General features: G+C 47.2%; 1 protein-coding gene, 2 long non-coding RNA genes and 1 pseudogene across 3 annotated transcripts; 2 read left to right on the top strand and 2 right to left on the bottom strand.

Moving 5' to 3' along the window:
* Nucleotides 1-25,058: 25,058 nt before the first annotated feature.
* On the bottom strand, nt 25,059-27,169 carry LOC113909310 (annotated as a pseudogene).
* Nucleotides 27,170-34,959: 7,790 nt separating this feature from the next.
* On the bottom strand, nt 34,960-39,919 carry LOC113908562. Its single transcript, XR_003515527.2, has 3 exons — nt 38,740-39,919; nt 37,647-38,062; nt 34,960-35,789 (listed from the first exon to the last, which is right to left on the bottom strand). It is a non-coding gene; the product is annotated as an uncharacterized LOC113908562 (long non-coding RNA).
* A 92-nt stretch (nt 39,920-40,011) lies between these two features.
* Nucleotides 40,012-41,357, top strand: LOC113908561 (translation initiation factor IF-2-like). The gene is made up of 2 exons (XM_027568788.1): nt 40,012-40,773; nt 41,300-41,357. Exon 1 carries the CDS (start codon nt 40,157-40,159, stop codon nt 40,607-40,609), a length of 453 nt encoding a protein of 150 aa, XP_027424589.1. The 5' UTR covers nt 40,012-40,156; the 3' UTR covers nt 40,610-40,773; nt 41,300-41,357.
* Nucleotides 41,358-68,484: 27,127 nt separating this feature from the next.
* LOC113908563 lies at nt 68,485-70,074 on the top strand. The gene is made up of 3 exons (XR_003515528.2): nt 68,485-68,872; nt 69,707-69,800; nt 69,954-70,074. It is a non-coding gene; the product is annotated as an uncharacterized LOC113908563 (long non-coding RNA).
* The last annotated feature ends 1,052 nt before the right edge of the window (nt 70,075-71,126 follow it).

Here is a 71,126-nt window from a genome sequence, read left to right as displayed (position 1 = left end):
AAATGTTAAAAAAAGAAAGAAAAGAAAACTCTGAAGTGGAAATTAAGAAAATAATTCCATTTACCATGGTATCAAAAAGAATAAAATACTTAGGAATAAATTTCTAACCCGGGAGGCTAAAGACTCATACACTGAAAATTATAAATCATTGCTGAAATAAATTAAAGAAGACATAAATAAATGAAAAGAGATCCTGTGCTCATGTATTGGAGGACCTAACATTAGGATGAATACTACCCAAATGGTTCTAAATAGTCAAGGCAATCTCTATCAAAATCCCACTTTTTTTAAAGAATAGAAAAACCCATTTTAAAATTCACATGGAATCTTGAAGGACTCTCAATAGTCAAAACAATCTTGTAAAAAAAGAACAAAGTTGGAGGTCTCATACTTCCTGATTCCAAAGCTTACTATGAAGCTACAATAGTCAAAGTAGCACAGTATTGGCATAAAGACAGACAATATAGACTGATGGAATAGAATAGAGAGCCTAGAAGCAAATCCTTGCATATAGGGTTAAATGATTTTTGATAAGGGTGCAAAGACCATTGAATGGGGGAAAGGACGATCTTTTTGACAAATGATGCTAGAGAAACTGGACATCCACATGCAAAGGAATGAAATTGGAACCCTTACCTTATACCATCTATAAAAATTAAAAATAGATCAAAGACTTAAGAGCTAAACTATAAAACTCAAAGAAGAAAACATAGAAAATAATCACAACATTGGATTTGATAATGATTTCTTACACATGACATTAGAAGTACAGGAAAGAAAAGAAAAAATAAAACAACTGGACATCCACAAAATTAAAAACTTTAGTGCATGGAAAGACTATCAAGAGAGGGAGAAGACAATCCACAGAGTGGGAGAAAATATTCACAAATCATATATCTGTTAAAGGATAAGTATCCAGAATACATTAAGAACTCCTATATCTCAACAACCAAAAACTAAAACAACCTAATTAAAAAGTGGACGAAGGACTTGAATAGACATTTCTCCAAAGAAGATATATGTGTAGCCAATAAGCACATGAAAAGATGCTCAACATCGTTGGTTGTTAGGGAAATGCAATTCAAAACCACAATGAGATATCGCTTCACACCCCTTAGGATGGTTATTCCAAAAACCCAAAACCAACCAAACAACCTCTCACCCTGTGCCATACAGAAAATGACAAGTGTTCATGAAGATGTGGAGAAATTGGAACTCTTGTGAACTGCTGGTGGGAATGTAAAATGGTACAGCTGTGGTGATAAACAGTATGGTGTATCCTCAAAGATTAAATATAGAATTACTATATGAATTTCACTCCAAAGAATTGAAAGCAGGTACTGAAACTGATATTTGTATACCAGTGTTCATAGCAGCCTATTCACAATAGCCAAAGGTAGAAAAAACCCATCTGTCCATCAACAGATGAATGGATAAACAAAATGTGGTATATAGATACAATGGAATATTATTTAGCCATAAGAGGAATAAAATCCCATACATGTTGTGACATATATGAATCTTGAAAACATCATGCTAAGTGAAGTCAGCCAAACACAAAAGGGCAAATATTGGTGAGTCTATTTTTATGAGGTACTTAGAAAGTAGCATAGAGGTTACCACGAGCTGGGGGAAGGGGTATGGGGAATTACTGTTTAATGGGTACAGAGCTTCTATTTGGAATGATGAAAGAGTTCCAGAAATGCATAGTAATGACGATGTTTCCACATTGTGAATGTACTTAATGCTACCAAATTGTACATTTCAAAATGGTTAAAATAATAAATTTCATATTATGTGTATTTTACCACAGTAAGAAAAAAATTTTTAATACACATACCAGGGCCTTACTATTAAAGAGGCTGAGAGGCTGATAGAGTAAATATGAGTTGGGAACCTGGAATCTGGATTTTTTTTTAAGATTTTATTTATTTATTTGAGAGAGAGAGAAAGAGAGAGGGGGAGGGAGAGGAAGAGAGAATCTGAAGCAGACTCCGCACTGAGTGCAGAGCCTGACGTGGGGTTCAATCCCATAGCAGGAATATCATGACCTGAGCCAAAACTAAGAGTTGGTTGCCCAACCAACTGAGCCACCCAGGTGTCCCTAGATTTTTTTTTTTAATGCCTTCCTGTCTTTCACAGGCATAGCCAGGCTTAGAAATTTATGATTTAGTATCTGCCTGTTCTTTCCAAAGGGGACTGGTGCCAGTCTGTGAGGAAATGTTCACCAGTCTTTGTGAAATATGTGTATTTTTTGTAAATCTAAGTGTATCAAATTTAAAGTGCTGTTTTGGAATCTGAGATTGCCATGACCACATTGTTTTGGTGTTAAAGTGTCTACTCATTTATGAAGGGATGGTGACAATAGCTCAGGTTGTTTTTTAAATGCCTATACTTGGCAAAATAAAAATGAATAATCCAGGGGTGCCTGGCTGGCTCAGTCAGTAGAGCATGAGACTCTTGAGCTCCGGGTCCTGAGTTCAAGTCCCAGGTTGGCCTGGTGCGTACTTAAAAAAAAAAAAAAAAAAGAAAGAAAGAAAAGAAAAGAAAGAGCAATCCTGTGTTAGTCCTCTCAAAATTTTTTTGAAAATTTAACGGCTCGTTAAATTCCAAAGTCTGGGAACCTTTGTAACCATTTGAGAATATTGTAACAGAGACTGTTCCTGCTATTAACTTATTTGTACAATAAGAAATTGAAAGGATCCATGCATTTTCCTATTGTTCATAGGATCCTTGAACAAAAAATGGCCTCGTTGAAACTGACAGTATTAAGATGCTATTTCTCCGGCTGCCTGTTGCACTGTTCTTCCTCAGATGAGGGAGGAGGTAGGTAGAGGTGGGCCCAGGAGAGTGGCGAATGATCTAACTCTTCTGGAGAACATACTGTCAGAAGAAGTTGTCGCCCTGTCCTGGGCACTGCCTCGAAGGCCCTCCTCACCCTGCTGAGTTTGGGGGCTGAGGTAGGACAGGGGCTGAGGAACACCCGTTTCTAGAGGATGTCTTTGCTTTCTGGAGAAGGGCAGCTGGCAGCAGGAAGTGCCCCATCTGTGGGAGCCACGCCTGCCCCGGCCATTTGGCGGATTAGTTAGTTATTGAAAAAGTGCTTTGGAAGCACAAAGGTCTGGAGAGACTCCACGTGCTGTTGCCCAGGCCTGTGTGGGAGCCGGCATTTCTGAGAAGCTGAGGCTCTTCTAGGACAAGAAACAGTTCTTTCCGGGTGGGGGGGATGGGTTAGCCTGGTGATGGGTATTAAAGAGGGCACATTCTGCGTGGGGCACTGGGTGTTATGCACAAACAATGAATCATGGAACACGACATCAAAAACTAATGATGTAATGTATGGTGATTAACATAACAATAAAAAATTATTAAAAAAAAAGAAACTTTCCTGTTGTGGTGCAGTCCTTTTAGGGTCTGTCTCAGGATGCAGAGACAGTTCCAGAAAATTCCTATGCAGTGCATTCTATCTCAAGAGAGAAGTTCTTTTTTTTTTTTTAAGAGAGAAGTTCATTTTTGTGGTAGGACTTGTCAGTTATTTAGATAAATGAACCACATCAGATTTTAGTTTTGTATTTATGTTTAAATCTTTTTGTTTATATTCAAGGCATTTATACACACACAAGATCATTTAACATGTTCTATTCTGTGACTTACCTTTTTTTACTTAACAATGTTCCCTGGAGATGTTTCTGTGTTAGTGCATTTAGGTTTCCCCATTTTCTTCAATGGCTTCATTCCTTCCCGACTGTATAGCTGTATGACAGTTTCTTAACCTACCACAGGACACAGCCGGAGAAATAGCATCTTAATACTGTCAGTTTCAACGAGGCCATTTTTTGTTCAAGGATCCTATGAACACTGCTCCATACCATTACAGACAGTATAACAACAAACATTCTTTACACAAATTTGTGTGCTTATGTATAAATATTTCTGAAGGATGTATTTCTAGAAGTGGAATTTCTGGACCAAAGGGCATGCACATTTCAGTTTTTGGTAAATAACACAAAGGTTCTCTCTGAAAATTCTGTTCTAATTTATATAGCTACCATGACACTCATCAGCACTGGACATAATCAATTTTTTAAATAATCGCTAGCATCACATGCAGAAAAAGGAACATCATTTAAAATTGCATTTCTCTGGTTTACCAGTTAGGTTATGCATCATTTCACATGCCTATTGACCATTTGGGTTTTTTTGAACTTTTTTCTTGAAGTATAAAATTACAGAAAAGGTACACAAGTCATAAGTATACTGCTGAATGAATTAACACAAGGTGAACTCTTCTTGTATCTGCCCCTCCGGGTCAAGAAATGGAATGTTATCAGACTCTTTCGCAATGCCCCAAAAGTAATCACTATCCTGATGTCTAACCCCTATCGATTAGTTGTGCCTGTTTTTGGATTCCATACAAATGGAATCATAAAACATGTACTCTTACACCTAGCTTCCTTCATTCAACATTATATTTCTGAGCCATTCATGTACTTGCTTATTGCCATAATATATTCATTTACATTGCTTATTATATTCCATTATGTGTATATACCACAATTTGCATATCAATAGACATTTGGGTTATTTCCAACTTATAGCCATTTGCAAATAACAATGCTGTGAACATTCTTATGCATGTCTTTTAGAATACATGTGCATACATTTCTGTTGGGTATATATCTAGGAATGAGATTTTGGGGTCACAAGCCATGTTCTATTAGCCTGGCCAATTATATCTGTGAATTTCCTATGAATATTCCTTGCATATTAATTATTGTGTGGTTTGTGTTTTATTATTGATTTGTATGTGTTCTATTTATCTTGGATGTTAATTCTGTGTTATTCTATTGTAAATATTTTCTCTTGGTTTTTATTTATATTGCTTTTTATTTCACAAAGTTTAAAATTCTTTTGCAGTCGAATCTGTAAATCTTTTTATGGTTTTTGAGTTTTATTTCTTGCTTAGAAAGTCCTTCCCTATCTCAAGATTATAAATATTTATGTTTCCTTCTAAAAATCATTTATTTTGATTTTTACTTAGGCTTTTTAATTGACCTGAAATTTAATTTATTTTTATTCATTTTATTTATTATTATTTCTTAAGTAGGCTCCATACCCAGTGTGGAACCCAATGTGAGGTTTGAACTCATGACCCTCAGATCAAGACCTGAGCTGAGATCAAGAGTCAGATGCTCAATCAACTGAGCCACCCAGATGCCCCGATCAGTCTGAAATTTTAATCAGTCTGAAATCACCCTTTGTGAGGGTGAGAGACAGAGTCTAATTCATTATCTAACACTCAGAGAGATGAATAAAGTGATACCATTTGCTGTGTAGGTTTTTAAATACTTATTTTTTAAAATAGGTGATAATACCAAAGAGCTAAGAAACTGTCAAAAATAAACTTATTTATTTATTTATTTTACTTTGGACTAGTCTCCTCTAAGTTAAGCCTGAGTTAGATTCTAACTGGAGCAAATGTTCTAAATTGATGTTTGCCACCCCAAATACCAGGCATATACATGGTCAATGACTATTTATTCACTTACTATGTATTTATGGAACTTTAAAGTGGGTTCTCATGGACTTATGGTCCAATGAGGAAGAAGAAAAACCCCATTCTGGCATCTTCAAGGTAGCCTGACTGCACACGGGATATAGATTCTTGGGTCAGGAAAACCATGGCTGCTTTTTTTTCCTCCTAAGTCCCCCCTACTCTCTGAATCTGAGTAGATGCCCCCAAATCGATTCTGTGCTCTGAGCCCATCCTCAGTATAGACAGAGGCCCAGCTCGAACTTTACTGACACTCTCCTGGGGCAGCTTCTGGTTAGAGACATGACTTCCCCAGCCAAGCTGCCCACTTGACGAAAACTACTTTCTTGGCTGCTGGGTGATTGGCATTGGGCCACTACATGGGAGAAGGGTGTTTGAACTCGGTCTGTCCTCCCCCCTTTGTCTGAAATGAGTAGCAGCCTGTCGTGCCTGTGGACCAGCAGGTTCACTGCTCAGCATGGGATGGTTTGGTTGTGGGCTCCCTCCCCAGTGACTCAGTGAGAGGCGGTTGTGTTCACTTTGTCCCTCCTCTTTCATTCTTCTTGACACATTTTTGGGAAGGCCAATTGCCTGTGACTTGGCAAACATGTTGTAGGCCTGGAGCTTGAGCTAGGGGAAAGAGAAGCGGCATCTCCCTTCGCTTGACAAGGAACTTGGTTTTAGGCTGGTGAGCTGACTGTGCAGCCGTCAACTGTCTGCTTGGAAATTGCTCTCCTGGCCAAGCTCCAGAAATGTAATCAAAAGTGGCCTCAAATCACAAGTTTTTTTGCTTGCATTCTGAGTTTCACAATTTAAGGAGTTGGCTGGTGCCTGTCTTAAAAGCATGGAATTTTCTACTGTTTGTAACACATGATGTGTGTGTGTGTGTGTGCGCAGTGCACACTGGCTTATCGGCACAGGCGTGTTTTATAGCTAAACCATTTATACCTACAGGCAGGGAATGATTAAAGAACACAGTGTATGGCAGATTTTCTTTGATTTCAAGTATCATGTATTTGGATTTGTAGGTTGGTGTCTTTGAAGAAATGCCATGGAGAATCTTGCATATAAGTGCAACTGAACCACTAGGTACAGGACCTTGCCTCAGAAATATCTACGGATAATTTACTTAGGAGAATTCAGTGTGCCATTTTTGGAGGCACAGGTGTATTTGGCCCCACATTGGGGGAAGTGAAGACCTGAACTTTGAGGAAGTCAAGTTTGAGGCCATTAGAGGTTGTTATTTATATCAGAGTGATGTGTATTGAAAGCCGAAGACTTTCATTCCACCACCGTCACGGAACTAGTTTAGAGAAGAGGAAGGGCGTGCATTTTGCCTTGTTGAATATCTATTGCACTGAGAGCTTCTGGTGTGGTTCAGAGTTCGGGTCATTTGTATCCAGGCTCTGTTGTGGACAAAAGGTGCTTATACACTCTCTTCCTTCAGCCTTCCTTGTGGATAAAATGGCTCATTTCTGATTCGTTGATAGATGTGTGACTTGATTCCTGCCCCCTTTCCCAAGATGTTAGCAGCCTGGATTCCTGCCCCCTTTCCCAAGATGTTAGCAGGACTGGATTCCTGCCCCCTTTCCCAAGATGTTAGCAGCCTGTTTGGGGGAGAAGAGGGACCTTGCACCTCTAAACTCAGAATGAAGACATTGGACTCTAACAGCCAAGAAAAACAATACATGAGGAACTCTTGTGTTTGTTATTATAATACATGAAGTCTCACATAACTAGCTTCTATTTTTATATCTTTTGAGTTCTAAAGATTCCCCCCGCCCCCCGCCCCACAACACACCACAAGGCTCTTTGGTTATGGGAAATAAGTGTGTCTGGGGACAAACATGTCAGAATTATTAGGGAGAAGCTTGGCAATGGAAGAAACAATGCAATATGCTTGACAAAAATTGAGAAACAATACATCTCAGAATTTCTGAGACAGTCTTTAATTTTTGGTTCAGAAATATGACAAAGAAACCACAGAAAGGGAAGCACCATTGCAGCCCTATTAAGGTCATTAACAGTTAATCTTTCCTAAGGAGCCAGCCAAGGATATTTCTTCACAGAAAGATCAGGTGTCTGTAGGGCGCCTGGGTGGCTCAGTTGGTTAAGCGTCTGCCTTCAGCTCAGGTCATAGTCCCAGGGTTCTGGGATCCAGTCCCGCTTTGGGCTCCCTGCTCAGTGGGGAGTCTGCTTCTCCCTCTGCCCAATGCCCCCCACCCCCATTCATGCTATCTCTCCCAAAAATAATTAAATAAAGTCTTAAAGAAGGAAAGAAAGAACAGGTATCTGTAGGAGGAGAGCTTAGTCCCAGGATTGGTGGAATTTGGAAAGAAAAAACTTGTAGGGTTTTGCTCTAAATAAGACCGGGAGATAGATGTCCAAAAAGCAGAGTGCCCAGAATGACCCCAGTAAGGAGGTAGTAGGTGGCGGGAAATAACAGTACGTTTGCATAAAGGTTGAGATTTTTCTGGGCTTGCCTAACCCCAGTCCTTTGGAGTTGGCCTTTTACGAGGGTAAACATGGTTTACATAGTGAGCAAATATTAGTTCACATAATTAAAACCTGTTGAGTGGAACAGGAAACCTTCAAGGGGAATCTGCAGGTGCCTGCAAGCAAGGGTGACACTAGAAAGATCTTGGTATGTCAGCTCCTTCTCCCCCAAGGGGAGTGTCTCTGGAATGAAGCCACGAACGGCAGGAGAGGAAACAGACGGCTTGTAAAAATAGGAGCAGCGTGGCAAGATTCTGAACTTATTAATAATCTGCTAGCCCTGGGGAGAGAGTAAAAGGCATCTGGAGTATTTGCATTTTTGCTTATTGAAGGGAGAAAGGCACTTCACAACTCTCTCTCTCTCTCTCTCTCTCTCTCCTATTCATTCAGGACAGGAAATTTCTGAGTTGACTGCCATCTTAGGGGTTGAATCTGTTCTCAGCTTCACTCTGGGTTTCACCACACGTATGAAAGAAAGACGATTCCAGTAGGACTTAAAAAAGAAAAGCCAGCCTGACTTCTATGATCCAATTTTGCATTGTGGATGCGTTTTCTTCCTGGAGGGAGTCATGTGATTTCTCCCCTTCTCACCATCCTGCATTCTTTTCATTCTGAGGCCTGGTCACATCAGGACAGAAGCCCTCATCCTCAGGCTCTGGGGGATGAGTGGGAGGTGTGCCCCACTCTGGCTCTGCCTTAAGTTTTTTCCAAACAAGAGCGGAGACAAACGGTGTGTAACTCAACATAATCCGGGGCAAGATATGATCCAGACCATGAGAGAAAAATAAACAGTGTGCTGATAGAAAATTAATCTTATTAGAGAAGATTTATTTGTGGTGACATTTGAAATGAGCCTGAAAAACTAGTCGGATTTTGACAGACGGTAAAGAGTGTCACTAGTATTATTATGGTATTCATGTCCAATAATAGCTAAATGAATCTGTATCTGTTGAGGACATTTGGAGGCTTTTGGCCTCCACACGATGTTCTACTGGCAGGAATACCCCAGCTATCCTTTGGAGGATCACTTTTCTCTCTCTCACTCTCAACCCAAGTGGTTTGAGTTGGGCTGATCCCGCCCCCTCCACCTGCTCCCTTAGGCATGTGACCCAGACTAGCCAATAAGAGAACCACACTCTCTTTACCACAGTGATCGGTTTGGGGGTGGGTGCGTGACCCAAGTTGGACCAGTTCTGGAGCTTTTTCTAGAACCATTGCCCAAGGGGCATCATCTTTCTGTTGGGATTGTCATACTGGTAGGTAGTAATTTAGGAGGTGCAAGGGGCCTGTTTTGTTACCACAGAGGAGAACCCGAGAGATGGAGAGATTCCTGAGCACCTGGATCCAGTCATGCCTGAAACTCAGCTGTTGGAGGTTTTAGTCAGTCAAGCCAATAAATTCACTTTGTAATAAGCCACTTTGTGTTTTTTTCCCTTGCAAACGGAAAAAGTCCTAACCACTACAGAATATTTTTCTTTTTTAAAGATATTTTATTTATTTGAGAGAGAGCGCGAGAGCGCAGAAGAAGTGGGGAGGGGCAGAGGGAGAAGCAGACTCCCCGCCAAGCAGGGAGCCCGATGTGGGGCTTGATCCCAGGACCCTGGGATCATGACCTGAGCCGGAGGCAGACACTTAATGGACTGAGCCACCCAGGCGCTCCACCAATACATAAGTTTTAAATAAGCTGCTTAAACAAACCAACACAACCTGTGGGGGTAGAGGATTGCAGATTCACAGAGCAAGTTTCCAGCAAAAAGAAACCTTTCTGTTGCTAACGTTTTCCAGGTCAGCTTCCTAGATTCCAGTAATGAAGACATTGGAAACTGTATTCTTACACCCCCCGGTCTGAGGCTTCTCACCAATCTAGCCGACTCCTGTGTGCTGGATATTTTTCCATGAATCAGAAGTGAAATATGCAGCACTCTTGCCACAAAGGAATGAAAACAGTTCATTTGCCTTTTGTATCTCACCAAGTTTTGTTTTTTCTGGGTCACACGTTGTAAGTGAAGGGTCATAATGATAATGCTGTTTGGATTTATGAACAGTTGAATAGACTATTGAGAAAAGACTCGTTAATCATCAGAAGCAAATTCACTGTGGAAGAATTGCAGAGAGCAGGACAACTGCCTTGAGCCAACTAATTTTCTGCTCCTTCAGGAAAAACGGCTGGATGCTTGAGTTAAGCGCCACATCTGCAAATCCAAGAAAGAGAATGATTTTTATTGAGTGCTTACTATGTCCCTGGTACTAAGAACAATATTGTGCCCACATTCCTCTCTTAATCTCATCCACTCTTTGAGGTAGGTCCTCACTCTGTTTTGCTGGAGAATGAGGCAGACATTATCAGTGCTTACCCAACATCCATTCTTTCCATGTTTTCTACAGAGACAAATCCAAGTGGCTACTGCTTCTCGTTTAAAGTTCAGGCTCTCTGGGCAATTACTGCAGATATTTATCATTTTGCAAACATTTTTTTCATTTCTGCCCCACAGCTTTTGATAGCCAGGTGATATGGTTCTGGCCAGTGAGTTTTGAATCGAAGTCTTCTGAGGATTTTTGTAAAAGTGTTGCTTTCCTGATTTGGGCGTAGCCCCTTCCTCCTTGTTCCTTCGTTCTCCTGCTTGGACCGTGGGTATGAGGCAGGTGGTGGAAGAGCCATTTGTGACTTCAAGGCAACCATGGGGAGGGCAGCCATATTCTGAGGGTGGTATAGCAAGAAGATAGAAGGAAACCAGGATTTTCTGACATTGCAAAACCAATGTTTCTGTCCTGGAAGGCCTACTTTCAGACTTGTTATATGAAAACAAACAAACAAACCATTATTTGGCTAACTCAGTGAGGTTGGGTTTCTGTTACAGACAACTGAATGCACTCCCTGACACACAGAAACTGAACTAAAGCAATTTAAGGGACTTACTTGCATTTCCATATAAAGTGATGCCTCAAAGCTGAATAAGATGTAGAATCCACCCTTAAATAGGTCAAGCCTAGTTTGGGAGGCAGATACGTAAAGAAACAATTACAATGTAATGTCATTAATGCAATGATAGTGATTTGCCTGGGGTATCATGGGTGTTAGGAAAAACAGAAAATAAGACAAAAGTGGAATAAAAGTTAGCCAGGCAGAGGAGAAAGGTGGGAAAAGGTGGGAAAAGAACCCAAATGGGGGGTGTATTTAGGTGGAATGGCAAAGGGTTCTCTCATGCTTAAAGGCATGGAAGTGAGACACAGCCTAGTAGGTGCAGAGAGCCACAGGCTGGTCTCAGTTCTTGGAGCATAGAGTATAAGGCAGGCAGTGGTGAGCCCTGCAGCAGGAGAGGTGTTTCATCTAGCTAGTGCTGCAGAAGAGGCCAGCCCCAAGTCTTAGTGGCTAAAAATTATAATATTTTATCCTTTCTCATAATTCTACAATCTGAGCTGAGTTCTGCTGGGTGGTTCCTCTGTTCATGGAATATTTTTGGGGGTTGGAACATTCAAGAAAACTTCCTAACTCCCATGTTTGGTGCCTCTGCTGGGATAAATTAAATAGCTGGAACTGGCTGGCCATCTCTCTCTCTCTCTCTCTTCTCCTTCTCTCCTTTTTTTTCTTTCCATGTGAGTATCTAGGACTTCCTCATAGCATGACAATCTCAGAGTGGTTGGACCTCTTACATGGTGGATGGCTTCCAATTAAGAAGAGGAAGCTGCCGTGCCTTTAAGGTCTAGGCTCAGAAGTACCAGAACATCACTTCTACTGCACTTGGTTGATCAAAGCAAGTCACAAGGCCCATCCTGAGTCAGGGAGAGGAAGTAGCTTCTACTTCTTAATGGGAGGAGCAACATGACCATACAGGGAGAGATGAATTAACAGTGACCATCTGTGGAGACTACCTACCACAAAAGTAAGAAGGGTGCAGATGCAGGACAAACTTTTCTGCTTGTCAGGTAGGTTGATGTGAACACGAGATCTGGGGGATATGCCCTGCTTCATATTTGGGATCTGAAAGGAAAATGCCTCTCGGACTGACCTGACCCATCACAGTAAAACAGACCAACAAATGCGATTAGGCCGAGAAAGCGTTGGCATTTGGCTTCTCTGAACCCTCTTCAGTTTCCCTGTGGCACAGACAGGACTCAGAGGTTCCCACATGTCATGGGAGATTGTTGAGTTGAGAGTCAGAGAGTTGACTTGAGTCTGCAATGGTGAAGGACCAGGTGAGCCCATAGCAAAGGCTGGGTGGGCAGCATAGGCCACAGGCTGGAGGGGAGACTAGCAGAGAGCCCTTGGGGTCAGAATGGTAGGGGAAGCTGAGCAGGATGACTGAGCCCTGGCTAACCTAAGAGACCAGAGGAGGAGTGACCAGCCACCCTGTAGCAGAAACCAGTGAGGATCTGGAAGACATGTTATGGTTTTAAACACTTTGTCTTCAACCCTCTCAATCTCCAGTCATAGGTCACAAAAAACAGGACCCCTCCCACCCAGTGAATTACCTAAACACCACTGTTGGAGAGCAACAAAGGGAAGGAGAGACAACAGAGAACCTGAGAATGTGCCTGAAGGGACTCCATATTTAAATGAGCCCTTCATAGCATTTCCTGGATTGTACCAAAACCCAAAATTTACCCAGCAAAAGAGGCTAACAAGGAAGAATAAGGTATAAGGAAATAAAGAAGCCATGTTAAGTAAAGTTGCAAAGAAATAATAGGAATAATGACAAATGCAGGATGGCAGTGACTTCTGTGGGAGAGGAGGGGGGTGTGGGAGTCCCCAGGAAGCTTTGGTTGTTCTGGTAAGGTCTTGTCTCTAAAGTGAGGGGATGCGTACATGTGTGCTGCTGTGGTCCTTCTTCCTTTTTGTGGGCTTGAAGTAGTTCATAATGGAACTTTGTAAAAAGCTATATACTTCTGAATAGAATTGTGAGCCCCTAATGCCAGGCTTAGGTCTTGAACATGGTATATGGGAATGGGGATCTAGAAAGAGGCTTGAAATAAGTCAGATTTGCTTGTTAGGAAAATCACCATGGCTGGATTTGAGGAGGACAAGAGGAGAGAAAGGGAGGAGGCTGCCATACTAATCCTGTGAGAGCTGACAGTAGCCTGAGCTCCCAGGTGGTTGTCGGTGTCGCTTAGGAGTTAAGTTGGAAGGACTTGGTAATTGGCTAGATGGGGTTGGGAGGGTGGACAACTAAAGACACCCCCCATTTGAGTGAGTTGGTGGATGTGGACCCTCCCTCCTGCATTGACTGAGATGAGAGAACCCAAATGGGGGGTGTATTTAGTTGGAACGGCAAAGGGTTCCATCAGGACAGGTTGGGTTTGAAGGGCCTGTGGGATGTCCTTGCGGGGATGACTGGCTGGAGGGTGGGTGCATGAGTCTGGACTGCAGAGAAGAGATCTGGGAAACCCCAGCATTGATGCAAATTGGAGCTGTAAAAGTGGGTGAGATGCCCCGAGGGAAAGTGACAGGGAAAGGAGAGCAGAAAAGAGGACCCAGGACAGACCGGATGCAGCATCCCTTTAGCCACAGAAAGGGAAGCTCTAGTTGTCCCCAGCTCTGTAGACACCCGCTTGCAATCTCTTCTGGTAAGCAGAAGAAACACCACCCACCACCCACTACCACCACCACCACCACCCCTGCTCTGAGTTCCCCCTTCTGGTCTCCCCCTGTGGTGGCCCGTCCCTCCCTGCCCCCACCTATTCTGGTCTCTATTCTCTGTCCACATTTGTCTGCCGGCCTGGGGGCTTGCTTCCTTTCTCTCCAGAATTATTAAAAGGTGCAGAGAGGAAGGCTTCCCTCCACAAACAGATGAGGCCCTTATCCAGGGAACAGAAGGTCCAGCACCCCACAGAGCCTGGTAAGACCCGAGTTGTGGGAGCCTCCTCTGAAGTACGGCCCTCAGTCTCCCAGATCAGATGGCAGCTTTCTCCTGGAGGGCCCATTCTGTGGAGAACGACAGAAAAGGAGAAGATGAGGGCTGCAGAGTACAGCTTGGAGACCCAGGGGTGCCTTGGCTTCTGTCAGCTTCCTTAGTCACCGGGGTGCCCACTCTCCTGTGTGTGCCAGACCTTTCCTAGCCGATGGCCTCTCCCTTCCCTAATCTCCAGACAGGCCTTTAGGAAGTCCTCTCCTATGGCCACCACAGTGCCTTTGATTTGAATTTCTAAACACTGGTGTCTGTGGAAACCTCACAGTCCTGAGAAGCCAACACTTGATGGGATGTTTCTCCTCTCAACCCCTTCCTCTTTCGAAGAAGGGATATAACATTTCCCTCCTGGTGGGTTCGTTGGCAATAACGGAACATGCAGAAGCTGGTCAGAGCAGTTCGGGTTGATAGCAAGCTTAGGGGACGTGGACATAACAGGGGGTTATAGCCTGGCCGGCCCCTTCCCGTCAGCGGGCCATTTCCCTTTAGTTTTTGTTATCATAAATGCAGGACAGTGAGTGCCAGCCTTTGTCTCTCCTTGTTGACAACCTGGGCATCCTCTCCTCCACCCAGACCTTGGAAATCTCTCAGTTTTTTTAAAATTTGGTTTCTGATGTGAAGTTTACATTCTGGGTTGGACAGGGAATGGCTCAAAGCTCTGGAGAAAAAGTGTTTCTGGGGGCGCCTGGGTGGCTCAGTCTGTTAAGCATCTGTCTTTGGCTCAGGTCGTGTTCCCAGGGTCCTGGGATGGAGCCCTGCATCGGGCTCCCTGCTCCAAGGGGAGTCTGTTTCTCCCTCTCCCACTCCCCCTGCTTGTGTTCCCTCTCTCGCTGTGTCTCTGTCTGTCAAATAAATAAGTAAAATCTTAAAAAAAAAAAAAGTGTTTCTGCCCCCAGATTGGATTAAGAGAATTCGGGAAAAGCCAAAACAGCAAAGTTGTCCTTCAGAAATATTAGTCTCTCAAAGCATTTCTCTAAAAAAGTAGATTTCAATGTATTCGTAGGAATGTTAGAGGGTTTTGGTTTCCTAAAACCAACCCTATAGTCAAAGTGATCCAGCTACAGAACAAGATAGTTGAGAAAGGAAAGTTTTCGTATAGAAAACATGTTAAGGAATCATTCCAAACCATTGTGGTGCATCTCCCCTGAGAGCTTAGGACTGCTTTTACCTGTACAGACTGTAACCTTCTGGTATAAAATATATGCCAAGAAGAGGAGGCATGTGCAAATAAGCAACATGCATTCTCAGGATCTTCGTTTTCACCCCATCATTCGTCTTTTATTGGACTGGGCAGGGGATAGCCAAAGGTCCTTCAGCTCGTTCCTCTGCCTCCAGACTGCCTAGAAGCCACCTCAGATAGCAGGGCAGCCGCTCCTTTTAAAGGACTCTTCTGGAAACCTGCCCACTGCTTTGGATTTTGGTTTCCTTATCTTGAGCATCTGATGATTTTTGATGTGTCTTCCAGCTCTCGGGACCTTCACTGTCACCACTCTTATTCTGGGCTTGTCCTTTTGGGATGGTAGGCCTGCCCCAGACCTTCCATCTATCCTTATTCTGGGCCAGGTGTTAACAGCCAGCTGATTGGATCAATAACCTGGGGAAGGGGTGTGCTAGTGGGTTCAATGTGGTACTTCTCCCAGGGAATATATTTGCATTTTGATAGGAGTTCCCTGGGTGGAGTTGGGGGGGGGGGTTGGTAGGGGGTGTTAATTTAAAGAGATTTCCAGGCTTTGGAACAAGTGTGTGTGTGTGTGTGTGTGTGTGTGTGTGTGTGTGTGTGTGTGTTATGGGAGGAAGAGAGGAGGAGGAAGAGGAGGAAGATAGTGGCTACCATTTATCAATGTAGCGAAAGAACATAGAGACCGCCCTTTGTCCCTCCCATCCAGAGAGGACTACTGCTACTATCTTGGTACGTATCCTCCCGAGCACCTAGTGTTGTAAATGTGAATGAACATACTTCTCTCTCTCTAGCAGTCAAATTGAGACACTTTTATGAAACTCAGAAGCTTACATACATGGTTTCTATGTATACCTCTTAATAACCCTCTCCTGGTTCCGGTAACCCACTTCTAGGAGTTTATCCTAAGGAAAAATCTAGAATAATAAGACTAGCATTAGCTATGGTGTATTGAGTTTTAATTGTGTACCAGGAGTTTTACACACATTGGTTCATTTAAGTCCTGCACCAAGCCTGCAAAGTAGGTAACACCATCCCTCACCTGAGGCTGGAGAGGTGAAGGACTTTGTCCAGGGCTCTCTGCTAGCCAGCTGGTTTGGAGCTGGGGCTCAGGGTCAGGGAGGGCACCCCAGGGAGTATCGTCCACCTGGATACTCTCAGAGATGAGTGTATCCTCTTGTCCCAGGGTCTCCCATCCTCCCCAAATGTTCCAAAGGCCCTGGGTGGTGGGGGGAATGGGATCCCATGTCTTGCGCTCACCTTCATGGCTGGGGGGTGGTGGTGGCCGCGGGTGACAGGGCCTGCTATGCCTCCCACCTGTCTAGTTGCAGCTCTTCTTTGAGAGCTCCTCTTCCGATGAAGACTTCCCTGGCTTCCTCTGACCAATTCTGCTTCTCCTTTCTCTGTTCTACCTCAGAATAGCCTAGAAGAGATTTCTACTGCCTTCCAACTCATCACAGTGGTTCTAAAAATGTGTTCCTACGATCCCAATCAGAATCCTCTGGGAAGCTGTAAGGCAGACCAATTAAATCAGATTCTCTGGTGGTGGTGGTGGGGGGTGCCCAGGACTCTGCATCTCACAAGCATTTAGTGGTGCAGGTAGCACGCTCAAGTGAGAGAAGAACGGCTCTAGCATTTACACCCCTGCAGAGCGGGGACTCTGTCGCATCGCCCTTGTGTTCCCTGTGGCTTTAGCGCGGGGACGTACGGCAGCTGGAAGTGGTGAATTCGATGCAGCGGTGAATTTCTTAGGAAGGAAAGGAGAATAAAGGAGGTGGAAAAGGTGGGATTAAGGGCGGGGAATAAAGGAAGGGGGTGCAATGTGAGAACTTCTGCAGGAGAGTCGAAGAGATAGGAAATCTCAGGGCTGATTTGGGAGGCCCACTCTTGGGGTCCTTTGAGGACTACCAACAGATATTCAGTCAACATCTTTCCCCCTCCTTTATTTATTTATTTATTTATTTATTTATTTATTTATTTATTTAATTGTTCCCGCAGATGCATACTTCAGTCCCAGGAATTTTTTTTGGAAACCTGAACTTTCAATGCCAGCATGAGTAATTGTGTATAAAGTGGGTCACAAGGAAGTGATAACGAATGCACAGACTATTTTAACTGCTGAATCAGAAATCTCTGTGCTATATTATGAAATATGCAGGAAGGAAAATAAGCAGATGATAGGAGTGGAAGGAATCCTAAAATAATATTTTCACAAACAAATTCTGGCCCAGCATCTGCCTGGAGGGTAGGGGGTAAGGGAGCTCTGCTGATACACACTCCTGGGGGTTAAAGAACTGGAATAAAATTGCAGAACTGGAAATCTTTCCAAATGACGTAGGACCTCCTGAGGCACATGACCGCTCAAGCCCACAACGTGAAAGGGTTTGGCAATGTGGTAGGGGCGTCTCAGTCTGCTTTGTAGCCCAGGCCGGCAGGGCTTAGAGAAGGCAAAGACAAACAAAACAAAACCCACAAAAATTTAAAGTCTGTTCTATTTGCTCTTCCTAAAACAAACAAACAAACCACACCTTTTTTGGTTTAATCTGTTTTGTCGATTTTTTTTTCATTTGGTAAAATATACACAACATAAAAATTACCATTATAACCATGTTTAAATGTACAATTCAGTAGCATTAATTACATTCACAATGTTGTGCAACCATCGCCACTATTTCCAGAACTTTTTCATCATCCCAAACAGAAACTGTGTACCCAATAAACAGTAACTTTCCATCCCCCATCCTCCCAGTTCATGGCAACCGTCATTCTACTTTCCATCTCTATGAATTTGCCTGCTCTAGGTAAGACCTTGTATAAATGCAGTAATATTTATTTCTTTAGACAAAAATAATGCAATATTTGTTGTATTTCACTTAGCACAATGTTTTCAAGGTTCATTCATGTTGTAGGGTGCATCTGAATTTCCTTCCTCTTTATTGCTGAATGGTATTCTATGGTATGTACAACATTTGGCTTATCCCTTTGTATACTGTTGGACAGTTGGGTTGTTTCCACCTTTGGCTACTGTGAATAATGCTGCTATGAACAATGGGGGTACAGGCATCTGGTTCAGCCCTTATTTTCAATTCTTTGAGTATCTGCCTGGGAGTGGAGTTGCTGAATCCTATGGTAATTCTATGTCTAACTTCTGAGGATCCACAAGCTGTTTTCCATCGTAAGTGCACCATTTTCCTGTCCCATCAGCAGCACACAATGGTGCCAGTTTCTCTCCATCCTCACCAACACTTGCTATTCTCCTTAAAAAAAAACACACACACAAAAAAAAACAAAACAAAAAAAATAGATGTTAATGGGTGTAAAATTGTATTTCATTGTGGTTTTGATAAATTTTTAAACAGAAATTTTACATATTATAGGTAATTTCACATAGTTTAGGTTTTAAAGGCAAACTGTGAATCATAAAATGTATCAAAAATAGTACTAAATAATTACTGTTTGTAATTCATCTTATTGGGCACAGTCTCTTTTTGGTTATCCTATTTTGGTAAATTTCTAAATCGCCCTCCTATATTTTCATCTTGTATATTAGTTAATTTTTATTCTTGTACAAGTTTCAAATTTTATCCAGTCTTTCAAAAATAATTTTTGTAGATGACATCAGGTATTTTAAGGTCTGACGACAATTATTATCATTTCTAGTATCTTATTAAACCAGCCTTTGAGCTTGAGTTGATTCTTTTAATTCCATTGTTATGCTTCATTTTGTAGTCATTAGGGACAAATATAAGATGTTGTTTCTTTGAAGTTGAGCTGTGGTATTTTCTCAAAACACTTATTATAGTCACATGATTGATCCAATGTGTTGAAATACTTGTTAAATCTTAATTTTCTTTGGGCCAACACATTTGACAAAGAAGGCATTCATGAACACTTGGTCAAGAAACACTTGAGGGCCTAATATGAGCCAGCTGTGGTACTGGGTGCTGGATACACATGGGTGACAAGACAGACCCTGTGGCATGTGTTAGAAGCTTGAAGAAAGAGTCCTATTGTTTTTATTGCCTTCTTGACTAATAACTTAAGGGATAACTTGTAAAAGTTTAGGGATAACTTTGTCCCAGGACCAAATTGTACTTATTAGATTGATTTTACACATGGCTTTCCTCAAAGGATTTGAGTTAGCTTATAAGAGATAACATATAATAATGTTAATATGCAAAGAGAATCAAGACCAAGAAGAAAGGAAGGTAGTAGCATGCTAGAGCCCTAAGGTGCACATGTTGGACACAATTGCCATTATGTAATTACTATGTTACTACGTTTGACACAAGCTCTAGGGATGTGCTTGCATGGGGAAAGAAAATTAACATTGACTTGAACAAGTGGAGCTCATGTATCTCATATTAACAAAAAGTCTGAAATTATGCAACCCAGGGCTAGCACAGTAACTCTCTATCAGGGACCCAGTTTCTTTGTCTTTCTGCTCTGCCTTATTTATTTATTTACTTATTTATTTTAGATTTTATTTATGTATTTAGAGAGAGCAAACACGAGTGGGGGTGGAGGGGCAGAGGGAGAGGGAGAAGCAGACTCCCCGCTGAGTGGGGAGGGCAATGCACGGCTTGATCCCAGGACCCTGAGATAATGACCTGAGCTGAAGGTAGACGCTTAACTGACTGAGCCACCCAGGTGCCCCATCTGCTCTGCCATCTTTAGATGTACACCTTTGTCTTCATGCTTCATGACCATATGATCCCAAAATGGTTGCTGCACCTCAAGGCAGGAAAAAAAGGAGAAGGGCAAAGGGCCAAGAGCTTTTTCTTATCTTCATCTGAAAATCCAGATAGACCCTCGGGAATGCTTGCACACACAGTGGGTTGCCTTACAGAAGAGGAACCCTGCGCTTAGGGACCCCAAATCTTATATAATAGCAGGAGGCAGGCCTGTCCTTTGCTCTGGAGTGAAACATTATTTCTGTCTTCCCAGGTTCCAAGCAAGCCTTCCCGTTACTCTGGAGAGACAGTATGTCTATTTTCCAAGGTTGTATGCCTTTCAAACATGCCTGAGAAGATAGTCTGAAACAAGAGAGAGTCAGGGCCCACTGCTTGAAAGATATACAGAAATGTGAGACCATGGAGAATCGTCTCCCAATATTACCCTCCTCGGGACATCTGCCTGTATATTACTGGCCGGAACTATATATATGGCCACCTCTACCCGTAAGGGAGGCTATGAAATGAGTATTTGGGGTTTGGCACATTGCTGTGCTCTAAATAAAATTTTGGTTTTGTTAGTAAGAAAAGGCAGGCAAGGGATGGAGCTTCACAAGAGCAAGGCAAAAACTGTGCCCAGGTGTTTTTATCTGCCTGGCCAATGTATTTTCCCCATTGCTTAACAGATCTTATCACACTGTATTTACTGATCCTGCCAGAAATAATTTATAAAACCGAGACATAAGAAAACTTCCAGTCAACCACCATTTTACAAATCTCAAATAAGCTAATGGTAGTTTAATGCAGAATTTTAATGTCACAATTGTGTAATATTAGATCCAAGTGTACAAGCCCATAATTCCTTAGAATTCTTCCCATTAAAAAAAAAATCTGTATTTTTTTATTTTGACAAGCCATTTTGTGGAGGGTGAGAGTAAAAGTTCGTTTAATTTAAGAAAATGTTTATGTCAGGAAATTTTCCCTAATCTTTGAGTATCTCTTGCTTAAAGAACACATTCTACTTTGTGAACAGATAGGTGTTTGGTAAGAGGTTTATAAATATACTTTTTCTGGTTTCATTTATTTTAAGAGGATATTTTCACCTCATGACAGTCATTTGGGGCTGACAATGTTACCATGGTAACCATGCTCCAAAATGCTGGTTGCCAGTGAATATTGATCCTTAGCACCTCAGCACCTTTCATGACAGTGCTCACTCCCTTAGCGAAGGAGGCTTTGCTCAGAGCACATTTAGGTCAAGGAGTCCACACTCCTGGTGGTGGTTAGGTACTATCACAGAAATCTATTGGATTTTTCTCCCAGGAACCAGTCTAAGGATTCCAGTGAGAAGCCAGGCCCGCCCCACATCACGGTGGCTTGTATTTTCACTCTAACAGATAGAGGCGAAACTTCTTTGTTTCGTCTTCAGCTGCATTGTTCAAGTTCAGAAGCTTGGTCAATGCAACACAGGAAGCATGGAGGGAACATTTCGAATGTGAATGGACATGCCTTCCCCAGAGGCAAAGAAGTTTGTAAACTACTTTTCAAAGCTCATACTATATGGTTTTGAAATAGAAATGCTTCTCCCCTGAAAGGGAGGGCAATGTTTTAATCTGGGCAGTGCACTGGGGACTTAAAAGATTGAGCCCAAATCAGAGTCCAGGGGTGTCGTGGAAGTGATGGATCTCAGGGCTGTGGTAGGGCAATTGCAGATGGAGTTTGCCCTTTTTCTTGATAAATGGGGGGAGGCCCCTCCCTTCAGCAAGGTTTCGTGCATGAGAAAGGGGAGGCTTGTTAGAAAGAGCAGCTTTGAAACTTAATTCTCTTTGCCAAGAACTAATGGACTGTCTTCAACGGGCATGAAAATATGTTCAGCACAGTGACCAGAGAAGCCAAAATGAGGCCTCCACAGACCTAATTTGGCATCAGTTTATCTCCACGTGAGAAGATCTGGATGCGCTTATTTTACTCTCTGCTGTAGCTAAGAAAAAAACAAACAGAAACCCTGCAAAGTTTCACTGAGACAGCAGTCAGTCACGAAAAAGGAATTTGAACCAAGATAACATTAGTTACATTTTACCCACATGTTCCTGAAGCCTGAGCACTACCAGTTGAACAAACCCGATTTCGCCTTTCGCCATGACATTAAAACTTCACCAAGTCAGCAGAGACTTTGTGTAACTCAAAGAAGCCTCGCACACAGACACATGCACACACAAACCTCTTTGGATACCTCAGGGATACTGTCAGAACTAAGGGATTCCAAGGCCAGGTGAGACATTTCACTTTCTGACCATCTTTGTTCTGTGTTTGGAGAGAGGCCAACGTGTGCCTTATTGAAGTGGAAATCCAGGGAGAAAACGTAACGGAAGAAGTTGCTCCCCTATTTCTCGTAGCAATAGCTAGCCTTCATGGAGCTCTGAGGAGGAGCCAGGGAATGTTCTTCGAGAGGATTTCGGTGACTGCCATTAACAGTCCTATCAGGTCAACGTGAGGATAATATCCATTTTACAGTTGTGGCAGCCGAGGCACAGAGAAGTTAAGTGACTTACCCAACATCACACATTATAAAATTATAGACCCCCCTCCCCCCGCCCTCCCCCCAGCTTCCGGGCTCAGGGTCCTCTAAGCAGGATGCTACAGTGGGAAGGAGAGAGGCGATCAGGTGGTGATATACTGGAGGGGAAAACGGAGGGAGGCTCTTCAAGTCAAGGCAAGCACGGTGTCTCCGAGGACAGTGGAATTTCTCCTCAGTGAAGTATCGGTCAAGCTGCCCAGCCTCAGAGGTCTGTCCAGGGTTCCTCGGCGGCCAGGGTCACATTGCTCCAATTGCCTGTAGGTAGGGGTGCTGCCGCCCTGGAAGGAAGCCCAAGCTGTAGGGCTGCCAGGCCCCACTGGTCTTCTACCCAAAGACAGAGGAGAATGTCTTTCCTGGGTAAATTCTCCTTCCAGTGACCTTCCTGAGGTAAGTCTTGTCTGTTTCCGTGTCCGCACTCCTTAGAGTATCTCCTCTGACTCCAAAAAGACATGTCCCCTGATAGCCCACCAGTTCCCCTGATGTGCTTATGTACCGGTGACTGTGTGCTCATGGCGGCGGGGGGAGGGGGTGGTAGAGTCATTCCCACTCTTCGTTTTTCTGCAGTGATCCTGTCTTTACTGACAGTCCAGGACGCCCAGGACTGGCTGGCTGATCAGCAAAATGCACCTCTTTTTAATTTATGCTGCCTGTTTTCCCTGAAGAGTGAAGCTCTGTCTAATCCAAATAATATAGGGGAAATGTTTGTAACTGTGATGTCACTGTCTGTGGTTGGAAATTAAAAAGCAGAGAGGACATATGCCAACATCTGCCTCTGGGATTTCTTTACCTGTCTCTCAATATAGTAGCAGAGCTTCTTAGACCTCAGACCATTCACCGTTATCATTGGTCGTCAAGAGGACAAACACCTCTAGCCCTAAAGCATGCATTATCACAATCATTGGGTTTAAAAATATATAGTTTCAATAAAAGGGATGACTAGATTTAAAAAATGTTAACTAAAGATTTATTTGAGAGAGAGAGCTCACGTGTGTGAGCAGGGGGACAGGCAGGCAAAGGGAGAGGGAGAGAAACAGACTCCCTGCTGAGCACGGAGCCTGACCTGGGGCTCAACCTTGGGGCTGGACCCCATGACCTTGAGATCATGCCCCTGAGATCATGACCTGAGCTGAAATCAAGAGTCAGGCACTCAACTGACTGAGGCACCCAGGTGCTCAGTTAACAAACTTCCTGAATCCAAAGTCAAGCCTTCTTGGTTAAACCTATTATAGACTTTTTTTTTTTTTCAACAGGAAGATTCCTTTATAATGGTGAATTTGATAACACACAGGGCCAGAGTGCAGCCTCAGTCACTGGTCCACAGCAGGCAGGAAGGGAGCAGTGAGAAGAACCAACACATCCCAGGACTCATGTCACACTGACCCCCACATGACTGCCACGTACCTCCCTAAAGCTCCGCCCACCTGCTAGTGCAGTCAAGAACTATGTCGCTTTTAATTTGTCATTTTCGCTCATTGAAGATAAAATCCACCATGGTGACAGGATTTCAGCACAACAGTCTGTTGAAATATTTGTATATACTTAAAAAAAAAAAAAAAAAGACAACTAACAGTCCATTCTGTGCTCTGTTTCCCTGGAGGATTTCTCATGATCTGGGAACCAAGAATTAACACACTTCAAAAGAAGCAATAAAAATTCTAGCGCCGTACTCAGAAGCAGATGGTGGGCTTGCCAGGGTTGGAGCGGGGAGAGGAGCAGGTGCTCTGCTTGGGGGCAGGGTGCAGCCTTTGGGACTGCTGAGTGGACACGCAGACAGAAGCATCCACAAGCAGGACACACTGCCAGGGAGGGCCTGTTTCCTTCCGTGCTCTCCCCAGGTATGGAGGGGGAGTCTCTGACTGACATGGGCTGAGGCCAGGAGTTGGGATCTAACTCTGGGGGACCCTGGTAGATTTGCTTCAGGCTATTCCAAGCAGGAAGGGCCTGGGATGCTTACCTCCTCAAGTAGCTGTGAGGCATGAAGGGAGAAGGCAAGGGGAGGAGAGGCTTAGAAGGCAGACGTGACTAGAACCACAGCAGCTGTGGACCCGGCTCAGCTTTGTGGGTCAGTCCTGCTGCCGCTGCCACCTTATCCTCGTGCTGGGGACAGACTATGAGAAGTCTTCACAGCCGGTAGCTTCCGTACGTGATATGTGTGTGTGTGTGTGTGTGTGTGTGTGTGTGTGTGTGTGTGTGTGTAATTTTTACCTGAAATAAATGCAACAGATTCAAGTTCATTCCCCTTTGCTATAACTGTTCATGCCTTCGAGCCTGCCACCAGGCGCACCCTGGCTTGTCATCTGCTCCCCCTCCCCCCAACCACAGGAAAGTGGCCCCAGGATGAGCAGAGAGGACTCACAGCACAAGAGGTGACTGGAAGGAGGGCCTACCTCAGCGAGATTTCTGAGAACCTAAGGAATTGTGAAGGACTCAGAGGGAGCTGAGATTCAAGGTCACTGGGTTTTTTGTGGTGGTGGTTGTTCTTGAAGATTTTATTTATTTATTTGAGAGAGACAGAGTGAGAGAGAGAGTGAGAGAGAGAGCACAAGCAGGGGGAGGGGCAAGCAGAGAGAGAAACAGGCTCCCCGACGAGCAGGGAGCCCGATGCGGGGCTCGATCCCAGGACCCTGGGACCATGACCTGAGCCGTAGGCAGACGCTTAACCGACTGAGCCACCCAGGCGCCCTAAGGTCACTGGGTTTTAACTGCAGTTGAATCAGACTCAGACAGGATGGTCTTAGTCTCCAGAAGGGACAGCCTGGAGGTCTTGAGAGCGCTCATCACAGAAGCCTGTCCACAGGAAAGCTTGTTGCTGAACTCCTTTCGGCAGGAATCTCCTAATCAGCACCCAGCCATGCCAGCCCGGCCACACCCTTCACCACACCTAGTGGTACATCAGTGGCTGTCACCGTGCCCCCACCCCCTGCATTCTGCACCTCCTCGCCCATCTCCCCAGGGTCCTGCCTTCACTGTCCACCTGTGCTTCAGTAACTTCTCACTGGCTTCGGAGCAGGTGGTCACACACCCGCTCAGGCATCGACTGGGTCTTGAATGAACGGCCGTCACAGAAGCCCTCCCCACGGGCCTGGCAGTGGTGCTGGGGGTCACTATCTCTGAAGGATGGAGCTCACTTGGTGCAGCTCCAGTACGCACAGGCGAGCTGGTCCATCGGCCAGAAAGTCACAGACCCGGTGGGCCCATGGTTAAGTTCAGACACCGACCGAGCCGTGAAGTTCATCCCGTGCAAGAGGCACTAGGCAGTACTGTTGTTGACCTTCAGAAATCCATCATTGCAGGCCATGCGGGCACAGTCTCTGTCTGCACCCAGCTATCCCCAGGATCTTGGTTCCCAAACCAGGATTGCTGGCTACGATAGGCTGCATCACAGTTAGGACATTCGATCACATACCCAGACCCCAGGCACATTTTTTTGAGAACCATCCAGTGGGAGTGGGTGGAAGCCAACGTCCTGGGCACGAGGCTGGCTTCCTTGCCTTTCTTCCAGCGGGCCTTGTGGGTATAAACTCGGTTGTCCTGCCGGTGGGAGTACCTGGAGTGGCCTTGACTTCATGAAGTACTCCTTTCTTACGATTCACATGGCCCTTACACGCAGCCCTACAGCTGAGGCCCCAGGAGGAGGCTCCAGGGTGCCAGGGAGAATGAGCTCGGCCGCAAAGCCTGCCGAAGCCCGGGGAATTCCGTGGGAGGGTTGTAAGTCCTCATTCCCTTGTAGTGAATGGAACTGAAGGCTTCAGAGAAGCCACCCAGCTTCTAGAACAGGTCCTGGACGAGCTTTTCTGGCACCTCGAGGGCTGCTCAGAGCCCAGCAGATGAGTGTGCTCAGTGTCCTGGAAAATGACAACAGCAGTGCCCGGTGTGGACCAGGGGACATCCAGGCCACAGTGGGCAGGGCAGCCGTGAGCTCCTTGGGAGAGCGCTTCACATACGCTTCAGAGGCATCCCCAAGGCAATTGAAGGGGTCATGATGCAGCCCATCTGCATGAGTTCCAAGGATGGCGAGGTCTGAGGTGGCCAGGCCCTTCAGCAGCAGCTGTGCTGTCTGGCTGGGACTCACCGGAGCCCCTGGGAGCCCCTCCACATCTGTTACTCCTGCTCTGTGGCCCAGGATGTGCACTGCCCATACTCTCACGGTGCAGGGCTCCCGGGCAGGGGAGGTTTTGAAGGCTTCCTGGCCATAAAAGATAGTGTGGTTGAGGTAGGAGACTTTCCTCAGCAGTATTTCTGAAAATGGAAACCACCTTCCAGGGCTGACTGGGTTTGCAGTCCAATTTCCTAATAGTCCCCTTCACTGGTGACTGGAATGTGTCTTCCTTTCTCTCTGCTTGGAGGAAACTCACAACTTTCCGACATCTTCTTCCTCCTGGTCTCATCCTGCTCTTCTTCCTTCAGTAACCCCTGGACTTTAGTGATGTGGTACACAGCAAGGGCGTGTCTCCCTTTGTTACCCCCCAGGTGAGTCCTCTCTGGCACCTCGGGCACAAGTTGATTTTACAGGTCTGGCTCCTCCTGGCGCCCTCTGCCTCACACCTGGGTGCCCTCTGCCTCACACCTGGCCCTGGTGAATGCCCCTTGGGGCCCTTGCTGGGGTGGCTAAGGGGTGCGGCTGGGTAGGAGTCCTGTTGTCTCAGGGCTTCTGCTGCCAATGAAGCTCCTTCTCACAGAGGAAACACCGCAGACTGCAGCACTCACCACACCAAAGACAGCTTGGTCAGCCCCGCCGCAGGCCTAACTTTCCTGGCACCTCAGCCCGGAATTCAGGCCCTTCTCTGCTGGGGGAATCTGGGCACTCATACTCAGATCGGTAAGGAAAAATCACCCACCATACAAGCATGCCTGGGCTTTCCGCAGGCGTGAAGACAAAGGCTTTGGGTCTGAAGGCTGCATGGAATTGCCACAGGGTTCTGAACACCTTAAAACAAAACAAAACAAACAAAACATTTTGTGGTCCTATTAGAATACTCACAGATGGTCAAATTTTAAATTTTCTGCCTCCAAGACTCCTGTATCAGCAGCAACGTTGATTTGGTTTCATGCTTTCATCCTTCATAAGGGGTAGGCAAATAGTGGGTCAAAATGAACTTGAAAGGGTCTTTTACGGCTTTGAGAGATCTGATGGTTTCACTGAGGTGGCCTTACCAGCTGGGTCTCAGCCACAAGGTTTTGCTAATGAAAGAGAGTGGTCAGGAGCTTTTCAATATAGTCCAACTTGGAGTCAATATTTCAAGGGGTACCACAGAGCAGCTTGGCGAGGGCAGAGGGGGGTTGGGCGACAGTGGGGCACCCGTGGGGACAGAGGCTGTTCCTCGGGGCACCAGTGGACCCATCCTCACCCCCGTCTCTGCCCCCCTCCTCCTTCACTGCCTCCCGGGCTCCTCCTCCCTTATTGTCAGCTGGGATCCGCTCCTAGGTTTAGTTTTAAACCAGTGATTCGAAGCACAATTTAGCTGTTCCTCTGAAGACTTTAACTCAAAAAAAAAAAAAAAAATCCAATGGGGGATAATTGTTCACATCTGCCTAATGATGTTTCTACGTGAATAAACATAATAGAATGTAAGATTTTGAGTTACAATAGCTTTCAGTTTATAATTAAAATCAAAAGGGTAAAATTCAAGTGAAAGAACTAGATACTTCTGAAAGGTATTCTTTATATGAGGACTCAAGGCAACACATTTTGTTAGCAATATCAGACATTGATTTTTTTTTCCTGATTTTTTTCTACTTTTGTGCAGGTGAGGTGGGAAGGAGCAGATGTTTTGGTCTAGCAAGACAATAATTCACTTCATTATGACTACCTGCCTTCACCTTGTTTGTGCTGTTCATTGTGAACAGAGGCCCACAAAGCCGTCAGTGGGGCCTGAAATGTACCATATGGAACCAGAGGGCTTTGGGAGAACTGAAAATCATTGCCCTGGCCTCGCTCAGTCACCTGTCCCCAGGCAAAATCATACCCTGTCCTCCATGAGGATTCAGAGAGACCCAGCTTGGACTGAGCTGCTGTTGCTGACCACAGCCCTCGTTGCCCTGGGCCCACAACACCCTTAGCCATAGGACTGAGCGCGCTAATGCCGGCAAGATGTCAGAGACCAATGACTGAAGAGCAGGCTTGCCTTGGAGAGAACATAGCTCTAGGGCAAGACTGGTGAATGAAGTAGGGTAGGGGCGAGTGGGGTCTGACTGGGGCACGATGGAGAAGTCCAAGTGTGCTGTGAGTTCAACTGAAGCCAAGATTCCGATGAAAGACTAATGCGGTAGACAGTAGGTGCTCAATGTATGCTTCTTAACTGGATAAATCAGAAGATGCTGGTCAGAGGGTCCTGGGGGGTGGGGGCGTGGGCTGGGGAACCAGCTGGGGTTGTTAAGGGCCTGTAGAAAGACTTATTGCAGCTTGAACCAGGGGGCTTCCTTGGAGGAGCCGGCACCAAGCTGCAGGATTGAACACAAAAGCCGGGCTTGTTTCAGTGAGGTGGGGCAGAAACTGCTCGTTGCCGACCCAGTTTCTACTCTCACCTTTTTCCTTAGTAAGGCAATGCAGATTTTAATCTCAGGGGCAATGTGCCCTGCTGAATGATACATTCATCTGCCATATTTGCTGCTGCGATGGCCATGGAGGAAAGCCTAAGCCGTTGCGTGGGTCTTCTGTGAAGATTAAGAGGTGCTACTCTACTGACGTACTCATTTTTTCCCCCTTCTCCCTTCCCCCCGTGCCTTCCTGGAATAGGAAGATCAGTGTGATGGCTGGTGCTCTAGCTGCTACACTGGACCATGAAGTGAATGTGAAGATGGAAGCCATATGCTAAGAATGGCAGAACAAAAAGAGAGAACCTGGAACCTGATGACACTATAGCTCCCATACCAGCCAGACTTCAGCCTTCTTTCACGTGAGAGAGAAATAAGCTTCTCTCTTGTGGAAACCACTGTTACTTCTTCATTCACCTGGGACATCGCAAGCCTAGCAATCTTGAGAAGCCTTTGAAGAGTGAAAAATTAGGGTTTTTATTTGTTTGGGTTTTTGGTATATTTAAGTTAGGTAGGCTGTAAGACAAAGGTGATTTAAAATGACAAAATACAGTCTGTCTCTCTGAGCTCAGTCATAAAAAGTAACTGAGGGGTTATGTATTATTGTGTTATGTATTTATTTGGCTTAAATAAAAATAGGTTTTATTGTCTCATGTAATTAAGAAGTCCAGAGGTCACATAGGCTTCAGATAAGGATGTCAGTGAAGACATCAGTCTCACCTAATGACCACAAGTTCCCTGAAGCTCTTGGCAAAATCTTCTTGTATCTGGACCGGGTCCCCAAACCAATCACTGTGGCTAAGATGGCTACGACAGAGGAACCCACCAGATGGTCCACTCAGAGACTTGTAACAAAGTTTTTCCTCCCAACAGCGTGGTTGGGGAGGTATGGGACCTTGCTGGGAGGGAGAAAAAAAAGGGAAAGTGTGTGGGGAGGCCACCATGTGCCCTATATGCGTCCTCCTGGCCATCCTCGTCAGCAAGTGTTATTAAAGGAGTGTCATTTAAAGGAGTTTTTAAAAAGGCAAAGGTTTCTTGGGGCGCCTGGGTGGCTCAGTCGGTTAAGCAACTGCCTTTGGCTCAGGTCATGATCCCAGGGTCCTGGGATCGAGCCGGGCATTGGGCTCCCTGCTCTGCGGGAAGCCTGCTTCTCCCTCTCCCACTCCCCCTGCTTGTGTTCCCTCTCTCACTCTCTCTCTCTATCAAATAAATAAAATAAAATATTTAAAAAAATTTTTAAATAAATAAATAAAAAGGCAAAGGTTTCTTGCTCTCCAATGCATTTCTACTAGCCTGGAAGCCAGTTAATAGGCTTATTGGTTTGAGGTAAGGCATAGGATTTCCCGATAAACTTTACTTTTCTTACTTTCATTCATTGATTCAATAGTAGGTATTTCTTGGGTGCTAGCCGGCAGGTGGTACCTGAGAGGATAGGCACACATTAAGCCATTAGGACCAGCAACACTAGCAGATGTGGGTACCCAGGCTCTTTAGGAAAGTCAGAAAGCAAGCATGAGGTCCTGGGAAATAGGACAGGTAAGTCTCTCTACTGATAGGGGAAAGGGACTAGCAATTGGGCATAGGGTGATGCCCAGAAAGAGCGCACCAGTGTAGGGCCCTCGGCAAGACCCCTGGGTAGGTTGGGGTTCGTGAACCTGAGAAAGGGAGAGTGGGGTGGGAGTGTCTCTGGGGACTTCACGCTACGCCTGTTTTGCAGACTGACAAGGACTGGCTTTGCGATGAGGGTTCTGGATCTCCCTGGCTAGAAAGTCTCTGGGGGAAGGGATGGGTAGACTTAGTGGTTCCGAATGTGGGCTTTGGGAGTGTTTGGGAGGTAAAATGCTAGGAAGGAAGCATAAATCCCTGAAACGCCCGGGAAGAATTTTTCCCTGTCCATCTAGCTTGCTGCTGTCCTGACCCTGGAACAGCTCGGGTGTTTTCAGTTTATAGTGACACAATTCTTTTTTTTTTTTTTTTTTTTTCCTGCAAGAGTCAGAGAATAAGGGCTTCATAACCCAAATAGTTCACAGTATGGTATTTGTCTCTATTTAAAATCATCTCCCATGGGGTTCAATTAACAATGTACATGTCAAATTATGTCACACCCATTACCTGCTCTAATTTGGTCAGGCTGGGTCAGGCAGTCCCCGATCTGACAGGAGCCGTGAGCTTCCCAGCAGACAGCCGGGGCAGCAGCGCCCGGGCTGTCCTTGGCCTGAGCTGCGGCAGGCTGTAACATCCCACTGGGAACTACCAGGCAGCAGGACGTGAAGAGTCAGCCTCATGACGACAGTGCTCTGTGATAAAGCCCCCTTTATCAGAGCTTCACCCCTGGAGACTGTCGGATGTGGGTTTGAATCCCGGCTCCCTCAATCAGCAACTAGGTGATCCTGGGCAAGCTCTTTAACCTTTCTGAACCTCATTTTGCACACCTGTGAAATGGGAATACTCATCATGTTCATTCCTAGGGATGTAGTTGAGGATTAAATGAGATAATGCGTGTGAAATGTTTGACAGAATGCCCAGCACTTAATAAGAATTCCGTGCTAGCTACTAGTCATAGTATTGAATTTTTTATCTTGTGCAGTCCTTCAAAATTGGGGCTCCTCCCAAGATTACCCACAGGAAGTATTTCACCAGCCCTCCAGAAACCAAGAGAAGACAGGCAGCCCTTCCTGGAGGGCATGGAGGGCATGGAGGGTAGCCAGAGAAGCCACAATGGGGTATTTTGACCTCAGAATTATTAAAAATGTGGCAAGAGCAGCCTTGACCTTAAGAATAGCTCTGTGTGGGTACAGAAAGCTTTTTTTTCTGCCTAGTGGGGATCACAAAATGCCTTTGTGTGGCCATTCAACTGTTCTGCAGAGCTCCAAAGAAGCAGACATAAGGGTGCCAGGTCAGTCATTCTTTCCATTTTAAATAGAGGTAAACTGAGGCACAGAGCTGTCCACGTACACATGTACAGTTATTTCCCCCACCTCTCAAAGGACAAGTGAAACTGTGGTAATTATAGAGCTAGAAGCAGAAGCTCCAGCCCAAATAACTTGAGACTGAGGCATCTGGGTTATCAACCACAACGGAAGCCAATATTGGGGAAATTATCTGGGGTTACATGCACAAAGGCTATGCTTCTTACCCTCTTCCACATCCAAAATCTCTGGGGTAGTGTGGTGGCCCCTTTGTGGGTACATCTAGGAGGTGATGTATCAGAAAAAGCCCTGGATTATACTCAAGAGACCTGTACTCTGACCTGAGTCCTCCCAAACCAGCTACATGACCTTGGAAAAGTTACTTTACCTCAGATCTGACATCAGAAACGGAAGTGAAGGGTTTGGATGACATCAGTGTTTCCCAAGCCTGACAGCTCATGACTGTGCACTGTCGTGTCAGGGAGGGGCGGTGGGGGCAGATCTGAAGCCTGGAAATCTGTTTTTTGCAAGTGTTCTTGGTGATTCTAAAGAGCAGTCACCCATTGGGAGCTCTGGACAGATGCCATCTGAAGTGTCCCCAGCTCCAATGTTGTCTGACTCCAAAGCCCCTTTGAGCACGTTCCACACAATTCCACACAGTTTAGGCCAGAGATGGCAGCCCTTATCCATGAAACCCCATGAGAAAGTCAGTGTGAAATCCCTGGGAACAGCCAACATGGCAGAGCGTCTAGCCGGGGAGGTGCGTGGGGGAGGGAGGCTGCGCGTGCTGGGGCTCAAGGTCTCTGCCTGTTTCTGGGCCAGCTGGGTGTTGGAGCCTGTAACTCAGGCTTGCCAGGGGCCAGCAGTGCTTTGACCCCGACTGTGACCATTCCTTGCCTTGTTCCTGAGGGCCTGGGGCCTTTGGGCTACAGTCTCGAACACCGAATACACCTGTCCTGAGACTGGAAGACACATCAAGCCTCCCAACAAGACTGCCTTGCCTCCTTGAGGCTGGCACCCTTCAGTCATGTGGCCCCAGCTGTCCTAAAGCTACAAAGGTCCCTGTTTTCATGAGGAGCTGTGGAATGCTAAGGCTAAAGCCGCCTTTAGCTCTTTCAAAAGTTTCAATTATGGGTTAATCCTGACATTCTTTGGCTTTAGTAAATGGGCAGGAGGTTTTTGTGTGTGTGGTGGGGGTGAGGGGAGGCCGAGGCAGGAATAAATCATGGCTCTCAGGCTTGAACTTGATCCAGGAAATGTGTGTCTAGACGCCCTCTGGGTGGCAGAGAGAATAGGGGAGCGGGGGTCCATGGCGGAAGCTTCGCTGGGGCCCCTCATGCCTCCAAGGTACCCAAACAGGATGGGGGGGCTGCCTGGGTGTGCTGGTGGGGTGGGAGAGGGGTGGGGAGGGTGTGCCTCGGCCAGGCGGGCTGCCCACCCCTTGCTTGTGCACACTGCCGCCATGCACCAACAGCAGTCTAGTGTTGCTGACACTTCTGATTCTTGAAGAAAGTCAGAGATCTCCATTTTACCTGAATTCTACTAACTGTAAAATGAAACGTTTCATTTAGAAAAGTCCTCAGACCAAGCAAATCACACCATCTAGCCACAGACTGAGACTCTGAGGAGAGAGCCTGGCCTCAGGGACTGATCTAGGTGTGCTCTACCATTCTGCTCCCAGATGAGCGGGAACCACCCCCCCCCCCCACCCCGCTCCAGCCCGCCAAGGAGCTTCTCAAGTCTTCAGAGCTACACCCACCTCCTCCTTGGCAATTTCCACTGTTGGAGGGAAAGAAGTCCCTGGCTTTCTGAAGTTCTAGAAATCCCCTTTCTCTGCTGCAGTGTAACACCCCACTGCAGGGCCATGGATCTATAGTCCCCACCTGCCCTCCCCCTGTCTGCCCTTGCTCCCAGTAAGCCCCAACAACAGAGAGCCTACTCCCTGGACAGTACACAGGCTGTACCTCTGTCTCTCTTCCCATGCTAGAAAACATGCAGACCCAAGGACCAGAGGAGTACTTTATGACACGGACAACCTTGAGCCATCAACTTATTTTTTTAGAGGTAAATCACTTGTGCACTTTGATACTCTATCAAAAACAATTTACTCGTGACAACATGTCACAGAGGCTGAGCAATGGCCCTAGAATTTCTATATAGGAACATCTTGGAGGTGGCATTTTGTTTGGAAGCAAAGAATAGCTAAAGGACTTTTCCTGAAGCTACATTGTATATTGCACTCTCTTTTTACTTAAATGGCACATTTATGTAAAAAAACAAACAAACAAAAAAACCCAGAAGCCCTGTGATTGGTCAGGACACATGCAAGGGCGACAAGATAGGTAGAGACATCCCCCCCCCACTTCTACACAGGGAGGGAAAGGGGCAGGACAAGGTCCCAGAACAATCCAGGGGCAACACAAGGCCCACGGCTCAAAAAAATACTTTAGTTTGGAGGTTGAACCCTTTACGCCTAGCTCCTGAAAGTGTCCTGGGTGAAGAGGATGTATTCTCACCACCAGGCTGAGCCGTTCTGGATAAAACCAAACCTGTTCATTGCCAAAGGTCAGTGGTAATGTCAGAATGTCCCAGACACCTGCTCCCATGGGCTTCTCCCACCAGGCAGCCAGACGGCTCATTATGACCAACATGCAGCCTCAGGGACTGGTGCCCTGGCTTGTTGGCACCAGATGGCCTGGGGAACAGGGACTTAACCCCATTGCTCAGAATGTATCCCAGGGGATCCTGTCGATGGCCCCCTTCTTGGGATCAGCAAACTCAAGGGACACCAGGGAAGGTTTTCTTAGAGTTGACTTCGGAGTAACTTCTAAACTCAGGAAGAATAACATAAAATGTAATGCTCCTGACTTGCCAGGAAGTGGTTGAATTCTCTGTCACCATAATGCCACTACTTGGTATTATTTCAAGTAAGTGATCCACGTATAACCCAGAGGTTTTCAATATATATATATGTATATATATATATTTTTTTTTTTTTAAAAGATTTTATTTATTTATTTGACAGAGAGAGTACAAGTAGGCAGAGCGGCAGGCAGAGGCAGAGGGAGAAGCAGGCTCCCCGCTGAGCAGGGAGCCCGATGCGGGACTCGATCCCGGGACCCCAGGATCATGACCCGAGCCGAAGGCAGCCGCTTAACCAACTGAGCCACCCAGGCGCCCAAATTTAATTGAAATTAAATATTTCAATATTTAAAAATAAACAAAAATAAACAAACAAGCCATTGACGCTTCACTAAATTGGTGGTTGTCATCACACTTAATAACTGCCTCATGAGCACATCATTCTCTTCTGGAAAACCGGCCATCAGCAACTGGCCAGAAATCACACTGTTCTCGTTGAAAATTTCTCTGTTAATAGAAGGATCGACTTTCCTTTTTTCCCTTTGACTTTTTAAACAGCAGTAATTCAACCCAGAAAGGAATGTGATGTTTGTAGCTTCTGTTTCTCCCCGGAAACAAAGAACTCTGGTAGGACATACACACAGGTGAGGGCCTGCCTTCAGAGTTAGGCACAATCGGTATTTTTTAGTTGTAGTGCATTTGGCGAATCAGGGGGATGAGAAAGCCACTTCTGCAGTGGGGGTGGGCCACACTGCGGCTTCCTCTGTCCTCAGCCAGCTCCCTGCAGTCCCCCGTGGGTGTGCGCACTGTGCTCACCGGCACCTTGTGGCCCGTCTGCCTCACTCAGCTCTCCACAGCACTTCCTCGGCCGCCCTGAGGCCGGGCCGGCCAGGAAACCCGGCCCCAGCAGAGGCTCCGGGCTGAGCATCTTCAAGGCCCCTCAAGGGAGGCTTGAGGCAGATGGTGACATCCAGGGCAGGACTGAGGCTTGGGACCCGCTTCACAGGACGCCCATCTTTTTTACTTTGCATTGTGGTTTGGAACTCTGTCAGGTTTCTTGGTCTCCAATGCCTTCCTCATCAGTCTGCAGGTCTCCTGGTTGGCTTGGGCTATGTGTTAGTCTGCTAAACAGAGATGATAATGTAACAGATGAGACATGAGTTTTGGTAGCATCAGTTCCTGGTGATTCGAGATGTAGATGATATGTATGCAATTTGCCAACATGCATGTAGCCTGTTAAAGAACCAAAGTTCAGCTAAGGAAATTTAAAGATCTAATTGGCTTTATTCCATAATTCGTGAGTCAGGCAGCATCCCGTCTAACCAATAGGAGGGTGCTCTGAGGGACATGGAAGGTATTTATAGGCAGGAAAGGGGTGGGACAAAGAATTATTAGTGAAAGAAAAGAAAGGATTGATTTAGGCAAGGTCACTTTCCCTTAGGGCTAAGGGCAGGGGTCTTGGCAGACACCCTCACTAGTGCTGATCTGGAAACTGCAGACTGATTGGTTTAAAATCCATTCCTGGGAAAGGCTGAAACTTCAATAAGCTTAGGTGCTAAATTTTGGGTTGGGCTTAACATAAGTGACTCCATTTTGGGTCTGTGGTTTCCTTTTTTAAAAAAAAAAAGATTTACTTATCTATTTTATTTTATTTTATTTTATTTTTTTAAAGATTTTATTTATTTATTTGAGAGAGAGAGAATGAGAGAGAGAGAGAGAGAGCACATGAGAGGAGGGAGGGTCAGAGGGAGAAGCAGACTCCCTGCCGAGCAGAGAGCTCGATGCGGGACTCGATCCAGGGACTCCAGGATCATAACCTGAGCCGAAGGCAGTTGCTTAACCAACTGAGCCACACAGGCACCCCTACTTATCTATTTTAGAGAGAGCAAGCGGGCAGAGCGGGGGGAGCAGAGGGAGAGGGAGAATCTCAAGCAGACTCCTTGGTCAGCATGGAGCCCAACATGGGGCTTGATCTCACAGCCCTGAGATCACGACCTGAGCCGAAATCAAGAGTCAGACGCTTAACCGACTGAGTCACCCAGGCGCCCCTCTGTAGTTTCTTTCTTTTCTTTTCTTTTCTGTTGTTTCTTTTTAACAAGCCTAAACACATACAGCATCTTGAGAACGGAGAGTGACTTTAATTTCTTCTTTCAGGTAATAATAGTAATACAACAAACACAAATTGCCTAAGAATTCCCATTTTCCAGGCAAGACCATGAAATTCAATGTCAGAAAGTCCCTGTCCTCAAAAGTTTTATAGTTTTGTGAAAGACATTCTTGCTAACAAATCCAAATCCAAATCACTCTTCTTCTTCTGTTAGGGTCCTTATAAGCAGGGGTAAGAGTCAGCCTGCCAACACAAGGCAAGCAGCATGGAGCCATGGGCTACACATGGTATATACTTTCTTGGAATCAAAGGTCCTCAGAGACTTGGAGGGAACATTAATATGTTTTTAATTAAAATAACCACAAACCCCTACTGTGGAATAGCATGCAAAAATCAGATCGCCCGCCCCAGCCCCCACTTGCAGCCCCTCGTCCACCCGTGTCTCCTAGTGGATAGGGGGCTGCTATGGCTCAGGACCAGGGATGGAGGATACAGTGGTGGAGGGGTGGAAGGAAGCAGGGACAGCCAGAGCTGGGGGACGGGGCGGGGGGGGCAGAGACACTACAGAGCTGTAAGCCCCCGTCCAGGGGAGGTATCACTGTGGAGGTCCAAGGGGCCCTAGGTTAGAGGGAGAAGCACAGAAAGGCTTTGGGGGACATTGGAAACTTTAGTAGCACTTCATGTTCCAGAAACAGGGGCAAGGCATTCACTAAGAACTTCAGACGTGGAGAAGACCATCTTTGAAGCAACCCAGAGTCCTCTCGGTGCGGGCTTGCCTGCTTTGAAGTTCTCCACCCTCCTAGAGAAGTAGGGAGGCTCTCAAGTGACTGAAGCAGAGAAGTTGCAAAGAGAAAGAGCTGAGGGAGGGAGGTACCTTATGTCCTCCAGCACGTCAGCCAGGCAGGAAGCTCTGCTGAGTAACTTTGGTTTTAGTTGGAAATCTTTTGTCATGTTCCTGTCCACGCAGCAGTGTGGGGGAGTGTGGTTAGATTTCCTCCTTCCTTGGGGTGGACAGGGACGGTGCGGTGGGGGCATGAAGCAATGGATAAATGGAGAAGTGACTTCAAGAAGAGGTGGAGGTCACACAGAGGGTTTTTAATTCACAGAAGCATTTCTGCTGTGGGGAGAGCGAGCGGGGTTTGCCTATGGAACAGGCCACTGGAGATTCCAGAGGAGGGATCCACCCAGGCCTCCTGACTTGTGGCTTCAATTATCCAGTTAGTCATTGGTTTACTGTCATCCAAGTTTAATAAGCTTGACTGTGACCTGTGAGCAAAAAAGTTGGCCAGGCTGGGGAAAAAAAAAAAAAAGTCACTTTGGGTCATCCCGCAGGCTGAGGCAGGATCCACAGAGCCCACCAGGCCTGGGGAAGTGGGGACCGCCTTCCTTTTCTTTTCTTCCTTTGCAGAAGTGATCTTGACACTGGGAAGGCCAGGGAAACTGGAAAATTTTAAGAACCAACAGCTTAAAACTAACTGCTCAGAGAAAAGTTTCACTAGCACAGAGCACCCTTGGAAAGCAGAACCTGATTTACAAGCCAGGGAGAGTGTGGGTGAGGTGCTGGGAGCCTGATAGTCACTGGGCTGCTCACCCAGTTTCCCACAGGAAGTGGCAGATCCCCTCAGCCCTGGCCCCTTGCCCTTGCCCTGGGGGGAATGAGTGTGTTTGGGTGGCATCCTCCTGGAGGGGAATAAGCAGGTTTTTGTCCCCCTGTCTGCCCCCCTCCCCGCCCCCAGACCTTGGAGCAAAGCCTGAAGCTCAGTATGCACAGGTCATGCTTCCATTTTGAGAAACCTGATCCTTGCGACCTGAACACACTGCTCTGTGTTTTGCACAACAGTCCTGCTCCTAGCTCAGCTCCGCGAACGTTCTGGCTTCCAACTTCCCTCCCGAGCACCTGGTGGCTATCGCTTTACTGTGCCTCCCTGCCATTCTATCTGCCTGGGCTTACATTTCCAGCATCTCACCAGAGCTGCCAGGATCCATCTCCCAGGCAAGGTTTTCTACACAGCGGCTGCCAGGCCAGCAGGAAGGAGACCTCGAATCCATCTGTCAGCATTTGAATAATTTCATCCACACATACTTCTCTTCCAACCACCGGGGCTATTTTAGTTTCCCCCAACCGTGCAAGCCCAAGGCGCCTTGTCAGCCTGCTCCCTCTCAGAAGCAGGGTGCATCCCCGTGAGCGCCCCAGAAGCCCCACCACACTGGTTCCTTTGTGAGGTCATCTTTGCAGTGGTTTCCGGGTCCTCTGGCCTCCTTCCTGGTAGCTTCACACCTTCTGGTTTGCCAGAGTTCAGTTCAGTCAAAATATAAGGGCCTTCTGAGGGCTCACCCCTCTGCTGCACATGGTGGAAGATACAGAAGTCACCACGGGGTGCTCTGGGGGATACAGTATAGCCAAGAGTTATCCAAGGTGGGCCCCCCAATGTGAGTCCCAAGGAGAAAGAATTCCATTGTCAGTTAGATTGGGGAATTTTGATCATTCAAAACACACATTTCTATACTAAAGGTTCTGAGAAGTCCTGTCATAAAGAAATTCTCTTCCCCCTTTTTAACCTACCATTTCCCCAACCCAGCATGATGTTGACCATGAAACTCTTCATATCGCAGCAGCTACATCTCAAGGAACGAATTCATGTTTTTTGTAATATATTTTAAGAGATGATCCAGCAGTGGTTTTCAACCTAAAGAGGCACCTCAATCTCAGGAGTATTTGGATATAAGTGGTGGCATTTGGGTTGTCCCAAAGATGGGGAGGTGCTAGGGGCATTTGTGCATGGGGAGCTAGGGATGCCAAACCCCCTGCAGTGCGGCCCAGCCTGTCCTCAGTAGGCCTGCAAGAATGGTCTTGCCCCAAAGCCCCACAGCGCTCCCCTCCCCCACTGAGGAGCAGGGGTTGGACAAGCATTTTCTTTAAACCCTCTCTGCAGGTCCAAACACCTCCTTGCTATTTTCTTCGTCTCCAGATTCCTTGCTTCCTCTTGTTGCGATGCCTGCATGGTTCCTTCCTGGTCGTCAGTGAGTCTGGTCTGAGCTGGCGCCGGCAGAGGCTACCAGGTGGTTCCCTCTACCCCTGGAGACGACAGAAGGATGTGCTCAGGTGGCCTTTGGGGGGCGAAGAGGAAGGCGCTCGCCTACCCCAAAGTCCTCTCACCTCACCTGGCCGGGAAAAGGAGGGCTCCTGGCTCAAGCCTGAGTGAAAACACCTGGCGCTCAGCCAAGGTCAGGGGACCTGAGAAAAACCGTGAGAACGGCGGGCACAGCCCCCCCCACCCCCCCATCCTTCTGGGGTGAAGCAGCGTAGACACCGACATCCACAGCCCGCAGCTCCAAAGCAGGGGATTCGCTGGGCCCCTGCTTCTGTCAAAACAGAAGACGCCCATGGCAACCGGCAAGTGTTGCCTGAAACTGCAGAGTGTGTGTTTACCCAAACAGGGGTGGCTCACTGACAGCGTCGCCCAGCGAGACTCTGGCCAGGCGCCCGCGAGGCGGCGGGTGGTCGCGGGGGGCGGGGACGCCGTCCCTGCGGGGAGAGGCCGGCGCCCGGCCGCGCGGAGAGCCGCAGCCGCCGCCACTCGGGGCCGGGCGGGACCCGCGGGCCATCGACCTCCGCCTGCCGACCCGGAGGTGCGACCGCCGCCGGTCAGCCGCGTGGCCCGCGCTCGGCGGACGCCGGCCGGGTTCTGTCCGCAGCCGCCTGCGGCTACGGCTCCGCGGCGGCGCGGGGTTTTCGGGAGCCGTCAAAACGGCCCTCTCCCCGCCCGGAAGGTTCGCGCGCGAACTGCTTCTGTGCTGTTTCCCCTTCCCCTGTCTCTCTCAGGATTAGTATGGTAAAGGGGGGGCGGGGGCGGTGGTGGTGCAGTTTTTTATTTTGAAAATGACTTTCAGGCCAGTGTCGTGCCAAGTGTGCAGTCCAATAGCCCCATTTTATGGATGAGGACACTGAGGTCCAGTGAGATCGGATCTGAAGTCACGCTGCTGGTGAGCGGCCAAGCCAGGTAGAGAACCCTGGTGCCCTGACTCCCCGGGCGTTAGGCTGCCCACATTCACTATTATTTTCCCTTCTTAAACACCCATTGAAGTAAAATGTCGTTGATTTTTTCTGTTAAGAATTTTTAAAACTTGGCGGCAGGGGGAGGGAGGGTGAGCAGAAAGGCCTTTCAATATTAAAGCAATATCTTAAGCTCACCTGGGGGGTCTTCTGGCTCTCTAGGGGAAGGTAACTTTGACTTAATATTTACTATTAATTGGAGTCCAGGCATGCATAACTCTGTAAAATTAGATGACACTGTGTAGAAACTGTTAAAATGTAAATGACTTTTCTGTTCAGTAGAGATGCAAATGATTTCTATCTGGCAGAAAAAAATAACCCCAAAGGTTATGGTTTTGTTGCCCTGTGGGACATCAACCAGTTTTGTATCAAACTTTGCAGCCTTCAGCATTCCTTTTGAGTGCACAACATCTTTGTTCTCATATCCTATTTTTTTTTTTTATTTTTTAAAGATTTTATTTATTTATTGACAGAGAGAGACACAGCGAGAGAAGGAACACAAGCAGGGGGAGTGGGAGAGGGAGAAGCAGGCTTCCCGCCGAGCAGGGAGCCCGATGTAGGGCTCCATCCCAGGACCCTGGGATCACAACCGGAGCCAAAGGCAAAGGCCTAACGACTGAACCACCCAGGCGGCCCTCATATCTTATTTTAAACCAGCTTTGTTACCCTGCAGATTCTCTCATTAATAGAGTAATTAAATCATTGGCACATACTTATCATCTCTTGTCAAGGCTTCACGTTCTCCTTCCTCTATAGTCCTGCCCAATCCAATATCAGCTGGAATACACACTCAACACCCATTGCTGATTTTCTGACCCAAGTGGAGCAGACACATGACATCAGGGGGACCTGGGATATGTGCTCACTAACTCTGCAGAGTCCAAGAAATCTCTGTGTTGTCAGAAACACACTAGGACTGTCAAAAGTGTACAAACTCCAAGTAATCTGTTTCCCTCCCATCTCATATTTTAATCACGACACGTCTATGATCAGAGGCTGAGGGCTCTGGCCTGCAGGACACCTGCTCCGCTCTCAGCCCCACAGAAAACCTCTGCCCGCACACAGAGCCATGCCTGCGACTTCACCACACTGGGCTGGTGGCCCTGGTCCAAGCAGCAGCCCACTTGCTGATTGGTCGGCCAGTAGGGGCTCAGCCCAACTACACTCATGAGGTCCTCTCTCGGCAAACTGGACAGGGAAACCCTCGAGGGAACCCTTGGTGGTAAAGGACCCAGATAAGGCAGACATTTGGGGTCCTGAAGCAGCAGCTTCAATAAGCAGCAAGAACAGCAGTGGTGGAACATGAAGGCCAAGGCCTGCTTGGCTGGCCAGGAGCTGAAGTGTCTGTGTTTGAAAGCTGGGTTTGATCTTGAAAGACCTCTTGGTTCCTGACCTACCTCTAGGGCTCTATCAGGCTCCATATAGGTTCTGTTGGTCCTGTTCCTCCCAGGAAGTGAGCCGTGTGGCTTGTCCTGGGTTGCCATTAGACCTGTCCTTTGGTCAGTGGCCCTTACCTTCTTATCTGTGTGTGGCCTTAAAATAAACCCCACAATGCTGGAGGGAACCTAGTCAGTCTCTGCTCCTTCCAGTCAAAAGACCTTGATTCATCCTCTCACCTTTTCTAATAATGTAAATAATAGCACGAGAGTCTTTATTACCTTTTGTTCAGCCAACTCTGCCCAGGGACGTCAAGAATTTTCTAGGAAAGAGCAAGTTTACTTGGTAAGAGCTGGCCCTCCCTTCTGCCTCCTTCCATTCACTTATGTTTGAGCATTCATTCATTCTCTCCACATGCACATCATTGATTCTAAAGTGAGTAAGACAATATTCATGCTTTGAAAAAGATCACAGTCTTGCAAGGACAGGGTTAAGGGCCTGGGGCTGGTGCAGGAGTGAAGTGAGAGGATGGGGGTGGGGAGGGGCACCCCCTTGCGCCATGGCCCACATCACATCGGCAGCTTATCCTCTTGGCTCTCCGACGAACGCTGGCCCTCATGCCTCTGGCCTGGAACCACATGTAACCAAAGCCATATGTTCAACTTGGATTAATTAAATGGAGGCCTCAGCAAATTTCTGGTGCTGCTTCTGATGCTTTTTCATTATACTATTTTAACATTTGTTACTGTATGTTGTTTGTTATATTTAACCCTGCGGCCCAGATTCTATTAGTCTGTACAGTTTAAATGGTGAGAGACTCCTGGTCTTGAATTTTAAAAAGAAGGATTATTTTTGGTTTATTCCATGAGAATGCATCATGTCTGCTCCAGGTTGGACTGGAGAAGTTCCCAGTCCTGATTTTTCTGGGAAAGGACTGTAATCTTCACGGATTTTAGGAAATGGTGTAAGAAGAGGCTGTGCGATAAACTCAGAGTCCTGATCCTCAGTTCTTAGCACCAAAGTGCAGAAAAAATTCCTAATCCAGTTTCTAACCACGGGTGTCCAAATGGCAGGGGGAAGGGAAAAGGAGGGGCGCTTTCTGGGCATGGGCACCCGAGGCTTGCCCCAGCCCTGGGCAGCCAGCCGAGGCAGCAGCACTGCTCCCTGGATGGCAGAGCTTGGCAGAGGCCTGGGTGATGCTGCCCTGGCCGTTTCCCACTCACCCACAAGGACCAACACAGTGCTGGTGACATGATGGCAGATTTGGTCATTTTCCTTTGGGGAAGGGTGGTCCCAGGGATGAAGAGGCCCCCGACACCGCAGGTCCATGTCTCAGCTTCCCCCCCCGCAGTGCAGGCAAGAACACCTGCTCCATAAGGTGACAGTGATGGGGAATGGGGGGCGTGCAAAGAGCCCACGGAGCTCACTAGTCATATCTATGGGGATAATTGCGGGGAAGGGGCCAGAGATTGCCTTTCTGGTCCTCGTATCTGTAAATATGAGCTAGGGCAACTTGCAGACACAGATGGGACACTCCTGGCTGTGAGGCCTGGTATCTTCCTTGAGATGGGTCATCTAGGCATTTCCCTGAGGCCTACTGTCCTTTGTTCAGGGGGCAAGGGGGTTGACAGCATACTTCTCACCCCGCTGAGTGCCGTGAGATCCACCCACACATCCTACTGGGCTGGATCTTCAGGGAGCTGGGGTTCCCTGTGGGCCTACACAGTGCAGGGTCCTCATTCCCTCCCCTAGCTCTCTGCATCCAGCTCTTGTGTCCAGGGAGATTAGGCCGTGATTCCAAATAAACAATTACGATTTCAGAAGACATGCTTCTCCGTAGTTAGTGCCAAAGTCCCTGTCCCACAGTACAGCTAGTGACCACTTCCTTAGCATCTCCCTTGCTTAACCCTTCTTGCTTTTAGCTTGGAGAACAAGGAATTCCTATCCGTACAGGCTCCATCTTTCCCTCCGCCTTCTAGTCTCCTTTCCTGGGTCTCTCCCATGTGTTGGTCTCTCTAACGAAGAACACTGAAATCAGTAAGCCAGTTTCGCCTCCTGGGCAGGATTTATGAAAGCCAGGTGCCCCTGGATGTAACAGATTTAAATGCTTTGTTTTGGCTGCTCTGCACTGTCCTGATTTTTCTCCGAGTGCTGGCCCTCCCCTGTTCACTGTGCAGGAGGTTCTGGTGAGCACCCCCTCCATTCCCCGCCCCTCCCCCAGGCTCAGGACTGACACATGACCTAGTCCTGGCCGGGCCACATCTATCCCCCTGCCCATCAGTGGTGCATTCAGAGACAGGCCCAGGCTTAAGTCCATCAAAGAAGAGTCAGTTTCAGGATTTTTGCTGAGACTATTGGGAAAGAGGTTCTGGCTTTCTGCAGGGCTTGCTGAGCCCAAACAAGGTGGTCCTAAGGCGCCTGGTGGCCATTGTGCCACTGCTTGGGTGGGAGGAGCCGAGAGATAAACCCAACGATCCTGCTCCGGCCCTGGAACCCCCACTGCATGTGAAGCCCCTGGACTTCCCAGCTCTATGAACTGATAAATCATTTTTCCTTAAGTCCGTTGATTCAGAATTTATATTGCTTTCAATTTAAAAACACTTGACTGCTAGCTGGCCAAAGTGTAAACTGATTTCTAGCCATCAAAGATGTGTTTCTCCAGGTAAAGGAGAGAAAAGAGAGGCAGGAGGAAAGAGTAACAGAGAAAGTTGGGTGGAGAGGCTTGAGTCTGGAAAACACTGCCTTCTGTTTTCTTGTTACTTATTAAAATCATTCGCCTCTCTCCCTCATAACCATGTAATCTGTCTCTACTGTGCTTCTCGAAACACACCCTTGGAAAGGAGGCTGAGAGACTTGCTCTGGTCCTGCAGAATTTGTAGACCGTAGTGAGGTTTTCTCCCCAAGGACCCTTTCCTTGAGAATCCCTCCGGAGACTATTCTGAACCCCCACGCGCACCCCAAGCAGATCTGCATCAGCCCTGCGACCTGGATCCCCCACCCACGACTTGGAAAACAATTCTTGGAGTAAGCGTTCCACTTACAGAAGCCTTCCAACCATCGGTGGGACAAGCAGCCCCCTGCCCTATCCAGCCAGGTGCCAGAGAATGAGATTCGGCTTTTGACAACCCCACCGTCCACCCCTAAATGGTTTGAACAAGATAGAAATATGTTTCTTTCTCATGTGAATGAAATCTGGACATAGGCTTCATGAAGTTGTCCGGACCCAGTATCTCCCTATCTTGCCTCCTCACTGTCCCCAGCAGGGGCATCTGCATTCCACTACTCCCTCCCCCCACTCCAGCTTCCCCTCCCATCCCCCATACCACTTTCACTTCCAACATCGGGCAGGTGTGGAGAGGCAACCAGCAAGGGAGGTTGGAAAGGTGCCCTTTGCTCTGTATGCTAGTGCCATATTGGAGGGGTCTGCTCCTAAAAAAGAATGGTAAAATGGAGATTGGGGAACGCTAGGAGTCTCTACCGTATGGGTCACCCCGTGACACGCCACAGTGAAACCCCTCACAGAAACAACCCCACGGCTGGTGGTGCTGATGAGGGCCACGGGAAAAGAATAATGTATAATTTACTCCAGACACATCGGTACAGACACCCTCCTGTTATAAAAGCTAAGAGAATGACCTGGGACCACCTGGGGAAACCTTCCCCATCATTATCTGTCTTTGACATTCAGGGGTCACTGCCCACAGGGAGTAAGGCCTCCAGTCCCATCTCAATTCCTCACGGACGCCTGGACTAGCAATGACATTAGAGCCACAGGAAGCCAGAGAGCAGGCAAAGGAGCCCTGTTCCTACCTGACCCCGTCTCAGCTGAGATTAGACAGTAGCAGCTTTCTTAGGGAAAAAATAAAAGTGGGGCGTGTTTCTTGATATATTTCACTACCATTTGATGTGAAGGGCCCGTTTATGAATAAGTGAACTGTGGGATTCCGTACAAGGTTGTTTCATCCCAGAGCTTTTTTGCAGGTCCTGAGAACTAGAGCCACATTGGCAGGTCATCCACAACCCTGGGACAAACTGTCTTTAGGGAAGGACCCCAGCTCACCGCTTAACACTAGCAAAGCTCTTAGAATGCTGGTTGGCACGTGGTAGGAGCTCAGTAACTATTAGTGGAATATGGGCCTGAGTATTCTGGGTGAGAAAAGCACTTATTATCATTATTATTTTATGAGATATTTATTACACATCTACTAGGTATAAGAGATTGTTCTAAGTGCCGTGGAGGGTCACAGAGGTGAAAAAGACACCATCCTTGGCCCCCAAGGAGTTTACAATTCTAACACACATTGTTTCAGAAGGCTGTTTATTTCACATCAATTATCAAAACAAAGCAAAACATAATCCAGCGAAGCTGGGGGGTCCTGTTTCCTGCACTTGTCGTTGTGTCTTTGAAGAGGCTGGTTTCCAAATCTCCACGTCTGCTCCTGGAAGATGGTAAAGGGGCTTGGGGAATCGCAGGCAGAATGCTGGCAGCCTTCTTTTTGTTCCCGTCACCTCCCACGTCCTAGCCGAGCCTCTGCCTCAGTTTACCCCTCTCCAAGGTGAGAGCAACCGCATTTGTTTCCTCCCAGCTCCCCCTCTCCCTTGCACTCTGAGCTGATGGAAGCAATGACATCTGAATCACGTGGAGCTTCCTGAGAACTCGTTTTACATTTAATCTTTCTTGGGAATGGGAGGCTGTGAAAGAGCTGTCTTTTCAAACTGGCTGTTTTGTTTCGAATTCATCTTTACACGAGCTCCTCCCAGGAAAAATGATGGAGGAGGGGACAGAGGGAAGGATTAAATACCCAAGGGAGAGTAAAACAAGATGGCAGAAGATCTGGGAGAAGATCAAAGATTTGAGGGCGGCTGTTTGATCTCTGGACACCCATATCCTCTGGACACCCTGTGCCTTGGGCACCACTATCCCTACCTCAGGGGCCACTCTCCTCCCTACTGCACCAAGTTTGCAATGGCCTAGATCAATGGGGGCTTCAAAATCATCCACCTTTATGTTACATTCATTCGGTCACTCATTTATTCATTCTGTATTCATTCAATGTATACTGAGCACCAATAGCTACCCCCATTTGCTATCAGGAAGGGTCTGTATTAGCATCAACCTTCTGTACAATTAGTTTCATTTCCCCAGAGTGGTTTTGGACTTGAAAGTAGATGTTGCTCAGAACCCTTTCTGAAAGTTGTGTCTCGAGTTCTCAGGGTGGGGCCCACTTCTCCAAAGAAGTCTTATACATCCTTGGCCCAGGGGAGCACCCATCTTCCTGCACATCCTCACAGACATTCAAACCCAGGATCCTCTCTGCGCAGTCCTGGGCTGTCCCCAGGGTAGTCAGAGGTGCCTGGCTGTGACCAACAAAGACTCTTTGTGAAGCTGGGGCTAAGTCACCTGACAGGTCTGAAATGTAACTTCCTCCTCTGAGCCAGCGGAACTGACTCCGAAAGACTAGAAGCGTGGGTCAAAATGAAGATAAAACTTAAAGGAATAAAAGGAGAGTTTTGTACTTTGTGATTAAAAGGAAAGAAAAAAGACTTAGAAAAGGAAGACGAAGGAATCCCATCCTGATGGTCTTGTATGAGAAACTGACGTAGAGATTTCCGTTGACTGCAAGCTCTGTGTGAACCAAGAGCTGAATTAGCAGCTGGAAACCCAAACAACATTTGCCTGTGTTGGCAGAGTCACAAGTGTCTAGAGAGGGAGGTGGGAGCCCCTGGGCTTGTCACAGGGCGGGCCATATCTGAAATGCTTAGGCTTAGCTCTGGGTCCACACTTTAACACTTTAACATCCTGGCAGGATCCCTTAGGAGGATGGTATGAATGTGGAGACCACAACACATGAAAAACAAGTGACGTTCAGTCTATAAAAACAATTTATGGACATAACAACTTTCTTCAAACAGTTAATCGGTCAGATGGCAGAGGGAGCCTGGAGAACTGAAGGTTGAATAGGGCTACGTCATTCTCAGATCATGGTAGACACCTTCTGACACGGACCTCCGCAGCATCCAGCCCCTTACACCTCAGTGTTTGATTTGCATCTTCCTCCATCCTTTCGTTTCCTCTTGCCTCAGAAGAATGGTCCCTCCTCCCTTAGGAGGTTCCTTTCACCCTCTCCTATCTCCCATCTCTAGGACACACCCCACCAGTTACCACCCTTCCAGAATCTTTCATTTTCCCTTCTCTACTGGCTTCTTCCCACAAACCTGCAACTATGAGGAAGATAATGATTTGGGTACTTATTATGCAGCAGGTGCCTAGAGATTTATGTGCCCTGACCAATCCTCACACCAATCCAACGAAGCAGGTGATGTCTTCTCCATTTAGAGATGAGGAAATGGGAGACTTCGAGTTGTTCAGTGACATTCCCAAGCTCACACGGTCCAGGTACGTCTGTCTCTAATACTCTCAACTGCACTTGCGTTCAGGGTGTTAAGTGCTGCCCTCCCTTTCCAGCCCAATTCCCTTAAAGGAGCCTCTTCTTGTGTCTGCTGCTTCGTCTCCCAGCTGCTCTCCACCACTGCTCTCAGCTCCCCAAAGCTCATCAGTGACCTGACGGTTAATCCAACAGCCTTTCCTCAGTGGTCACTCTATCTGACCCTTCTGTAGCCCCTGGCATTGCTGGTCACCCTCCCCGCCCCCCTCCATGCGTGGCCGAGCTCACCCATTCCCACCACTTCACCTCTCATCTTTTCATCCCCATCCAGGTCCCTCCTTCCACGAGTCGCTAGTCATCTTAGAGGATCTGAGGACTCAGCTGAAACTGGCAATTTCACAGGGATCTGTGAGTGAGGTTTCCCCGGTATGTGTAGGGGTATGAGATGGAGTGCATAGAGCTGAGCGTGCTGGAGAGCACAGTCCCAATGATCCAGCTGTCCTCGCACTCATATTGGGTGGAGTTATGGGGGAGAAACAAAAGGACCAGGAATGGGGATTGGTATAGTCTCAAAAAGCAGAAAAAAGCTGGGAGAGCAGAAGGCAGTGCTTAGGGGAAAAGAGGGTGACGTTCAAGGAGAAAGCAGGCTGAGACCCTGGGGAAGGATGACTGTGATAAAGAGCAGAGGAATATTGCTGGAGTTAACCAATGTCAAGGAATTGAGATTCTAGATTGTTGGCTGGCTCATCAAACACCCTAAAATCATGGCAGGAGATGGGTTTAACTTTCCTGACTTGTGCCTGCGTCCCATGTGAAGCTGTGTTCTCAGCAGCAACAAGAGGTTTTATCCCTTGGGCTTGTCTTCAAATTTCTGGTTTGCCAACGTTCGGCAGTCCTGTGCCAGTTAAACAGGACCACAGATCCAGTGCTGTGCTGAGTGGCATCACTCCAGGAGTGCCCTCTGCAAGAAAACCACTCTGATAGCACGGTGCCTGGGCACTGAAGCACTTGTTGAATGAACAGATGATGGATACATTCGTTTCCTGTGTGTCTTATTCCACTTGGGTTCAGCGGTGCTGAGCACCCACTGGCGTCAGGCTATCTGTGAGGGACTGAGACAGATCAAGATGGGAAAAGGGAGCAGGGAAGCAGCCCTGCCGCCCAGGTGCTACTATACCCACTAATTTTAAATTAGGGCAAAACCTTAGAGGCTTCCGGACAAAGCCTTAAGCTCCCTCTTCCGGGCTTGGCATTTGCAAATTTCCTTTAGAACCCCAGAAACTCTTTACCTTGGTAAAAGACCGTCTGAGGATATTTGGCCTGTCTCGGGTGAATCGAGTCCAAATGTGTGTGCCTGGGACAGAGCCGTACTGGGTCCTCAAGGGAAGACCCTGCAGGCTGTCCCCAAGAGAGCCCCTCTGGACTCCATCTTCCTGTTCCCCAAATTGGGAAAGGGGCATTTCCTGCTGATCCCCTCTGCTTCATCTCTCATCTCATTTTATTCAGAAACGGATCTGAGGATCTCTTCTCATTTTCACAAAGAAACAACCCTTATCTCTAAAACTCCTGGAGTATTTCTCAGAGACCTTTCTCTCGGCTGTTTCCGTGTGCACCAACAAGAACTAGAGCGTACAAGAGGCGTCTCCTCCTATTTCCCAGAAGAAGAGAACGGGAAAAGAGCCTTCCAAGGAGAGCCCCAGATCCCTACTTGCTGCTCCCACGGGAAGGTAGCTGGGTCCCCTTCCTCTCTAGGCACCGAGGCTTCCCTAGGACGGGGCTGGGGATTTAGCTAGACAGAAGCATAGATTGGGACAGCTGCCACCACAGCTCTGCCCTCAAAGACTCCCCCAAAAGCTTCCCACTCTGTTATTTGCCTGGGTGGCCATTAACGTTCCGGCTGTAGGCCCGGGAACCCCAGGCACATCCAAGTGCTATGGGCTGGGTTGGGGGGTGCAGACTTCCTCTGCCAGCACTCCGCCCCTCTCCCCCTCAAACACAGACACAAATACAGCCTGCAGGGAAGAAGCCAAAGAAAGAAGCTTGGGGACACTGGTGAGGAGGGGACTGGTCCAACAGATAGTGGGGAATCCCTTTGCACAGAGGCCAGCTTTGATAAGCGTTGGAGCAAGGGAATCCCGAAGGACCTCGGTCAGAGTCCCAGGACTCTGGTTCTATTTAGACTCCCTGGGTCGTCCACCCCGGAGGGAAACTCGGCCACCGGAGCTGCTAGGGTGAAAACTGGAACCCTGGGGACACATTCATCTGCAGATAGGTCGCACAATATCATCAGAAATTCGATCCAATCCAGAATTTACAGATTGGAAGAGTTATAGATTTATGGCTTCTTTTGGAGGACAAAATAACCAGAAGATACTGCTCGCCTGGGCTCTCATGGCAAAACGAACTGCGCTATTTAGACAGAGTGCGGGTCCGACGGTTCTCCACACCCCCCAACTCCCCGTGACAGCCCTCACATGGGGCCAGGTGCCATTGACCTTGCACTTGCACTGCTGTTTTTCTTACAGTAGAACAGATTTCTCGATATACGCTTAGCCATCAAAAGTGATTTTTCTGCATTTGACCCACGGGTTCCTATTGGCATTTGAATTTGCAAGCCCTGATCCCAGGCACCTAGAAGAGCCAAGACTGTTCCTATTGCAAGGGACAGAAAATAAACCCAAATAAACAAAAAAGAAGAGAGGAGGTGGCCAGCTCGTGCGGCTGGAAGAGTACCTGGGCAGCTGCAGAGGTGAGGGAAGGGGCATGAGATTCACAGGAAAGGTCATGCAACCCTGCCAGGATGCTCTCTCCTGCTCTCCCATCTGCCGGTCTCGGCTGGTCTTTGCATGTTGCCCTCATTCTCTTTCAGCAGAGACACCGTGGTCACGTGGTGAGGCTCATGGCCATTAGAAGCCCCGATTTAGAAATCCCCATAGAAAAAAGAGCTTCCTTTCTCCACTTCTGAAAATCAATCCCAGGAAAGGATACCAGCCTCACTGGGGTCATAATGCCTTAGAGCGGCAGATGGTTTCTTTTTAAATCCAATATGTAAGTAGCTTGTCACTGTTCTCAGTAGGTTACAAATGTTAACTTATTTCATCCCTTTTCTTTTTAAAAAAAAAGCCTATGAGTTAGTCCAATTAACTATCTCCATTACAAATGAAGAATCCGAGACACAGAGAAGTGGCCTTCCCAAGGCCACAGAGCTATTACTTGGCAGAACTGGAATTTGAACCTTGGCAGTCTGGCTCCATTTATACCCCCATGTGTTGGTTGCACCCCCAAGCTGTGGTTGTGCAGGTTTGCATGGCCTAACTCTCAGGGAGCAAACCCTGGACCAAAACAGGGCATGACCTCACAGACAACACAGAGGACAGGGACAATTACTGGCTGTCGGGGTGAATGGGAGACCCATGGGGGCTCATATCTGGTGGGTGCAGGGGATGGGTACTGTGACTGACATCCCCACTGGTCCACATTTACTGGGGAAGGAGCAGAACCCCAGCGAAAGAAGCCCAGGCAGATAGTGATAAGGTATGACTATCTCAGGAGCATCCCAGGTCAGCTATGGCTACAGTCTCTGCCTATCTTCCTGCCCCCTTAATATGTCTAGACATAAAATAGCCTCTGGGAAGGATATTCTGGCCCATGGTCTCTTCTTTAAAAAAAAAAAAAAAGAGAGAGAGAGAGAGAGAGAAGAAAAGATTTAATCAACCAAACAATAAAAGACAAACAGAAATAGCTCAATGTCAACAACACAAAAAAGGCTTAAAAGAAAACTTTCATAATCACTGTTCACATGCTCTGAGCCTCTTATAATTCTACTTTTTAATTGAGAGATCCCACACAAGTTACCTAACCTTTCTGAATCTCAGTTTTTTCTTTTTCTTTTCTTTTTTTTTTTTTAAGATTTTATTTATTTATCTGAGAGAGGGAGAGAAAGAGAGAGCACAAGTTGGTGGGGGTGGGGAGGCATAGGGAGATGCAGGCTCCCCGCCGAGCAGGGAGCCCAACGCGGGGTTCGATCCCAGGACCCTGGGATCATGACCTGAGCTGAAGGCAGACGCTTAACGACTGAGCCACCCAGGCGCCCCTGAATCTCTTTTTTCATCTGTAAGATGGGAGATAAGACCTATCCAGGTTCTTAGAATTTGGTGAGATAAGCAGTCATAGCTCATGGCACATGGAAGTTTCTAGAAAATGGCAGCCATTAAAGGGCTAATTTTCACCCTGGCTCTCATGGGTAAGTGTCATTCAGAACTCTCTGCTCTCACTTGCAAGTGTATCTAGCGTGTCCCTCTGAGATTTAGGCAGACTCTGGCACCTCTCCTAATTTAGCCTCGGTTTCTCCGGATCAAACACAAGACCCACCCCCTGTTAAGGAGTCTCGCAAAAGGCAGTGAGAGAGTCGTGTGCTGGATATGGACTGAGGTTGTGGGGAGGGGGCCGAGGGGCACTTGGTACAGGGGACTGAAGGAACACCAAGAGCTCTCACGATGAAATGTGGTGGCAATAAATAAGACGATACAAGAAGGGAAATGAACAGAAAGGGGATGGGGGACACGACTTTGAAATAAGTAAAACTGTGATCACCACATTTTGGAGTTAAAGGAAGCTTAGAGAGGATCCAGTTGAGTGGTTATTCTATCTTTTTTAAGAAATAAAATCTTGCCCACAATCAAAATCTGCAGAATAGATAAAGGCAAGCTGTCCTGGATAAAATGAAGGCTTGGGGAGCAGTTACTTTGGCCTCCATGCAGGGCTCCTAGGAACAAAGTTTGAAAACCAGGTCTGGGTCAATCCAAGAACCCAAGAACACCACAAATATCCATTCTACTTACACTCCCCAAATGAATGACCTCTTTCGTTGTCCACCCCCAAACTCAGTGTCTTAAAACAACGATTTTATTTGTTCCTGAGTCTGTGGGCCAGTCATTTGGGCTGAGCTCAGCTGGGGGTCTCTGGGGGTGCCTTCTGCAGCTGCATCATCTGGAGGCGTGAAGGGGGCTGGACAGGCTAAGGTGGCTCACTCACACATCTGGCAGTCGGTGCTGGCTCCCTGCTGGGCTTCTGTCCTAGGAGAGCTACTCTGAGACTATATGTAGCACTGAATTCTAAGAGGACAGGATTAGAAGCTGAAAGTTTTCTAGAGGTATGAGGTAGGAAGTCCCATAATATCACTTTTGCCACATCTTACTGGTCAAAGCAAGTCACAAGAGCAGCTCAGATTCAAAGTCAAGGTGTGGAGAAATAGACTCTTGATGGGAGGAATGCCAAAGTCACATTGAAAACAGTTGCTTGGACAGGAATGGGAGGCATTTTTGGTTATTTTTTTGCAAGCTACCACATCTCATTTTCTGCAATCTTTCAGTAAGCTTTCAATCATCTTGGCATATAAGCTGGTATACGAAGATGACAACTTGTATTATATGTGGGTGAAGGTGACAAACCCTGCTATTATATAAACCCTCTCATTATTCATTCTCCCCTTCTTTCTTATTTACAGAACCTCAGTTCTTTTTTTCGGGGTGGCCATGTGCCCAGTTGCAAATAATCACCTTCCCAGATTTCCTAACAGCTGGAGTGACCATGTGACCCAGTTCTGGCCAATGAATGTAACTAGATGTCTCCTGGGTGGGGTCTCCAGGAGGGCTGTTGTTTTCTTGATCAAAGGGAGCAACTCCCTGGCACTGTCTTTTGCATTTTTCTCTGCTCCCTTCCTCTCCCATCCCTGCCTGGACGCCATATGCAACACTTAGGGGTGGAGCAGCCATTTTGAAACCACAAGACTGGATGAATAGAAACATAGAAGAAAGCCTGATCTCCAATGGCATCATGGAACCTCTTCTCTGGTCATGGACTCCCTACTTCTGAGCTTCTTGTTGTCTGAAAAAAATAAACCCTACTTGGCTAACTCAGTTAGAGCTATGGTTTCTGCTGTTGAAACAGGGAGTGACAGTGAGATGAGACTGGGAAGGAGGGCAGAAGGCTGACCATCAAGGGCCATGACTGTTAGGAAGGCTCCATAGCCGCTATACAGACTGAAATGAGTTTCTGCCTTTTGCTATGCTCATGTGTGTTTGTGTGTGTTTGGATGAGCCTGAGTCTAGATATACGTGGTTTGGGTGTAGGGATGGATATTTGTATATAAGGAAATGCTGTAGTCTTCGCAAATTTAAAATCAAATCGGAGTCCAGAGTTTGAAAGGCTGAAATAAGTTGAAAGTGAAAAAATAAGTTCAGTGGTAAGGATTATAAACTCTTGTACTTAGATTTTTTTTTTTTAAAAGATGTCAGCATGGGAGAGCTTAGTTTCACAGCCTGAGGTTTGGAGTTGACTGCAAAGACTTCGAATGAACTCATAGAGAGAGCTGTGAGTGCCAAAAGCTCTGGCTTACCCTCTGTGATGATTATCTAGGATCCAGAACCCAGAGAGATGTCCCTCAGCGTCTCCATGGTCCGAGCGCTGGGGGTAAGCGTTGTGCCCCTCCTAGGACTGACAAATGGAGCCCAGCCAGAGAAAGATCAGGGTGCCATCCAGGATCTGGGAAAGTTTAGCTTGGACAGAGAAGATATGGAGGAGCCTGAAACGATAATAACTATAATAAGCCATCTATCACTGTATACAAGCCACACCTAAAACTAAGTGGCTTAACCCCAACAATAACCATTCATTTGCTCAGGATTCTGCAGTCTGGGCTGGAGAGATTTTCTCTGCCCCATGTGGTGCGATGGTGTGGGTTGGGCTCAGTGACATGTTTGCCGCCAGCTGGCAGGTTGCCTGGGGCTGGAGGAGCCATGATTGTTTCCCTGGCGTGACTGTCACCGCGGCTGGGATGACTGCAGACTGGCTCCACCTCTCTGCTCGTTGGGCCCTTTCAACCTGCTTCTCCACATGGCTCTCATCCTCAAGGAGGCTAGCCCAGGCTTCAGGGCTTCTCAGAACAGTAAGACCATGACAGTGGATGCTACAAGGCTCCTGATGCTCGAGACTAGAATTTTTGTCACATTCTATTGGACCCGGCAAGTCATAAGACCCGTCCTGATATAATGACACAAAAGTGTGAATTCAGGAGTGTGATTTACTGGGGGCTATTTTGTAGCAGTCTTTCAAAATAACTAATATCTAGTTTTTCTATCATCTTTATGGTTTACAAAGGACGTTTTCTTGCCCTATCTTATTTGGTCATTACAACTACGTTGAGATTATGGAAAGAGGTATGCTGGTAAAACAAAACATACATCAGTAAAGTTTATGGCATCTGTCGCTTGCTTTCCTTGGTGTAAATACTCCCACCACGGCTCATTTCAAGTGGCCAACAGAAGATCCCTGAAGGCAGAGGTGAGAGGCAGCTGGTTCCAACACACCACCATATATGGTGAGGGGTAGTTACTGTTTACAGATGGGGTGATGGGACTTTCTTGAAATTACACACAACCAGGAGTGGCAGATCCGGGACCCAACCCAGATCCAAACCGTATGCTTTGGTTGGAACATCGCCCCATCTCACAGTGGTTTTCTTCAAACAGCTGAAGGGCTGCTATAGAGAAAGGGGGAGCAATAGTCTAGGTTGCCTCAGAAGGCAAAATAAGAGTCACCGTGAGTAAATTTCAGAGAGACAGATTTCAGTGTCAGAAGGTCAGTATGAAAATGGATTCTGCAATCACGGAGCCATCCAAAGAGAAGGAGTTGCTTGGTGCCATAGTGTTGTTGTCCCTATCTAAAGTGTCTGTCAGAAGCCAGACCCTTGAAGATTTCTGAATCAGGGGAGAGGTTGAAGGTTGAACTAGAGAGCCTCTAAGACCCCATCTAAATCTTAGATTCTGATTGTAAGAATGTTCTGAACTCCCCAATCGAGAATCACTCAATGTCCTATTGAGACCAAAGAGTATGAGGGAAGGGGAGAGAAGAGAAGGGAAGGGAAAGAGAAGGTGAGTGTTACATCCTGAGAAGAGCTTGGCCAGAAGAGACATGAGCCATATGACTTATAACACAGAAGCACAACTTTTATTTTATTCAAGTCAACTCCAATGACAGAGACAGCCCCCAGACCTTGAGTCTGAAATGGAAGGATGTTCTCAGGGCAGCAGAATGCAACTATTGGTATTGCCTGGCTCTGGAGATAATGCTTGCTCTCTAACTGGGCTTCTTTAATTTTTGCTGAGGAGTTAGCATTTAGTCTCGGGCTCAAGAGGAACCCACTGCTCCTGCCCCCGGCCCCCACTTTTTTTTTTTTTAAGAGATTTTATTTATTTATATGACAGAGAGAGAGGGAACACAAGCAGGGGGAGTGGGAGAGGGAGAAGCAGGCTTCCCACCCAGCAGGGAGCCTGATGCGGGGCTCCATCCCAGGACCCTGAGATCATGACCTGAGCTGAAGGCAGATGTTTAACAACTGAGCCACCCAGGCGCCCTGCCCGGCCTCCACTTTTGCTTGTCGGTCTGGCAGTCTTGGGCACTTCCCTCTCAGCCCTGGGGGCTTCCTGAAGCAGTTCAAGATTCTAGTTTTATAATGAGAATCACAAAACTGGAAGCTTTCCCAAAGAAACAGCTCGAAACTTGAGGACTAAATCTCACCATTTGGGAATAAACACCTGGGATGTTTCCTGGGATGACTCAGGCGTCACCAGCCAAGCCAAGAAATTACATTGGTAATCATAAAACCTGGGAGCTTCCAGGGAATGCCCAACATCGTTCCTGAAGCAGATAACTCATCTCTGAGAGTTCTTCGGCTCAAAAACTGTATAAGTCCATGCATCTCTGATTTTGAGGAGCTACTATTTCCCTGTGCTAAACCCAAAGAAAGGAAGGCAAGTTGACCGAGCCAAGCCTGGACCTGCTCCTTCAGCTGGCAGCTCCCCCCAAATGGGACCAGCCCCATCAGAGACTTTCAAAGATGCTTTCACATCAAGGTTCCCAGGTTTCCACTGAGTGACATGCTCCCTGAAGTCCAGTGGGTCCATCATCCATGTGTAGAAGGGTCTGGAATGGCTGGGCAGGTTGTGAAATAAGCAATGATGGGGGGAAGCAGTGATGGTCCCCAAATCCACTTCCCTGAACACACTCCGAGAAGCCTTTGGACAATAAGGAACCTTCATCAAAGTACACACAAGCCAGTACCAGCTCTAAAAACCAGGGGAACCCTCTCCCCAGGCTCAGAGTACCCTCCGTAATCTGTTGTGTTCCTGCACAGAAATAGGTCTGAAAGCCTCAGCACAACAGGGCATCAGCTATTGAATTAGAGCTTCCCATTTCCTCACTCACCAAATGACAGGACCTGGGCATCCATCCTGATTGTGGAACTGTGGGACCCCCGTGGGCCTGGGGCCTGAAGCCAGCTCAGAGCTCAGGTGTTGGGGCTGCTTCATGAGACCCAAGTTCTTTTCTCTGTCCACTCCTTCCCTTCCTCACTCTTCCCCTCACCAACCTCGAGTCACTAGAATCACAGACCATGGTGCACTTAAAGATCATGCTAGTTTGAGCACCTGACTTTACAAGAAAGAAAGGCCCAGAGAGGAGAAGGAGACATACTGGCTTTTGAAGTACACTCAAATGGTTAATAGAAGAGTCGCTCATTAGCCAGTTCATACCGACAAACCTTTTCAGTACATGACCCTCTGCCCTACTTGTCTCTTGCCCAAACGTCGTGTGGTGACCAGCCTCTGAGATGGCAGTCATGCCCTCAAGTAGCCCTTCTCCCACAGTGTAGTCTGTATGACCAACGAAATATAGCAGACGGGATGGATGTCACTCCTGAGAAGAGGTTATAAAAACTGTGGCTTTTGCCTTGGGCTCTCTCTCTCTTCCCCTCTTTCTCTGAGATCACCTACTCTGGGGGAAGCCAACGGCCACAGGCAGGCAGGCTAGGACAGGCTCCCATGGTGGGGGACTGAAGCCTCTGGCCAACAACCAGTGAGGAGCTCAGCCCTGCTGACAACCACATGCCTGAGCTCCCAAGCAGACCCTTCCCCAGCTGAGCTTTCAGGGGGCTGCAGCCTGGCCAACAGCTTAACTGCAACCTCACGAGAGGCCATGAATCGAAAACACCGTCCAAGCCACGCTGGATTCCTAATTCACAGAACTTGTGAGATGATCAAGGTCTATTCCTTTAAACTGCTAGGTTGAAGAGTAATTTGTTATATGGAGTAGATTAAAAACACTGGGGTTTTTTCTTGGCTGTTTTTCCCCCCTGGGAAAGAGAGAGGAGAGAGAACCAGAGAGAGATATGAAGGCAGATCCCAGTTTACCAGTCAACAAGACGCTGTCCTACACTATTTTAAGAGATGAAACTGTGGCAAATCAGAGAAAAAAAAGGAAGCTTCCCTGGAGGCCTGGGGCAAGAGCCTCATTAGCGCAGGATTAAGTGTCTTTCTAGGCCTAAGTGAAAGAATCGCAGTCGCTGGGTTGCTAGAATGCCCAGCTCCCTTTATAGAAGTTGTGAGCCTGTGGCACGTGCAAGTGCTAACTACATAAAATGCATAATGTATAAACCTTACGAAGCTTTAGAACCAGAGTTACTCTTTGGTGGCTATTCTGCAACTTAAGGGTTCTCCCTTAAGTGAAAGGTGATTTCCTGTGATTCTGGCTTCCCCTCTTGGGGAAGGGGTTGGGATGGAGTTTGTGTGTGTGTGGTGTTTTTAGAGGGCTCGTCCTCCCCACCCCTCGTCACTCCCACTGCGGACCAGCCCAGCCCTGTCTGCCCAGCAGACACATCCAAGAGAAGCTCTTTGAAGGGTGCCTGAGTGGGCGCCTGGGTGGCTCAGTTGGTTAAGCGATGGCCTTCAGCTCAGGTCATGATCCTGGAGTCCAGGGATCGAGTCCCGCATCAGGCTCCCAGCTCGGCGGGGAGCCTGCTTCTCCCTCTGACCTTCCTCTGTCTCATGCTCTCTCTCTACCATTCTCTCTCTCTCTCTCAATAAATAAAAAAAAAAAGAAAGTTGCCTGAGCAAAAAGCATCCCACAAATGCATACATGCCACAGGATATTGTCACAAGTGCTCCTTCCGACAGACTTTCTTATTGGAGGGTCCAAAACTGTAGGGGCCTTAGGCAACAGTCTCTACCCTATATGCTCAGAAGTGAGCTCGGTCTTGTTTTCTATCCAGAAAACCTATAGCTGGAAGCACAGCGGGCTTTCCTGTGCCCAGAATTTGTTTCCTAAAATATAGCTAAACTAGGTTAATGTCTTTTTTTTTTTGCCCTTGAAGTGTAGATTCAGAGCTTCTGGGAAACTTCCTAGCTTCTTAAAGATACAACAAGAATACAGCTGCACCTTCATTTCAGGAGGCATCTCGAGCAGACAAGCCAGAGAGGTGGGCCTGACCGCCTCTCCCAGGTCAGTTAGAGGGAGCGAGAGGGAGGGAGCGAGAGGGAGGGAGGGAGGGGGAGGGGGAGGGAGCGGGCGGGAGCGAGAGGGAGCGAGAGGGAGCGAGAGGGAGCGAGAGGGAGCGAGAGGGAGCGAGAGGGAGCGGGCGGGAGCAAGAGCTCGCTCTGCAATGCCATGGTGGCTCACCGGACTTAATAATGCCAAGTTCATTCGGTGCAGCTGGGGGAGGGCTGGAGGCACTTTCAGAACTATTGTTTGTGAGCCAACAAGCTCATCTCTCCAGCTGTTCCTTAAGTCTCTTAAAGAGACAGGAAGTAGGAGAAAATGAAGAAGTTGGGGCCAGAAGCCAGTTTCCGCCAACAGGAACAACGGGTGCAATTGTGTTTCTCACGTAGCAGCCACTGCCTCAAGGACGATCAGACGCAAGAATGCTCATGCTGTTACCATCATGAGAATCCCACCATGGGACCTTCCAGATGTACTTTTCCGGAATCTTAGGGTACTGGGAAGACCATTCTGGTAGAAGAGAGATTCTACAGGAGAGTCAGAGAGTGGTCCATTCTTGGGTGACCTCTCCAAGCAAGAGAAAAATGTGAATATGTGCTTTCTTCAAAACCAAGGCAGGGCAATGATGCTGTTGGAAGGTCTTCATTTTAGTCCCTCCTCTTTCCTCTGTCTGGTATCGCTTTGTCTCTTTAACATGGTGTTCCATTTCTCACAAGCGGCTACATTTACAGATCAAAAGACAAGTTTCCAAAAACTCACTGACCCAACTCTCTCGCTTCTGCTGATGACTCTCAAGTGTCTATCTCTAGCCCTGACCCCCTTCCCAAGTGCCTGCTAGAAATCACTGACTAGATGTCCACCCTACCTTAAGTTCCATTTTGAAAAGGACATCCTTCTCTCAAAATGTTCCAACTCCCAACTATGATAAACTAGTAAATAAGGGATAAAATTTATTTATTAAAAAGAATAAACCAAGGGGGTTGCCTGGGTGGCTCAGTCGGCTAAGCATCTGCCTTTGGCTCTGGTCCTGGTGTCAGGGTTCTGGGATCGAGTCCCACATCAGGCTCCTTTCTCAGCGGGGAGCTAGTTCTCATCACTCTTTACTTCCAGTCTCTCTCTCCCATTTATTTGAACACAACGTGATCTTCCTATCCGTCAGAACAGGCTAGGCTATGCTGCCATAACAAATGGCTCCAAAGGCTCAAGCTTAACAGAATAAAGGCTGACTTCTTATTTACATTATATAGTCATTCACTCTGGCTCCCTGGCTCCACTCCAAGTTGTTGTCATTCTGGGACCTACCTGAACGGGACAGTCCCTGTTTGGGGCCATGTTGTTCCCAATGCAAAGGGGAAAGAGAGCATGGTGAACCACAGTACAATCATCAAAACTTTTGCCTAGAAATGGCATAGATCCCTTTGAAACTTTCATTGACAAAAGCCTCATATGCGCAAGTCTGATGTTAGCTAGGTAGGGATGGGTAAGCCTTTCACAGGAAAAGGAAACAAATGATTGTGGCTACAGTTGGCCATAGGACTCATTCCTGCGAGAGAAATCATGCTCAGCGTGATTTCTCTTTTCCATGACCTTTAGTTGACTTTATAATCAGTAGCCCCCCACACTGGAGTTGTTTTGGGTGCCTACCTGCCCATGGCCCTTTAGGTGGTCTTGTGATCCACTCTCCTGGCCACAGTTCACTTGATCTTCAGGGATGGCAAGTGACCCAAGGATAGCCAAGATACAGGCTCACAGAAGCCTAGGGGCTGGGCCGATCAAATGTAGAAAGAACTACCAAGCAACCACCAACTACGGGAGGAATATACCAGCTGGGGTGGTCGTTAAGGCTGAAAGGAGGCTGAGAGGTAGAGTCAGAGCAGGCAGAAGCTCTGGTTGAGGAAGCTGAGGTTAGGGGAGAGCAGAAGCCACAGGAACAGAGGAGGTGGCATCAGAGAGAGGAGCAGGGATACCACGAGAGGAAGTGGGGCCTCCCTCAGAGTGACAGGGGGGCTTGCCAGTCCTCTGGCCTTCTCACTTCCAATGCCAAGCACATGGGGTCTTACAATCAATCCCTCTTTTCTTGAGGCAATTTGAGGGGCCTCTGTTTTTATTAATAGCAAATCCTAATTAAAACCATCTTGAGTTTAGAGAAACATCAATTAACTTGATGTTTCACATGAGTTTAGTTTGACCCGCCCGTTTAGACTTCAGGGCCCCAAAGCGAGGCACACGTGTGTGTCTTCCAGGAGCCTGCCGTAATGCAGTGTAGGCTTCCATACACGTTCTAGAACGGCTTGCCATCCATGTCCACATACCTTTGCCTCATCATCCTCATCGTCTTCTTCTTTGTAGCCAACTCTGGAAAATCAACCCAAAGCATCACTGCTGAACAAATGAGAAAGGAAATACACATTTCCTCGTCCAGGAAGCTGTCTCTATGCCACCTGAGCACAAATTTCTGGAACCTTCATAGTTGACGTGCTGTGGACAGTGGGCACAGCGTGGACATTTCAGAACTGCTGCAGGCTGTCTCCAGGCCTCTCATTCAGCACCATCCCTCTGGGTAAATTGCTGGGTCTCAGATTCAGCCTCTTAAAAATGGGGTTAACATCTGGTTATGGTGAGAGGAAAATAATAAAAGTGAAGAACTATTGGCTGAACAAGACATGACAGACGCTTACTAGCAGCAAGTCCTCACTCTGCTTAACAAAATGCCCCATGTGCTCAGATCAGCTCGGTGAGGTGCACAGAGTGGATGGGGGGGCCAGCTGCTGGCCACTTGGGCCCCTGGCCTTCTTCCGCAGCGCCTTCGGATAGCTTTTGTCCCTTGTCCCTTGTCCTTTCTGTCTTCCAAGCTCCCAAGGGGAAGGCAAAGTTGGGGGAACAGGGGCAGGAGAGTCCACATACAGCTTTTTCATGGGTGTGTTTGTGCACACACAAGAATTGTTCAACACAGAAAGCCTTTCTTTAGGGTCTGACAAGACAGTGCCCTACTTTCCCCCCCATCTAGACATTGATTTTCTTCTTTTTTTTCTAAGATTTTATTTATTCATTTGAGAGAGAGAGAGAGAGAGAAAGCACACAAGCAGGGGCAGAGGGAGAAGCAGGCTTCCCGTGGAGCGGGGAGCCCGATGCAGGGCTCAATCCCAGGACCCTGGGATCATGACCTGAGCCAAAGGCAGACGCCCAACAACTGAGTCACCCAGGTGCCCCTAGACATTGATTTTCTGCCAAGAAAAGGAAAAAAAAAAAAAAACAGATGATAGAGATGGGTAGACGATAGATGAGAGAGAGACCCACAGCTGGCCCTCTCCAGGAAACATGAGCGCTTCCTTCCTGGGAAGGGTCCTTGTTTCTCACAATTCCCAGCAGGTGAGCAGAAGAGGCCCTTCTCTTGAAGGATTTGGCCCCGCTCAGTATGCCACTGGCTGTCTGCAGGGAGAGAGAGGCCTGCCTGAGTTTCTCTATTAAGTGGAATGACCTAGAGAGACTTCAGCTGTTCTCAAGGTCTTCGTATCCTGATATGAGGCAGCAGGGAGATCATCTGAGACCAGTGGCTGTCCCCCAAACTCTTCTGTTGGCTGGCACTTAAGGGACCTTGTATTCATTTTCTTCGGCTGTCCTAACAAAGTACCACAGACTGGGTGGCTTAAACAACAGCAATTTTTTTATCTTATGGTTCTGGAAGCTACAAGTCAGATAAAGGGGTTGTCGGCAGGGTTGGTTCCTGCTGAGGGCTGGGAGGGATAATCTCCCCCTTGCCCCTCCCCTAGCTTCTGTGCTTTGCTGGTGATCTTTGGCATCCTTGGCTTGTAGAAACATCACCCTGTCTCTGCTTTCACGTTCACTTGGTGTTCTCCCTGTGTGCCTGTCTGTCTCCAAATTTCCCCGTTTAGGACTTACCTTAATGACTTCTTTTTTACTTGATTCCCTCTGTAAAGACCCTATCTCCAAATAAGGCCACATTCTGAGAGAATGGGGTTTAGGACTTCAACGTGTGTGTGTGTGTGTGTGTGTGTGTGTGTGTGTGTGTGTGTGTTGGGATCACCATTTAACTTCAACGTGTGTGTGTGTGTGTGTGTGTGTGTGTGTGTGTGTGTTGGGATCACCATTTAACTTACACCAGGTCTCACCTCATCTGACCCAGCATGCGAGGTCTGCGCTCACCCCACCAGCCTTGAGTTTTATAACCAGTCACAATGACCTTCTCCCTTTGAGTCTTGACTTCTTGGACTCGGTTAGCCAGAGGCTGGGGAAACAGCCCGATTAAAGCCCCCACTGCTTGAAAAGCTCAGGGTAGGGAAGTTCCACTCAAGCGCCTCTAATAATTTCTGTGGTTTTTCCAAATTGGTGCATGTTCTCACCTTTGCCCACTTATCCTAACTCTTTAAACCTCTTTGAGAAGGATGGGAGGGAGCCTGGAAGGCTGGCCGCCTCCCTGGATTTTGTGTGACTCCCTGCAACAGGACTCCTGTCAGGCAGCCACTAAGGGAAGGTAGCTAGAGCTCAAGAACCTTTGGGCTGTGAGCTTGTCATTCACGGAGCTGGAGACACTGAGGTCAGGCCTAGTTCTGGTGTGGGAGTTAGGAGAGAGAGGGGGTAGAGGGGCAAGGGGAGGACAAGGGGACCAGGGGGGGGATGAAGGGGGCCAGGAAAAGAGATTTGTTATTATTACAGGCTTTTCTATAAACTAGGTAATTTGTGGGTTGTGCAGATAAATGTTCTCTTCATTAGGCTGAAAAGAAGTTGTGTGTTGCCGTTGGGATTGTATTTGGCTTTGTGTAATAGAAAATCTGAAAATAATAGAGGCTTTATAAAAATTGACCTTTATTTCTCCCTTACGTCAAAGAAACCTGGAGATAGGCAAGCCAGGGCTGGTATGGCTGTCTTGTGGTCTTCAGGGAACAAGGCTCCACTTAATACACTGTTCCCCCAACCTTAGCATGTCTCCTCATGGTTCCTGATGGTTGCTCGGCCACCAGCCATCACACCCAGATACCAGGTAGCAGAAAAAATGCTTCTTAGAGACCCCATACATTGCTTCTGCCTACATCTCATTGGCCAGGTGGCCATGTAATCTTTTCTCTGGGTAGCTATGTACCCAGCAAAACCTGGGGATTGGTTATTAGGAAAAGAAGAAAGAATGTTGAGGGGCAAACAGTGGTCTCCACCACGACACTATATATGAAGGGGATACAGTTGCTATCTAAATTCCCAAGTTCATCCTCAAAAAGAGAATGTTTCTGAAGCATAAATTCTTTGTCCTGGAGGATCTCATATCCCACTGGATGTGAACCATCCCTCGGGCCTCAGCTTCAGCCTCCATTCCCCCAGGAACCTTCTGGGTCCCTGAGCCTGAATAGCCTCCCCTGTCTTACGCTCTCATTGCACCTCATGCTTCTCCTTCAAAGCTCTTGGCACCCACATCATCATTGAATTATCTCAAGTTATTTGTGTAAGGCCTGCTTTCCTTGTAAACTGGACGGTAAGCCTCTTACTCTGCCTTGCTCACCATTATCTCCATAGTGGAGGTAGGAGAGGAAAAACTTGCCTCTACCCTTTTAGGTTCTGTCGCTGGACCTAAGAATTAAACTGACATAATAAGACAGATTAACAGGAGAAAAGCATTTTATTTCATATTTTTACATGTACGCAGGAGTTTTTAGAAGGAAAATGAGGGCCTGAAAGAGCTGTTAAGCCCAAATTCACTGTGGGGAGAAGATAAAGGGGCTTGGGCTAGGGGCAGTAAATTGTGGGCCAATGACTAGGAAATGTGTGGGGGAAACTAGTTAAAGATAAGTGTCATCTTAGGTTTGTTTGCACAGGACCTTTTGGGCATCTTCTTCCAGTCTCTGGTGAGAGACAGGTGGAGGGCACCTTTCTCAGGAGAAATTTTATGATCTGCTTTTAGGTAAAAAAGCGAACCCTTCCTGGATCTGCTGTTTCTCAAGTGACTTCAGCTCACAATAATCACTAAAAGTGGTATCTTTGGGCGTGGCATGTTCTGAACCCCTTCATAGACCTTCAGTAAATATTCATTAGCTGACTGACTTTGAGTGATTAGAATACTAGAGACGCCCCAGATTCAAGGCCATTTCCAATGAGCCTTCTCTTTAACTGACTCAGCCTGGCTGAGACAGGGCCTACCCAGATTCTCCTGTGCTATACACCTGCCAGGATTTGGGTGGCCCGAGTGCCCACACTGATGTCTGGGAGGAATGTGGGTTGGGGGTGTCCGACCCACCTCTTTGAGGAGGATTCCCGTGATAAACCCCACTTTACAAAACCAGCTCCAGCCAGAAGCATGCCCAGGAGGGCAGGGGAACAGAGACTAGAGCAGTGTGGGTGAGTTTTAGATCAGAAAATGCAACTGGCCGCCCCATGTTTTGGGAAGAAAAGTAGGTCACCGTCCTACGCTCAGTCCAATGGCATCCCTAAGCCCTAAAGGGGAAGGAAGGGCTGTGTTATCTCTGGCGTCACAGGCTACAGGCAAATTCAGTCACGATCAGCTTTATGGGAACTACCTGCCCCACCTCCTGGTCATTCTCAAGACTCCCTAAAAATGCAGAAAAGATCAGTCCAGGCTTTTAGGTCTTGGATACAGAATCTTCCTGAAGCCAGCTTTTAAAGGAGTTCATTTCAGCACCACCCAAACCAAAAGGCAGAACACAGAATCCGGAATGGCTCCCAAACGCTCCATTTTAAACTTATCCAATTAAAGAAGGAGAATTCTGTGTTCTGGCTTAGGATCATGGGGTTTTAAAAGAGAGAGCACATCTGTGGGAGCCCTGGGAGAGAGCCCCGAGAGGCCTCGGGTGAGGCCGGTGAGAAGCTCTGTGGGCTCCCTCCAATTCCCCAGCCCAGGGAGAGATGAGACCAAGACTGAGAAACGAAGACTCATCTCCAATTTGCCAAACAAAACATCACCCCCTGCATTCTGTCCTTCCACATCCAAGCCCTGCGATATTAGTCTTAACGATCCGGTCATACTTCAACCACTTCTTCTGACTGAGAAGCTGAAAGTCATATTCACCTTGGTGTGATTCAGGGATTTTCTGGGGTAGGACTGATGATGGGGTGCGGGAGTCGTCCTCTCCTGGTTTGCAAGATCAAAAATGTTGTGAGCCTGTGGTTAAACCATTGGTAACTTGAAATCGGCCATGGTGGGAGTGTTTACACTGTGGGAATTGGCAGATACGACAAATGAGGGTTTTTCTGCTCTTTCCCAGGACACTGAGATCAAGACCTGAGCTGAAATCAAGAGTCGGATCCTTAATTGACTGAACCACCCAGGTGCCCCCCAGAATCAGTCTTTTAAGAGCTCCACTCCCATCCATTGTTCTGCTGCTGGTGGCCTCAGGACTGCCCTCAGAGAAACTAGAGAGGGCCCTCAGGGGACATATGTTGATGGTGGATTGATCCCTGGGGGGGACCCTCCTCAGTGCCCAGGCCCTGCCCTGCCTCAGGTCTTCAGGATTCATCCACTGACATATGTGGGCTCAGCTCATTGCTGGGGAATTATGGGAACAGCATAAAAACACAGAAGAGCCTTCTCTTCTCACCACTGTGAGTGGGGGGCAGGGATGGGAGGGGATGGGGTGGAGCCTGGGAAAAGTAGTTCTGAGGTTCTGAGAGGAACATCTGGGTTGCTATGGTGGAACCATGACCTCTAAGAGAATTTGGAGCCTCTAAGAGGAGTTTAGTCACCCTGATTTCATTGGGGAAGGATTATTCCGGTGGAACACTGAGTACTAAGGCCAAAGCACTGGATGATTTGGTCAAAGTCAGCGCGCCAGGCCTCAGCCTCCAAGCCCAGCCGCTAGCTGCTCTCTAGCCCTGGGAGAGGCAGAAAGGGGAGTGTGGGGAAGCTCTAGGTGGTGCCCCCCCTCTATACGGAGGTCAGCCCTCCAAACTTCTCTCCCCTCCTTGCCCATCCCACGTGCAGCTGCAAGGCCCCAGGGCCCTGCACAGTGAGGACAGCCACCCCCTCCAGCAGCCTCCCCGCCAGGTATCTAGGAATGACAGTGAATTTTTGTATCTCGGCATAATTGCAAGGAAGTCCTTCCCCCATGGGCTCAGGGAACCTTCTGGGAACTATTAAAAGCTGCTAGAAGTTGGTTTTTCTTGTTGGAAGCACCTCTTGAGAGTTTACATTTATAAAGCCTGGCAAAACTCATTTCAAGGACCCAAATTCACTTGCAAAGATGAGGTGAAAAGGGACCATGGCGTCACACAGATGGGCTCACTCTGGAGAGAAGCTAGTGATCAACAGTGGTCCCCCTTCTGCCACCCCCAGGAAGACACCCCACCCCCAGATGGCCCAGCCCTGCCAGAGGGCATCACTGGAAAAAAAAAAAAAGAAAGAAAAGATGCCAATTTTCACCTCTGCCTATTGTACACCTCATCATCCAAGGAGAATTCTCCAGCCCTTCCTTGCCTGTGCTCTTTATATTTATGTGTAAGCCACTTCCTGTTTCCATTTCTAGGTCATAAACCAAGCTTACAGATTCACTCAGCCAGGAGGCCCAGCTACTATCCCCTCTCAGAGACCATGGCTGTCTCTCAGGGAGGGATCAGAGGATACAACTTGGAAAGACAAGATATCGGTTCATTCTTAGGAAAACATAGGAACTTTCCGAGGTTTTTTTGGAACACTTCCTGCCTAGGACCAGAAGGTTGGCATGCTCGAAAAACCTGTGACTTACTTGGTTTGCATTTCACTGCTCTGCTGATGCCCAGCTCCTCAGCTCCTTGGAGGGACTGAACAAGGGCACTTTGGGAAGACTTTTTACAAAGACCTCACTGGAAACCTTGCTTTGCCAAGGGGCCTGGCCTGCCAGACAATCATCAGGCAATAGCTGTTAGCCCCTGAGGAAGATATGAACAAGAAGCTGTTTGAAAGCATTATCTTCTAGAAACTAAATTTCAAAACAAGGAAGAAACCACAGCTCAGACGTGAGTGGATGTTCAGTGAACCTGGGTTCACGTGAAAACCTTCAAGAATACGTTTTGCACAATTCTGTTGCCTTCCCTTTATGATTGCTAAGCAGTTTACTCATCCTGATTTCATCAGGAAGGATTATTTTGATGGAACATTGAGTGCTAAGGACAAGGCACTAGATGGTTTGGTCAAGGTCAATGTGCCAAGTCAGTATGGGCTGCTAGTTTGGCTTCTCAATTCCATTCTCTGAACTTTTTTTCTGTGAAAATGTATTGTAAGCTGGAACCCACCTGAGATGGCCCAGAAAATGCTGAGCGCTAATCTTTCCCCCCATGCCTCTGAATGAGTCATGCATTCAGGGATGTGTGGGGCCAGAGGCTTGGGGCAGAGTCCCTGTAAAGGTCGTCCATGTTGCAGGCTCCTGCACGTTACATCTTCCTCCACAGCAGGGAAGGAAAGGGGAGAGGGAAGAACAGGCCCAGAAAGGCCCAGAAACTCAGGTCAGCCTAGGAGATAGGGATGAGGGCTGCTCCTGAAAGCAGTCAGGAATGCAGATCCTGGCTTTTCAGAGAATACAGTCCTGAGCTCAGGGAGACATCTTCCAAGAGAGAAACGGATATTCTGAGTCTAGTCGTGCAGAGAAGCAACAATGCCATATGCAGATCTACAGAAAACAGAGCACGAAAATTGTCTTCCTTTTAATTACTGAGGGTGTAGGGAAATAAGAATTCTCATACTCTGCTGGTGGGAATATCAACTGGAAAAATTTGGTTGGTTGGCAGCTTAGTAATGTATGTTTGAGGCAGAGACAATGCTTTGCATTCACCAGACTCTGTGTTTGCTTCCAGGACACACAGGAAAACTGCATTTCCCACCCACGGTTGCAGTTAGGAGCAGTCATGTGACCAAGTTCCGGACAATTGGAAACTGGGCAGAAGTGATGTGAGTCGATTTTAAGCCTGGCCCTAAAACCACCCGTGTAATTCTCCATTCTCTCTTTCCCTCCCTCCCTCTCTCTCTCCCTCCTCCCCTCTCTCTCTCCCTCCCTCCCCCCTACCCCCACTTCTCATTTTCTCCTCTCCTTTTGCCTATCAGCTGCAATCAGAGTATCCTGTTGAAGAACTCCAAGTCTCTGGCAAATGGAAAGCTATCATATGAACAAATCCTAGTTCCAGCGGACTGTGTAGAGCTCCTTCCACCCCGCAACCAGATGACCTACATTGAACTATAATGTAAGAGAGAAATAAATCTTTACTGTGTTAAGCCAATGAGCTTTGGGGGTGTCTGCTACAACATTTAGCCTATCCAGACCGATGTAATATCAAAATCCTTAAAAATGTCCAAAAGCTTTGACCTAGCAACTACATTCTTTGGAACATAGCCAAAGAAAATAATTAGGGGCACCTGGGTGGCTCAGTCGATTAAGCATCTGCCTTCAGCTCAGGTCATGATCCCAGGGTCCTGGGATCCAGCCCCGGTCCCTGTCCCTTCAGGCCTCCTGCTCAGTGGGGAGGCTGCTTCTCCCTCTGCCCCTCCCCCCTCAAATAAATAAATAAAATCTTTAAAAAAGCAAAGGAAATAATTAAGAATTGTCACTATAGTATTGATTATAATAGCAAAAAAATCTTGTAAACATTAACTTCCAATAATGAGATTAATTAAATCCAACTCTGCAAAGAAACTTTAGACACTTAATATCATTGAAATGTATTTATTGACATGACAAGCTTTCATGATATCTACATGAGAAAGAGCAAGTAACAAAAACATGGCAGGCATGCACCTATAAACATTTATACATGCATATATGCATAGGAAAAATGTCTGGAAATATACCACAATATCCGGGACCATCTCTGGTAATAGGATCACAGACAGCTTTTTAAAAATATTGCCTCTTTATTGCCTCTTTTTTGCCGTTTTATGCTCTTTCTACAATGAGCATATATTTTTTGACTTAAAAAATTTTTTTCTTTTTTTTAAGGAGCCTGCTGGAAATGGATAGATCTCCTTCAACCTTGAAGGCTGGGCTTGCTCTGAGTATAAGTGTGCTGTGTGCAAGGGGAATCCAGGTTCCTTGGATGCTCAGCTGGTCGGAGACTGAAGCCCCACCACTCATGAGGTTAAACATCCATTTCATCTCCATCAGTGGGAGATCTCAGGCTCTTTGCACAGCTCTTGGCTCAGTCCAACTGACAAAATGCCCTGGCTTTAAGGAAGGAAACGCCAAGGTTTTCTAAAATTTCTTCGGAGAGTTGATGGGCCTCC

This window comes from Zalophus californianus, chromosome 6 (genome assembly GCF_009762305.2).
Source record: "Zalophus californianus isolate mZalCal1 chromosome 6, mZalCal1.pri.v2, whole genome shotgun sequence".
Taxonomy (NCBI): Eukaryota; Metazoa; Chordata; class Mammalia; order Carnivora; family Otariidae; genus Zalophus; species Zalophus californianus.
The sequence above is the reverse complement of the archived record's forward strand: the minus strand, read 5'-3'. Positions and strand labels throughout refer to the sequence as shown.

Bases quoted from the DNA above. Each gene is read 5' to 3' on its own strand.
- LOC113908561 (XM_027568788.1), top strand. From the start codon at position 40,157: ATGGCAACCGGCAAGTGTTGCCTGAAACTGCAGAGTGTGTGTTTACCC.